The 54741-nt window shown below is 40.9% G+C and overlaps 2 protein-coding genes and 1 long non-coding RNA gene across 3 annotated transcripts; 1 reads left to right on the top strand and 2 right to left on the bottom strand.

Annotated features, from left to right (window-relative positions):
* The first annotated feature begins 9488 nt into the window (after nucleotides 1–9488).
* LOC121539948 (regulator of G-protein signaling 21-like) lies at nucleotides 9489–11523 on the top strand. Its single transcript, XM_041848599.1, has 5 exons — nucleotides 9489–9572; nucleotides 9683–9766; nucleotides 9987–10048; nucleotides 10292–10458; nucleotides 10659–11523. Exons 1-5 carry the CDS (start codon nucleotides 9493–9495, stop codon nucleotides 10914–10916), a joined length of 651 nt encoding a protein of 216 aa, XP_041704533.1. The 5' UTR covers nucleotides 9489–9492; the 3' UTR covers nucleotides 10917–11523.
* Nucleotides 11524–29194: 17671 nt separating this feature from the next.
* Nucleotides 29195–42448, bottom strand: LOC121540525 (ubiquitin carboxyl-terminal hydrolase isozyme L5). The gene is made up of 11 exons (XM_041849460.1): nucleotides 42158–42448; nucleotides 41044–41107; nucleotides 40839–40944; nucleotides 40098–40223; nucleotides 39543–39604; nucleotides 39172–39302; nucleotides 38389–38452; nucleotides 38099–38201; nucleotides 35383–35496; nucleotides 35148–35246; nucleotides 29195–29440 (listed from the first exon to the last, which is right to left on the bottom strand). The coding sequence occupies exons 1-11, from the start codon at nucleotides 42231–42233 to the stop codon at nucleotides 29396–29398; spliced, it is 990 nt and encodes a 329-aa protein (XP_041705394.1). The 5' UTR covers nucleotides 42234–42448; the 3' UTR covers nucleotides 29195–29395.
* A 4351-nt stretch (nucleotides 42449–46799) lies between these two features.
* Nucleotides 46800–48510, bottom strand: LOC121539947. Its single transcript, XR_005995430.1, has 3 exons — nucleotides 48470–48510; nucleotides 47509–47613; nucleotides 46800–46837 (listed from the first exon to the last, which is right to left on the bottom strand). It is a non-coding gene; the product is annotated as an uncharacterized LOC121539947 (long non-coding RNA).
* Nucleotides 48511–54741: the final 6231 nt, after the last annotated feature.

Raw genomic sequence — 54741 nt, 5'->3', positions numbered from 1 at the left:
TGGATAAAAGCGTCTGCTAAATGGCATATTATATTATTATTATTATAAGGAAAACAGACCCCTCGCCAATATCAACATGGTAGTCAAGCAAATCAACAGGGATGTAGTTTCTTAATATGGCTAATGTCTTAATCTGAACAATTTAGTACATTATGCCTGGGCAGGATTACAGTGGGGAGAACAAGTATTTGATACACTGCCGATATTGCAGGTTTTCCTACATACAAAGCATGTAGAGGTCTGTACACTTCAACTGTGAGAGACGGAATCTAAAACAAAAATCCAGAAAATCACATTGTATGATTTTTAAGTAATTAATTTGCATTTTATTGCATGACATAAGTATTTGATCACCTACCAACCAGTAAGAATTCCGGCTCTCACAGACCTGTTAGTTTTTCTTTAAGAAGCCCTCCTGTTCTCCACTCATTACCCGTATTAACTGCACATGTTTGAACTCGTTACCTGTATAAAAGACACCTGTCACACACTCAATCAAACAGACTCCAAACTCTCCACAATGGCTTAGACCAGAGAGCTGTGTAAGGACATCAGGGATACAATTGTAGACCTGCACAAGGCTGGGATGGGCTACAGGACAATAGGCAAGCAGCTTGGTGAGAAGGCAGCAACTGTTGGCGCAATTGTTAGAAAATGGAAGAAGTTCAAGATGACGGTCAATCACCCTCGGTCTGGGGCTCCATGCAACATCTCACCTTGTGGGGCATCAATGATCATGAGGAAGGTGAGGGATCAGCCCAGAACTACACGGCAGGACCTGGTCAATGACCTGAAGAGAGCTGGGACCACAGTCTCAAAGAAAACCATTAGTAACACACTACGCCGTCATGGATTAAAATCCTGCAGCGCACGCAAGGTCCCCCTGCTCAAGCCAGCGCATGTCCAGGCCCGTCTGAAGTTTGCCAATGACCATCTGGATGATCCAGAGGAGGAATGGGAGAAGGTCATGTGGTCTGATGAGACAAAAATAGAGCTTTATGGTCTAAACTACACTCGCTGTGTTTGGAGGAGGAAGAAGGATGAGTACAACCCCAAGAACACCATCCCAACCGTGAAGCATGGAGGTGGAAACATCATTCTTTGGGGATGATTTTCTGCAAAGGGGACAGGACGACTGCACCGTATTGAAGGGAGGATGGATGGGGCCATGTATCACGAGATCTTGGCCAACAACCTCCTTCCCTCAGTAAGAGCATTGAAGATGGGTCGTGGCTGGGTCTTCCAGCATGACAATGACCCGAAACACACAGCCAGGGCAACTAAGGAGTGGCTCCGTAAGAAGCATCTCAAGGTCCTGGAGTGGCTTAGCCAGTCTCCAGACCTGAACCCAATAGAAAATCTTTGGAGGGAGCTGAAAGTCTGTATTGCCCAGCGACAGCCCCGAAACCTGAAGGATATGGAGAAGGTCTGTATGGAGGAGTGGGCCAAAATCCCTGCTACAGTGTGTGCAAACCTGGTCAAGACTTACAGGAAACGTATGATCTCTGTAATTGCAAACAAAGGTTTCTGTACCAAATATTAAGTTCTGCTTTTCTGATGTATCAAATACTTATGTCATGCAATAAAATGCAAATTAATTACTTAAAAATCATACAATGTGATTTTCTGGATATTTGTTTTAGATTCCGTCTCTCACAGTTGAAGTGTACCTATGATAAAAATTACAGACCTCTACATGATTTGTAAGTAGGAAAACCTGCAAAATCGGCAGTGTATCAAATACTTGTTCTCCCCACTGTATATGTGCCTTCAGAACGTGTTCACACACCTTTACTTTTTCCACATTTTGTTGTGTTACAAAGTGGGATTAAAATTGATTTAATTGTCATTTTTTGTCAACAATCTACACAAAATATTATTGGAAAATAAAGCACTAATATATTTTGATTAGAGAAGTATCAACCCCCTGAGTGAAAACGTGTTATTATCACCTTTGGCAGTGATTACAGCTGTGAGTCTTTCTGGGTAAGTCTCTAAGAGCTTTGCAAACCTTGATTGTACAATATTTGCCCATTATTCTTTTAAAAAATCTTCAAGCTCTGTCAAGTTGGTTGTTGTTCATTGCTAGACAGCCATTTTCAAGTTTTGCCATAGATTTTCAAGCCGATTTTAAGTCAAAACTGTAAATAGGCCACTCAGAAACATTCAATGTCGTCATGGTAAGTAACTCCAGTGTATATTTGGCCTTGCGTTTTAGGTTATTTTCTTGCTGAAAGGTGGATCTGTCTCCCAGTGTCTGTTGGAAAGCATACTGAACCAGGTTTTCCTCAAGGACTTTGCCTGTACTTAGCTCTATTCCTTTTCTTTTTATCCTAAAAAAATCCCTTAACATGATGCAGCCAGCACCATGCTTGAAAATATGAAGAGTGGTACTCAGTGATGTGTTGTGTTGGATTTCCCCCAACATAATGCTTTGTATTCAGGACCAAAAGTTAATTTCTTTGCCACATTTTTTACAGTATTACTTTAGTGCCTTATTGCAAAAAAATATGCATGTTTTGGAATATTTGTATTCTGTACATGCTTCCTTCTTTTCACTCTGTCATTTAGGTTAGTATTGTGGAGTAACTACAATGTTGTTGAGCCATCCTCAGTTTTCTCCTATCACAACCAGTTAACTCTGTAGCTGGTTTAAAATCACCATTGGCCTCATGGTGAAATCCCTGAGCGGTTTCCTTCCTCTCCGTTAACTGAGTAAGGAAGGACACCTGCATCTTTGTAGTGACTGGGTGTAGTGATACATCATCCAAATTGCAATTAATAACTTCACCATGCTCAAAGGGATATCAATTGTCTGTAAGGGACCTTACAGATCATTTTATAAGTGGGGTACAGAGATGGGGTAGTCATTCAAAAATCATGTTAAACACCATTATTGCACACAGAGTTAGTCCATGCCACTTATTATCTGACTTGTTAAGGACATTTTCACTCTGGAAGTTATTTAGGCTTGCCATAACAAACGGAGTTGAATACTTATTGACGCAAGACATTTCAGCTTTTCATTTTTTATTAATTTGTAATACATTCTAAAAACATTATGGGGTATTGTGTGTAGATCAGTGAAAATCTAAATTGTATACATTTGAAATTTAGGCTGCGCTATATAAATATTGTACAATCCAGGTTTGCAAAGCTCTTACAGACATACCCACAAAGTCTCACAGCTGTAATCGCTGCCAAATATGATTATTTTCTTATTTTGTCCTTACAGTGTGATTGCTTGCATGTGTGGCTGTCATCAATGACCACTCGCAAGCTGCAGCTCAACCGTAACAAGCCTTAAAAAGGCCTTAAGAGTAGTTCCCTTTCCTTCCCACTTCAAAGCCCTCAACACCTCCACAGTTCCTTCACAGGGTCTCCGACCAGACAAAATCCTAGAGAACCGTATGGCCAATCTCAATTCAACCACTATCCCTCTGATATTGCTCATACTACTCATCCAATCTTTTCAGATCTATGAGAGGTCAAAGGGTAGTGGCTCGGGGTTGAGGTTGAGGTTGGACTGGGCCTGTGTGACCTTGGACAACCAATCAGAGTGGACATTAGAAGACCACTCATCCAATGGGAAGATCCAAACACTTGTACTACCATATGGAGAATTCTGCCTACATGTAATACCAGTGACTGCCTATGATTTTGAGCAGTAATTCAAAGACACTGATATAAACAATACCACTTTGTATTTACGGAACATTTAAAACATTGTTCCTGTACATGCAAATTCACAGATTTCCCATTACCTCTTTGGTCATCCCACACTGGCATACTGTACCTACAGTAAGCTGTAATTTCTGGGTAAGGACAAACATTAACATCATCCACCATGCATTTGCATGAAGTCAATGGGTGAATGGAAAGATGCAGCGATACTGCCAAGTCAGGTGATTTGTGTGCTATTATATTATCATGCTGGTGGGGCAAGAACCAGTCATTCAGGTTGGAGCGCTGCGCTGAAAACTCACATTGTCACTCTGGGTCAGTTGGACAAATACACAACTGTATTTTCTTTCATATGAAGACAGGAGATAATATTTGTTGAGTCTAGATCAAGGGTCCCGAACATGTCGATCATGAGCTACCAGTAGCTTGCAGCCCACCAACGAGTAGCTTTACAAACAATTTTGAAAGTATATGCAACTTTTAATGTGTTCCATCACAAACAAATCTCACATGTATCAGACACTGCAAGCTTCCAGCTACTATCTAATCAATGCAACTTTGACATTATCCCACCCCTGGTTAGTAACTATTTGCTTAAGAAGACAAACCTAAGACAATATCTGCCAATGATTTTCCAGCAATATTGCCCTTATCTGTCTGTGTGGTGTGCCCATTTGTCGATCACTCTGTGTGTAGCCAGTTGATGAGATAACCGTCTTGTGGATTGACAGAAATAATTTCCCCAAAACTTTCTCAATTAAATGTTAACTGCAAAGTAGGCTTACCTCACAGAAGTATATCATGAGTAAGTACAGTTGAAGTCGGAAGTTTACATACACCTTAGCCAAATACATTTAAACTCAGTTTTTTACAATTCCTGACATTTAATCCTAGTAAAAATTCCCTGTCTTAGGTCAGCTTGGATCACCACTTTATTTTAAGAATGTGAAATGTCAGAATAATAGTAGAGAGAAGGATTTATTTCAGCTTTTATTTCTTTCATCACATTCCCAGTGGGTCAGAAGTTTACATACACTCAATTAGTATTTGGTAGCATTGCCTTTAAATTGTTTAACTTGGGTCAAACATTTCAGGTAGCCTTCCACAAGCTTCCCACTATAAGTTGGGTGAATTTTGGCCCATTCCTCCTGACCGAGCTGGTGTAACTGGCCCTCTTGCTCGCACACGCTTTTTCAGTTCTGCCCACAAATGTTCTATAGGAGTGAGGTCAGGGCTTTGTGATGGCCACTCCAATACCTTGACTTTGTTGTCCTTAAGCCATTTTGCCACACATTTGGAAGTATGCTTGGGGTCATTGTCCATTTGGAAGACCCATTTGCGACCAAGCTTTAACTTCCTGACTCATGTCTTGAGATGTTGCTTCAATATATCCACATAATTTTCCTTCCTCATGATGCCATCTATTCTGCAGCAAAGCACCCCCACAGCATGATGCTGCCACCCACGTGCTTCACGGTTGGGATGGTGTTCTTCGGCTTGCAAGCTCCCCCTTTTTCCTCCAAACATAACGATGGTCATTATGGCCAAACAGTTCTATTTTTGGTTCATCAGACCAGAGGACATTTCTCCAAAAAATACGATCTTTGTCCCCATGTGCAGTTGCAAACCGTAGTCTGGCTTTTTGATGGCAGTTTTGGAGCAGTAGCTTCTTCCTTGCTGAGCGGCCTTTCAGGTTATGTTGATATAGGACTCGTTTTACTGTGGATATAGAAATGTTTGTACCTGTTTCCTCCAGCATCTTCACAAGGTCCTTTGCTGTTGTTCTGGGATTGATTTGCACTTTTCGCACCAAAGTACGTTCATTTCTAGGAGACAGAACGCGTCTCCTTCCTGAGTGGTATGACGGCTGCATGGTCCCATGGTGTTTATACTTGCATACTATTGTTTGTACAGATGAACGTGGTACTTTCAGGCATTTGGAAATTGTTCCCAAGGATGAACCAGACTTGTGGAGGTCTACCATTTTTTTCTGAGGTCTTGGCTGATTTCTTTTGATTTTCCCATGATGTCAAGCAAAGAGGCACTGAGTTTGAAGGTAAGCCTTGAAATACATCCACAGGTACACCTCCAATTGACTCAAATGATGTAAAGCAGAAGCTTCTAAAGCCATGACATCATTTTCTGGAATTTTCCAAGCTGTTTAAAGGCACAGTCAACTTAGTGTATGTAAACTTCTGACCCACTGGAATTATGATACAGTGAAGTATAAGTGGAATAATCTGTCTGTAAACAATTGTTGGAAAAATGACTTGTGTCATGGACAAAGTAGATGTCCTAACTGACTTGCCAAAACTACAGTTTGTTAACTAGAAATTTGTGGAGTGGTTGAAAAACGAGTTTTAATGACTCCAACCTAAGTATATGTAAACTTCCGACTTCAACTGTATATAATTTATATATATTATTTGCTATTTGCAAACTTTGCCATGAAAAGAACAGCAGCACTACAGAACCATCACTAGACCTGCATATAGATTGCACATTCCTCACTCGCTAGATGCATAATTAAAGGGCCAGATGTGCAATTAAAGGGGAATTACACTCAAAAATAAATGTGTTCATATTTTTCCAGACCTAAAAAAAATGTCTTCTGATTCGATTTAACCATCCTACTAAGCTATATGGAATTGTTTTAAGAAGGTCATACAAAGGATAATTTTGACATTTCATTTGGAATTTTAAGAACACTTGAATATTAGTATTTTTATTTTTTATGAATTGATAAAACAATTATTTTGGCCTTACTACTATTAATCCATTCATGTTACAGGAGGGGGTCGCAGTTCCGGAGTGACCCACTAGGTGTCCTCCTCCAACAACCTTAGGCAACTCCTCACTCACAGTCGGGACTAATCATCCTATAGGTGTCACCTGTGTCTATCGATTCACCTGTGTATTTGTGCCCTCACTTCCATGTGTTCCCTTGCTCAGTTTTCTCTGCTAGTTTCTCTACGTCCAGCAGTACTACTCAGTGTCTGATCAGAGATCTATGTACAGGTACTTGAGAAGTGTTCTCCCTGTTTCATTATTTGTTTCAGTCTTAGGTAGTATTTCATATTTTGGCTGTCAGACGGTTTTTGGAGACTTATTTGCTCTGCCTTCCTTTTATCGTGATAAGTCCGTTATTTTTGTATTTTGGCTTCGGGACAACCAGTAAAGATCCTTGTTTCACCATTTCTGCCTACTGTCTACTATATATCCTGCACCGCACCTGGGTCACACCTCACCCCAACCCTTACACATTCAAATGCATTGGATGACAGATTAACTACACGGAACAACAGATTCTAAAGGAAGTGTGTTCTGAAGTGTCTGTCCTATGTCTGAGAGATATAAGAAAGATCAGGAAACATTATTATTATAATTTTTTTTACATGTATTACATGTATTTAACACTTATACAGTGCATTTGGAAAATATTCAGACACCTTGACGTTTTCCACATGTTGTTACGTTACAGCCTTGTTCTAAAATTGATTAAAACATTTTTTTTAAATCTACACACAATACTCCATAATGACAAAGCGAAAACAGGTTTTTAGATTTTTTTGCTAATTTATTACAAATAAAAACAGAAATACCTTAGTATTGAGACCCTTTGCCATGAGAATCGAAATTGAGCTCAGGTGCATCCTGTTTCCATTGATCATCCTTGAGATGTTTCTACAACTTGATTGGAGTCCACCTGTGGTAAATTCAATTGATTGGACATAATTTGAAAAGGCACACACCTGTCTATATAAGGTCCCACAGTTAACAGTGCATGTCAGAGCAAAAACCAAGCCATGAGGTCAAAGGAATTGTCCAAAGAGTGCTGAAACAGGATTGTGTCGAGGCACAGTTCTGGGGAAGGGTACCAAAAAGCTTCTGCAGCATTGAAGGTCGCGAAGGACACAGTGGCCTCCATCATTCTTAAGTGGAAGAAGTTTGGAAGCACCAAGACTCTTCCTAGAGCTGGCTACCCGGCCAAACTGCAAACTGAGCAATCGGGGGAGAAGGGCCTTGGTCAGGGAGGTGACCAAGAACCCGATTGTCACTCTGTCCTTCCAGAAGGACAACCATCTCTGCAGCACTCCACCAATCAGGCCTATATGCTAAAGTCGCCAGACTGAAGCCACTCCTCAGTAAAAGGCACATGACAGCCCGCTTGGAGTTTGCCAAAAGGCACCTAAAGGACACAGACCATGAGAAACAAGATTATCTGGTCTGATGAGAGCCTGAATGTCAAGAGTCACATCAACCTGGCACCATCCCTACGGTGAAGCATGGTGGTGGCAGCATCATGCTGTGGGGATGTTTTTCAGCAGCAGGGACTGGGAGACTAGTCAGGATCGAGGGAAAGATGAACGGAGCAAAGTACAGAGAGAGCACTCAGGACCTCAGACTGGGGTGAAGGTTCAACCTGTAACAGGACAATGACCCTAAGCACACAGCCAAGACAACGCAGGAGTGGCTTCGGGACAAGTCTCTGAATGTCCTTGAGTGGCCCAGCCAGATTCCGGACTTGAACCCAATCTAACATCTCTGGAGAGACCTGAAAATAGCTGTGCAGCGACGCTCCCCATCCCACCTGACAGAGCTTGAGAGGTTCTGCAGAAGAGAATGGGAGCAACTCCCCAAATACAGGTGTGCCAACCTTGTAGCGTCATACCCAAGAAGAATCGAGGCTGTAATTGCTGCCAAAGGCGCTTCAACAAAGTACTGTGTAAAGGGTCTGAATATTTATGTAAATAAGGTATTTCTGTTTTTTATTTGTAATACATTTGCAAACATTTCTAAAAACCTGTTTTTGCTTTGTCATTATGGGGTATTGTGTGTAGATTGATGAGGAAAAAAAATCAATTTTAGAATAAGGCTGTAACGTAACATAATGTGGAAAAAGTGAAGGGGTCTGAATTCTTTCCGAATGCAATGTATATAAACAGTCTCCATATATACTTACATTCATTTTTTCAACTGGTACCGGGGGACCTTCAGACAAGTCTTGGTGTGTAGCCCAAACTGTTCGGACGCTAAAGACAGAGGTTGGCAGATCGGCTGTACCAACTTCAGACGAGTCCCAAGACGCTTGTGAGGGTTGTAAAACAAAATAGAGAACACCATTTTGTTTGCGAGAGTCTCATCTTTCCATAGAGGGGTCATAATAGTTTGTACCGTTCGGACGCTACAGAAAATGTTGTGAGAAGACCGATTTTGGGGATGTCTCATGGTCTGACAAACACTGCTCTAGCTCTTTCACTGCAGATGCGGAAGTGCGACATAGGCGGATGCGTTTGATTGAGACGCAGCCTATGCAAAAAAACATATCTCTAGCTTAAACTAACAGATTTTTATGGAGATTATTTTTGTTATGCTAATTAGATGTTCTGCGTGGTGCGAACATCGACCTTAGTTTTTTTTTAAAGAGATTAGAGGTGAAAGGGTTTGTGTCATCTTTACAGAACTATATTTTAGTTTTGGGGGGACTTGGTGTGCCTCTATGTCATTGGCCTACCCGGAGTTAAATATGGAAGCACAAGCACTCTCAGTAGTGTAAACGTTTACACTAAACAGCCAATCACATTCCTTAGCGCTGCCTTTACTGCCACAGGCTCTCACCGTCAGCGGATGGGCTAGTCAACTGTTCACAGAGTGGGCCAATCAGGTTACAGATCTGTTACTCTAGGCTGGCCTTTCTAGCATGACGATATCAGAAGGAAACTATAAAGTGCTCTGACTGCTCTAGAGGGAGGTAGATTAATTTGACTGCTATAGTCAGTGCTATGTTCAGTGTTTCACCACAGAATCATGAGTGTGTTGTATCAGAAAGAGGCGTGTACAGGCTGTATGAAGGCATCAGATTTCTCTATTGATAAAAAAGGAATCAAGTGAGTTATTTAATTCACGTTCGTGTTATTACAGCTGATTATTCTGACCTTGTTAAGCAATGGTAGCGGTCACATGGAATTATCCTAACAGAAAAATATTTTTTTTTCAGGAAGAGAAACTGGAGGACAAGGATACGCTATCTCTTGAAGTTCACCTCTTCTTCAAAATCCATGGCAAGAAGAAGATCTTACAGGTGAGGCTCAGGGGTCTGAATCATGTACTATTATGGAAGTAAAATAGGGAGTACCATAAGGCTCTATATCCTAATAATGATCAACCTTAATATATATCACTATAAGCAGTAGTTACTACTACTTGTATACAAATAGTATATACAAGTAGTCACTACTACTACTACTACTACTACTAGTACTACTACATGCCTCTAATGTGACTGTTCTCTCCTTCCTCAGGCCAACAGTGGATGAAGTCAACCAATGGGCACAGTCACTTGACGAACTCCTGAGTCACAAATGTAAGTGCCACACCCTGACTTTTATAGCTCATACGATAGCAGCAATGACTGTATGAAATGGGCACAAAGGTTATAGAGTGAAAATGTATATGAATGAAGTGAGTCAACTTGAAGTACAGTTGGATCTAAACTGCACCTCTGATTGGTTGATATTTGACCATTCTCAATTCAGCTCGAATAGTTTTTCTACTGCTTGAGAGCTGCTTTGACATTCTCTCTCCTTCCCTCCCTCTTCTCCTGCAGATGGAAAGGCAGCATTTAGGATCTTCCTGAAGTCAGAGTTCTGTGAGGAGAATATAGAGTTTTGGACAGCCTGTGAGGAGTTCAGGACCATCTTATCTCAAGGGAAACTGTCGTCGAGGGCCAGAAGCATCTATGAAGAGTTCATCCAGTGTGATGCTCCTAAAGAGGTGAGTTTTCCTTTCACTACGGTCAGGCCTCATTTTCTTAAAGTGCTGATATTGAGCAACAATCTTATAATAAAGATATGGTAATGCTAAAGTGATAGTTATGTTTCTTTATTCCAAATAACTTCTATCTAATGCCAATGTGTGATCACTCTGATTGTGCAAAGACTTATTGGGATTCTTGTCTCTATATTTGGTTGTAGATCAACCTGGACTACCAAACGAAAGATGCTATCGTCCAGAGCCTGCGTCTGCCTAGCCTGACATGTTTCCTGTCGGCCCAGAAGAAGATATTCAGCCTGATGGAGAACAACTCGTACCCTCGCTTCATCCACTCGGAGCTCTACAAGGAACTTTGTGCCATCGCCAGGGGAGGGGGAAATATCTCAAGTATTATGATTAACCACTCTGAAAAATTGTCTATGAAGTCACGCATTACATGTTGCACTGACACCATGTAGTAACATGGAATGTAAAACCATTTCACATTTGAGCCATGCGGTCAATGGCAATGCTGTAGCACACTATTTATAAACGGTACTTTAGTGTAGGAAGTACAGTGAATAACTGTAAATAGCTTTTCATTTACATTTGAAAAATTTAAATTCAACTTTGTACATCCTGCTTTTGCAGATTGAGACAAAATAATGCAGATCAGATGTAAAGTCATTTTAATATCCGCTTAAAATGGAACTGCTTATCCTGTTGTGTTTGAATATGCAGTTGAGTTAGTTTCAATTGATAACTGTTTTGCTGGAGAGTTGAATGGAGGTGAATGTTTTGCCCACATCGGGATTTCGAAATTCAACGGAGGGCCGCACAGATACATTTTATTACAGAAAAAGGGCAGTTATTTGAAAATATATAGGTCCATTATAATTTCGACATACTTTCTATGTAGTTTTAGATGTTCAAGAATGGCCTGGAGTGTTTTTCTAACCCTCCTAAACCCCCACCCCAGTTCATTGTGGGTGAACTTACTGTAAATAAAACAATAGACGTAGAGGCAAACGTACGGTGGCAGCTGGACTGCAACACTGTTGTTCTTTTTTTGTTTTGTTAAATACATACATGTCAAGTCTAATAAAATCATATTGAATTCAGAAACAATGTATTTTCCAGTTTTTGGGCCCTGAAGGTTTTAACACTGTGTTTTTAATTACAAAAATACACTACAGATCACAAAATAAATAAAAAAAATAAAAAGATCCAATTAAAATTGAACTCCATGTCATAACAAACCACCATTTCAATGAAAGTTCATGACAGGATCAACTACAGTGGGGAAAAAATGTATTTAGTCAGCCACAAATTGTGCAAGTTCTCCCACTTAAAAAGGTGAGAGAGGCCTGTAATTTTCATCATATGTACACGTCAACTATGACAGACAAAATGAGAAAAGAAAATCCAGAAAATCACTGTAGGATTTTTAATGAATTTATTTGCAAATTATGGTGGAGAATAGGTATTTGGTCAATAACAAAAGTTTCTCAATACTTTGTTATATACCCTTTGTTGGCAATGACACAGGTCAAACGTTTTCTGTAAGTCTTCACAAGGTTTTCACACACTGTTGCTGGTATTTTGGCCCATTCCTCCATGCAGATCTCCTCTAGAGCAGTGATGTTTTGGGGCTGTCGCTGGGCAACACGGACTTTCAACTCCCTCCAAAGATTTTCTATGGGGTTGAGATCTGGAGACTGGCTAGGCCACTCCAGGACCTTGAAATGCTTCTTACGAAGCCACTCCTTCGTTGCCCGGGCGGTGTGTTTGGGATCATTGTCATGCTGAAAGACCCAGCCACGTTTCATCTTCAATGCCCTTGCTGATGGAAGGAGGTTTTCACTCAAAATCTCACGATACATGGCCCCATTCATTCTTTCCTTTACACGGATCAGTCGTCCTGGTCCCTTTGCAGAAAAACAGCCCCAAAGCATGATGTTTCCAGCCCCATGCTTCACAGTAGGTATGGTGTTCTTTGGATGCAACTCAGCATTCTTTGTACTCCAAACACAACGAGTTGAGTTTTTACCAAAAAGTTATATTTTGGTTTCATCTGACCATATGACATTCTCCCAATCCTCTTCTGGATCATCCAAATGCATTCTAGCAAACTTCAGACGGGCCAGGACATGTACTGGCTTAAGCAGGGGGACACGTCTGGCACTGCAGGATTTGAGTCCCTGGCGGCGTAGTGTGTTACTGATGGTAGGCTTTGTTACTTTGGTCCCAGCTCTCTGCAGGTCATTCACTAGGTCCCCCCGTGTGGTTCTGGGATTTTTGTTCACCGTTCTTGTGATCATTTTGACCCCACGGGGTGAGATCTTGCGTGGAGCCCCAGATCGAGGGAGATTATCAGTGGTCTTCGATGTCTTCCATTTCCTAATAATTGCTCCCACAGTTGATTTCTTCAAACCAAGCTGCTTACCTATTGCAGATTCAGTCTTCCCAGCCTGGTGCAGGTCTACAATTTTGTTTCTGGTGTCCTTTGACAGCTCTTTGGTCTTGGCCATAGTGGAGTTTGGAGTTTGACTGTTTGAGGTTGTGGACAGGTGTCTTTTATACTGATAACAAGTTCAAACAGGGGCCATTAATACAGGTAACGAGTGGAGGACAGAGGAGCCTCTTAAAGAAGTTACAGGTCTGTAAGAGCCAGAAATCTTGCTTGTTTGTAGGTGACCAAATACTTATTTTCCACCATAATTTGCAAATAAATTCATTAAAAATCCTACAATGTGATTTTCTGGAAATCTTTTTCTCAATTTGTCTGTCATAGTTGACGTGTACCTATGATGAAAATTACAGGCCTCTCTCATCTTTTTAAGTGGGAGAACTTGCACAATTGGTGGCTGACTAAATACTTTTTTCCCCCCACTGTATACAGTACGTTATACCTTGCAACTTCACAGTAGTACCTTGAGGCAGCTGAGGAAGGGAATGTTTTCGTGTAAAGAGATTACATATATGAGGCCTCCACAGTCTGCTCCCTTCCAGACCAAATATTTACTCAACAAACACAAATGTCAAAGATATAAATACCTGCATCAGATCAATTCCCTTTCCTCACAACTCCTGGATGAAATCCATCTACTGTACTCTATCAGAAAAACAATGTCTGCACAACATCATCTGCACAACACATTATTTGGCTTCCAGTGGAACAGTGTTCACACAGTGGAATGGGGTCATATGAATAAGAGGTTCCAGTAAAAATGGTTCTGTGTTCCGACTGCAAAAAAGAACATCATGACTGATGTAATGTACTGTATCTCTGTGCCTCTGACTATGGGGATGTGCAGACTTTGTGTCAATCCCCAGAAATTACAAAGTGTTGTTGGTACGGACGAGCATGAACTCATAATAAAAGCTGACACTGAGAAGACAGCCAGACACCTCTCCTCTCTGACAGCTGACCGGTAGTACTAGGACCCATGGCCTGTGTTATGATATTTGAAAGGCCTAATATAGGACCATCTCTCACCTTACACTCTCAATCTAAACAGACCCAAAATAACTCCATACACTCCTAACATGCAGGCGTAATAAGACATCCATCTAACACATTATCCCAAATAGACCAAATATAGCTCAATATGTATCTTAGCAGCAGTATAATAGTTTTGCAAAGGGGCAAGATTTTTCCAACTAAACTTCCAGTCAAAACTGTGCAAGAACTATCGTGGTTGGTTTTGGTCGTTTAAGTTGAGACAAAGTTTTTCCATCCTGAAAATTACCACTTAGACTGCCCACCTAAGAATTTTCTACACAGAAAAAAAACTGTAATATATACTGTATATATACACTACCGGTCAAAATTTTTAGGACACCTACACATTCAAGGTTTTTTTATATATTTTTTACTATTTTCTACATTGTAGAATAATAGTGAAGATATCAAAACTATGAAATAACACATATAGAATCATGTAGTAACCAAAAAAGTGTTAAACATATCAAATATATTTTTATATTTGAGATTCTTCAAAGTAGCCACCCTTTGCCTTGATGACAGCTCTACAATATAGAAAATAGTAAAAATAAAGAAAAACCCTTGAAGGAGTTCTAAGACTTTTGACCGGTAGTGTATATAGTGGGGGAAAAAAGTATTTAGTCAGCTACCAATTGTGCAAGTTCTCCCACCTAAAAAGATGAGAGAGGCCTGTAATTTTCATCATAGGTACACGTCAACTATGACAGACAAATTGAGGGAAAAAAATCCAGAAAATCACATTGTAGGATTTTTTATGAATTTATTTCAAATTATGGTGGAAAATAAGTATTTGGTCACCTACAAACAAGCAAGATTTCTGGCTCTCACAGACCTGTAACTTTTTCTTTAAGAGGCTCCTCTGTCCTCCACTCGTTACCTGTATTAATGGCACCTGTTTGAACTTGTTATCAGTATAAAAGACACCTGTCCACAACCTCAAACAGTCACACTCCAAACTCCACTATGGCCAAGACCAAAGAGCTGTCAAAGGACACCAGAAACAAAATTGTAGACCTGCACCAGGCTGGGAAGACTGAATCTGCAGCTTGGTTTGAAGAAATCAACTGTGGGAGCAATTATTAGGAAATGGAAGACATACAACACTGATAATCTCCCTCGATCTGGGGCTCCACGCAAGATCTCGCCCCGTGGGGTCAAAATGATCACAAGAACGGTGAGCAAAAATCCCAGAACCACACGAGGGGACCTAGTGAATGACCTGCAGAGAGCTGGGACCAAAGTAACAAAGCCTACCATCAGTAACACACTACGCCGCCAGGGACTCAAATCCTGCAGTGCCAGATGTGTCCCCCTGCTTAAGCCAGTACATGTCCAGGCCCGTCTGAAGTTTGCTAGAGTGCATTTGGATGATCCAGAAGAGGATTGGGAGAATGTCATATGGTCAGATGAAACCAAAATAGAAGTTTTTGGTAAAAACTCAAAGAATGCTGAGTTGCATCCAAAGAACACCATACCTACTGTGAAGCATGGGGGTGGAAACATCATGCTTTGGGGCTGTTTTTCTGCAAAGGGACCAGGACGACTGATCCGTGTAAAGGAAAGAATGAATGGGGCCATGTGTTAAGTTGCGTCAATTCAAATCTGGTATTAGGAACAAAAGAGGTCAATACACGTCTTCTAAAATAGACTAGTATTTTAATTAATGCAAAACCTTCAATGGTAAATATGATGTTCGTATATACGGGTCCACTGAAATACCGCGCAGGGCACTCAGAGAACTGATCCATTGTTCTAAGTTCTTCTTCAAATACTCTGACAGAGATAGTTCCCGCTCCCTGCTGGCCAATCAGGGTAGAGACTGAGCGTGGTTTAGACTTACTCAGCCAATCGTTGGCGCACAGGCTGGTCCCAGCCCCTTGGCACTTTACCGTTGCACACTGTTGCCAGGCATAAGTTGTTATCATCACACCCTGTCTCGAGTCAGCACCCATAGACACCGTTCCCCTGTACTCTTTGTACCTACGTCCTTGGACGGTTCACAGATCACAAAGAGGCAGTGTTCGTGTATGTGAGACACAAGTTCTTATCTCCCCCTACTCCCTAAAACAGCTCCTCACATTAATCACAGCTTGTTAGGTTAAACAATTTATATCAGTACAGTACAAACCTTTTATGTTTAATCATTAATGCATTCTTTCTAAGCTAGGCATCACATCCAGTTACAAGAAAATAGATCCCCACAATCCCCCCTTTCACACCCACTGGGTGTGAACCCAAAATAAGAAAACCCAAAATAACAAATTTCAGGGAGATTTAGGATTCCCCCTATTGACACCCTCTAGGGTGTCACTCATTAAAATACAATACAAACAAAAATAATCACACTTTTATTAATAGGCAATAATGATAATAAAAAGGCCTTCAGTCCTTCCATCTACACCCAACTTGTACCAGGTTAGCAACCAGCCACCCAGGAACTTCAAACCTTCACATAAGGAAAGACAAACATTCACAATGGTTAACTTGATTAATAAAGCATAAAACACAGGATTAATAACACAAAACACATTATTAAAACATAAAACACATACAGGGAAGTACATTTTGGCCCCCTTTAGACACCCTCTAGGGTGTCACTCCACCAAGCCTGGTAGGTCATATCCGTCATTCCTTAGGTCGGAGTCCGGGATTGGGCCGTATCTCACCATCTGTTGGGAAACCGCCTTCTCCATCGCCTTTCTCACCAACCCTCGGACACAGGGAATAAGACAACATCCACAAAGAACAAGTATACCCATAGAAGCTATAACTTCACCCAGAATAGTTACAACAATAGTTTTCCATTTACCAAATATGTTATCAAACCAACCGTTTAGGGAGCTATCAATACCAGAGTTCTCAGCCAGTTCGTTCGCCGGCGTGGTGAGTCCCTGAAGCGCTTTGGTCACGGACCCGTCCGGTGCTGTATTGTTGGGGATGAAAGTATAGCACATAGATCCAAACAGAAAACAAACTCCGCCCCCCTCAGCCAAAAGGATATCTAAAGCTATTCTATTCGGCCATGCCATTAAGCTAGTTGCCGCTGTCTGCTCAGCCAATCCCTTTATTGCATCACGAGTGTGGTTTATAAATCTTTGCTGGTTATAGTAAATATAATTTATCCAATCTACGTTTTTATTAATTGTTGACCACCAGAAAATACTTGATTCAAACCCAGCTGCGATCTGATTCCTAGCTTTGAATTCTTCTGGAACCCCTCGAGGTACTCCTATCCCATCAATATATATCCTTTCATCAAAGGATCCCGGGAGGAGGTCCCACTTTCTACGTGACAACTCACCAGTCTCTGACATGTTTGATTGTTTGCGTATGTAGGTGAGTTCACAATCTGTTATCACCACACAACCATCAGATGTAAGCACGGGCCTGGTTTTGGTTCCTAAAATCCTCTGGCTGCAACAAAGAGGAGAGATTAGTCATGGTCTATTTAGTTGTGACATTCTCTGTGTGGGAGCAGGAGTTAAGATGCCCTAACCTGTATCCTATCTTATTAGTCCTAGAAAAACAATAATAAGAATCCCCTGAGACTTCAAACGGAGGCAACCTAGGTCGGGGTGACTTTGTTATCGGGGGATACAGATAGTGCAAGTTACTACAAGACTCCTTCACCACATTCCCAGGTGGCTTGAACAATTTAATCATGGAGGATAAACCTGACAGAGAGTTAAAGCCTGTCAAGGGGAACGGAATAGTTGTTAACCTTGGTTTGGCTGTCCCACAGGAATAACAGTCCTCTTTACACATAGTTCTTGCCATATACTGAATCCATTCCAACAACAGGTTAGGATCTCTATACCCCGTCTCCACCTGTACTAATTCCTTCAGGTCTATAGTTTGCACTATCTTCACCACAGCCCTGGTCTCACTACCTCCCTCAGAGAGGTTTACTCTATAGCAGGGTTCTTCAATTCCGGTCCTGGAGGGCCGAAACACCTCTGTTTTTCATCATCTCCTTCTAATCAGGGGCTAATTCAGACCTGGGACACCAGGTGAGTGCAATTAACTACCAGGTAGAAATAAAAATCAGAAGTGTTTCGGCCCTCCAGGACCGGAATTGAAGAACCCTGCTCTATAGGGTGCACCAGTTGAAGATGATATCTCACTTGTCAGGTCTGTAACCTGTTTTAGCGTAATTCTGACTTTCAGACAGTACCTACCCTGATATGGATCGCACTGCCATTTCTGGTAATTCCCTACTTTCACAATACTACACCTGTCCTTAAACTGTGTATGGAGATTGACATATCCCCCCCCCTGGTATGAGCAACTACATAGTCCCAGGATGTACATGGTGACATACATATATATCTCCCATCCTTTACGATACTACCAGCCAGTAGTCCCCAACTCCCCAACTGGTCCGCAAAGACATCAAAAGGTGATGTCCTTCCCTACAGTCCCTAGTACTTCCCCTTTCCCTACGTCTAGCTGTCTCCTATGCCTTCGTAGACTGTGCTCAGGTATTATTTTATCAACTTGTGTTAGGTTAACTACTACTTCTGGCGGATCAGGAGGGTTTGAGTGTGTTAGGAATATGGCCCCCACAATCAGACAGCTACCTACCGTCAGGAGACCTGTGAATCCCCACCCTCGCCCTGAGAACATGTCAGACGCCGGAGGCCAACCCATTGCTTTACCTTCTATCGAACTCACACAGGGATGATCAGACAGGGTAAGGGAATCTTCGTTAAGGAGCCAACCCCCGAGCCCTAGTGGTGATTGGTTCTTTCTCCTAACTCTGTCTTTGTTCGTCAGGTGTAGCTGGGTTTACCTTTTTGCAGTGTGTGACATGCACCCAGGTGGATCTCTCAGCTATTCCAATGGCAAAGGCATTGACCAATATAACTTGATAGGGCCCTTCCCAACAGGCCTGCTTCCAGTTTTTCTTCTTTAGGGACTGGATGCTCACCAGTCACCTGGTTAGATAGAGTGGGTCACCTTCTCCTTTAGTTCACCTGTGGGGCACAAAACCTCTGACATACAGGTGTGGTTAATAAATTATCTTCACACATACATGTTCAGCTCTCAATTTCTATTCTTGTTTTTTTTTTTTTTTTAAGTATTTTGTCCTCTCCTTCGTATATATTTAGTATTTAATCCTACCATCCCCCTTTTGACACATGTTCTGCTCATGTGTCAATATTACCACCTACCTAAACAATCACTTAGGTAATATTGGTAATTCATTATCCAATTGCCATCCCTTATTTTGATTTTTTTAGACTGTCCCTTGCTTCTTTATTGCTCCTCCCTTCCTGATCTCATTACTAAATAAATGATCTAGGTTATAGCTGTTTCGCATTAGATTGTGCCTTCCTCTGATTACTGCAGCTCATTGCATTACAATTTAGTTTCAAATACCAACTTGTTGTTTATTAAAGCATACTAATAATGAAATTTATATGACAACATTTGATAATACCTCAATTTACTTCTATCCCATAAAAGTAATCCAAGATTAGTACAATTGACTAGCAACAGGTATCCCTCATTCAGGGAAAGCTCTCTCTCTTCTGTTATTTTATGGTTCAAATCATATATATTATTACTAAATTATAATCTTCTTCACACTTTTCACAGTATTATAAATTACCCTCAACTTAGTAAAATAAACTATCTTAAAGTCCTCCTCTCATGCCTTTAGAATTTACTAGTGTGGATGATTAATTAACACCAGAAGGTTAAAACAGAGTTCAGAGGCAATTGAAATTATTCAACGAACTGTTCCATCCCATAGTATACCAAACATTACCATTATTCTAAATATTTCATAAATGTTACTTATCCCAAGTGTTCATTAAGTCCTCATGACATTCATTCTCATAAGAAATCATATATACCCCAAACTCAGCCAAAACCGAAAAACTCCATAAAATTCACTGTGCGTGCTCCTCTAAGACCTATCACCCTTGACCTGCTGAAAACCCCCCAAAATTGAAAGGCTTTATAAACATCATACTAGGTGTGTTGTTTTTTGTTTGAAAAACCCAATTTGAAAAACAACAACCACAAATAGCCAGGCCTCACTTAATTTGGTATTTCACTTTTATGACCTAAATACTGCCTAACTTCACTACTGCTCCCCCTAGCCCTGGGCAACATTCCAATGAGATAAGCTAATTCTCTTTCTCCTGGTTATAATTTTTGTTAACCTTCAATTACCATCAGTAATCTAAAGATGGTAGTACACACAAAACATGATACAGATATCCCCAGTCCTAACCCATCAATAATTGTTTGTATCAATCTAATTCCTCATAACTAATCCATAAAACCACTCAAAATTCCCAGAGTATACAATGATTATTTAATTGATTACCCTAACTCTGCTACATGTGATCTCATCTCAAATGATCCATTATCAATTATTTGATCAACCCCCTAGGAAAATCTGTCTCCCCTTCTATTGTTCCTGTCCCCCCTGTAAATGTAATTTCATTTTTTTAGCCAATACAATCACGGTTACATCAAATGTTCCCTCCTTTGTTACAGTTACTAACTTTCTGGTCCTTTTTCTCATTTGTTAGAGATATTACCAATATCTTCACTATTTTCTGGGAACCTTCTCTTCATGATTGCTACTGGTGATCCTGCCATCTCTACTTCTGGTGTGGTCTAATGTCTATATTAGGGTGTAAGGTAAATTATTCCTCTTGTGTTTTTCAGCTAAACATTTTATATCCCTCAGTTAATGGTATTTTCTCCCTAATATATCTTCATACTCTTCTTCTTTCCCTAAATGAGATTTAATCCCTTGCCTTTCCTCTACTATCCTTCTATCATTACTGGATCAATGATAATAACTGTAATAACTATTATTAATAATTGTAATAACTATTTCACATCAAATTGTGCCTTTTTGTGATAATGTTATAATTGTAGCCTATTGCATTACTATAGTTTAAAATATAAGTTTGTTTATTTAACAAATCCAGAACCCACCACAGGCTGGCGCTATTCCCCCAGCACAACAGCCAAAGCCACTTGCATCCCCTGGTCCCCGTAATGAAAATAAATTATCGTTCTACAATTTACCAACTTATTTGTATACACCACTGGTGTTAAGCAACCTATCGAATAAAGTAATAACAATTAGAATTTATCAAAGCACTGCCTTCCAGTCCAGCATTCAGACCTCCACTTGAAATCCCATAGCTCAACCCAACTCGCTTGACTGTCTCTATTATATATTTTTTCCCGCTAACCAGAACCATAAATTACTCTCCTTTGTCCTCATCTCAAGTTTCACAGCTCTATCGCCATTTCAGTTCGCTATTCAATTTCTTTAACTGTTCTCTCTGGTTAGGCCCTAATTAATAAAACAAATACTTGCTATAATTTACCAGCACACATTTAATTCATATCCCTATCATGTTTTAACTACGGGGAAGGCGCGGGGACCTTGTAACATATTTTCATAGACCTTTCTAGAATACTTCTACTTAAGCTATCTAATTCAACCTTTCACATTTCTCAATCCACATAGTAATCTAGGTCTATAGCCCCAATGCGAAAGCTTTACCCACTGTCCCTACCTGTGTTCGAACCAGGGACCCTCTCCATACATTGCCAGTCACCCCACACATTCCGCGATGCTTTCAAAGTACGCCAAACAACCACTTCCATGTCGCACAACCAGCCACGTCATCACTCCCGACTAGCCAGCCCTTTCATCTCAAACACCCTAGTAGCAAAAATAAAACACACTCTAACAGCATTCTGCATTTACCTCTATCATCGGGTTTAAAAACTAACGTAACAACATTAACCATCCTCTATTGCTGTAGTAACGTCTTGTTTAGTTCAGTTTATTTATTACGGAGTGTCCATAATACTATAATAATACATAATCAAATTCCCCTCATACATACAGATTTCACCTTATGCCATTGAAATGCCAAATAAACCATAATAGTTCAATGGAGCCCCCTATTGGCTCTCCACTATTTATACATTACCCATTAAACCTTATCACATGATCAAACAACGGCACAACCTTAAACTCATATGGGGCGGCAGGCAGCTTAGTGACCAATAGCGCCGCGCCAACAACCGAGAGGTCGCCGGTTCCAATCCCCGAGCCGACCAGGCGAAAAATCTGCCGATGTGCCCCTGAGCAAGGCACCCAATCCCAATTGCTCCTGCAAGTCGTTCTGGACAAGAGCGTCTGCTAAATGACCAAAAATGCAAATGTAAATATTCTCTACTTTCTCACCCATGATGTACGTCTACGTTCGGGTGAGCAAGTTCATACGTATATATCGTTAGAAATTTATAGGTACCTCTCTAACAATCGCTTCGTGGTGTTTTTAGCCAATTCTCAATCGACACAAATCACCCCCCTGTCTCTCCTGACTCTCCAAATCCACACTCGCTGTCTCCAGACCCTCCCCTCCTGTGTCCAGTCGGAACAGGCTTTGTCTGCTTTTCGTTTTAGCGTTTCCAATATTCTGCCATTATTTAAAGTACGTCAGTCTATTTATTTAAATCAAATTATTCCCACCTAATTAGTTAAAGTCGGTGCATATTTATATTTCAACGATAAAACAAATTATTTCAGTCTAATTATTTAACCAATATTTTGCAGGGTCAAACATCAAACGTTAAATCAAATAATAAACCAAATTGCCTCAACATAATTATTTAAAACCAGTATTATGCTATGTTAAACATCAAACGTTAAATCAAATACTAAACCAAATTGCTTCAACATAATTATTTAAAACCAGTATTATGCTATGTCAAACATCAAACGTTACAGTTCAGTTATATCAGTTCAAACGTTTCAGTTTAGTCATACTAGTTATTCATTATTTTACCTTTATGTTCCCAATTGTTATTAACGGGTTATACGGTTTAAGCAACCACAAACCCAACAGTTATTCACAAATTATACAGTTTGGACAGCCATGGACGTCTTTAATTCCTAATTAGTTTTCTATCAAGGTATACAGGTTTATTAATTTTAATAACCCGCATTCCCTCTTTTATTTCGTCTGCAAACACTCTATTACACTGGGATCATTCACACGCTCATGCATACGACACCCTATACTTTAAAGTGCTCCTCCGATCTGGGCGGTACCCCCAAGTACAGCTCCCTGCCGAAGCGCAACACTATAGTGTACTTTAAAGTGCTCCTACGATCATAGCCGTACTAGTTACGGACCTTGCCATAGCGCAACACTATCTAAAATTTCCCGAACCTAGCCGTACCCTCGAAGTTACGGACCTTGCCGGTGTAATTCTTCGAACCTAGCCACACCCATGTAGATACGAACCTTGCCGATAGCAATTACTTAAGTCAATTATTCCCTGTATCTTCGAACCTAGCCGTACCCTCGCAGTTACGGACCTTGCCGATAGATGTCAGTATTTTCTCCGAACCTAGCCGTACCCTCGTAGTTACGGACCTTGCCGGTAGAACAATACTCTATGGTACCATGGTTTAACATCACATTCACCAAAAGTTTGCATGTCACAATATGGTGCTTATCTACTCATAATAATTCCATAATTTAGTTACATCAAACAGGTGTTTCACAAAATTAATTTGGATAAAGCCAATGTGCAGAACTTTAGTTATATAACAATAGGTGTCTGCTTACCTGTTTTTAGTAGTCCGGACTCTTTGTGAAACACACCGTTCAATGACAGAGATGTCCAATGGGCCGGACAATACCCAGCGAAGTCCCTTCTACCAGATCACAGTCGGTGGTCACCAATTGTTAAGTTGCGTCAATTCAAATCTGGTATTAGGAACAAAAGAGGTCAATACACGTCTTCTAAAATAGACTAGTATTTTAATTAATGCAAAACCTTCAATGGTAAATATGATGTTCGTATATACGGGTCCACTGAAATACCGCGCAGGGCACTCAGAGAACTGATCCATTATTCTAAATTCTTCTTCAAATACTCTGACAGAGATAGTTCTCGCTCCCTGCTGGCCAATCAGAGTAGAGACTGAGCGGGGTTTAGACTTACTCAGCCAATCGTTGGCGCACAGGCTGGTCCCAGCCCCTTGGCGCTTCACTGTTGCACACTGTTGCCAGGCATAAGTTGTTATCATCACAACCTGTAGAGTCAGCACCCATAGACACTGTTCCCCTGTACTCTTTGTACCTACGTCCTTGGACGGTTCACAGATCACAAAGAGGCAGTGTTCGTGTATGTGAGACACAAGTTCTTATCTCCCCCTACTCCCTAAAACAGCTCCTCACATTAATCACAGCTTGTTATGTGAAACAATTTATATCAGTACAGTACAAACCTATTATATTTAATCATTAATGCATTCTTTCTAAGCTAGGCATCACATCTAGATCCCCACAATGGACATCATGAAAATGATCGGAGGAAGTTCAGGAGTAAAAACAAACAAAATATAATTACTGACTGTGTCCATAAAATGTATATAGTATGTATAAGCATGAAGTAGAGGCCTAAGCATTGTTGCTCACTAGTGGTGGGGTTGAAAAGTAATAAAGGGAAATATATATATTTTTAAAGGATATGTATGTATGTATATATGTATGTATGTGTATATATTTATGTGTATGTGTATATGTATATATGCAAGAAAAGAAAAAAATTACATTGATGGAAGTTACAATCTATCTGCAATATTTAAGCTGATCTACCCCCTAAAAATAAAATAAATAAAAAAACATTACTCGCCATTTATTTACGGAGAGCAATTTCCGTTTTATAAAAGGTAGTGTCTATTTATTTAATTATTGCTTTCTTCAGTGGAAATACAGAATATGGATAAAAACGCCAAATATACCAAAATCTAAATCAAGCAGTGATTTACGACTATTTAACCATGGTAATTATTACTGAAACATGAAAACATTTAACCAGTTAAAGATAATGAATACATGACAACTAGATTCACATATTTTAGAAAAAATAATTCATACAAAAGTCAAGAGTTGGTTATAACATGAGTACAAACAAAGTGAGTGTGTGTATATGTGTGTAAGTGTGCGTGTGTGTATTTCCCATCATATAAATGTATCCCCATTCCCCAATCAAATACCTTCATCAATACCAACAACAACAACAGAAAATCTATATTGTTTTCTCCAATCTGGCAACCCTCATAAATTCGACATAGCCTTGTAAAAAATGCATTATGAAAGAAATGGTGTAATGTACATGAAAAAGTGGAGCCTTGTATTAAATGCATTATTTAGAAAATTGTGTAATGTATGCTCCACGAAATATGAAATGCGTCATGAAGTAAATTGTGTAGGCCTACTGTAACCTACACGAAAAAAGGGCCTTTCTGACTACAAGTGCACCAGTATCCCAAAGTATTAAGCGAAAACAAGCATAGAAAACAATATTGGCATTATTCTTTTTTTAAACAACATAAGGCTACTATTGTATTATAATTATTTAGGTGACAACCTGGTTGATTAACAATATTGGGTTGTTAAGATGTTTGTTTTTTTTATAAATAAATGTGGCACACAAAACAAAAGGCAGTGTATAACGCCATTGCCCATCATGCATTGCTCTAATAACTTTCAAAATATTGTTCAGAAGTTTGCCCCAAAAAACTTTTAGAACTAGAAAAATTGCTATGAATGAAGTCACACAAATATTAGTGTATTTTCACACTAATTAAGCCACACAAAAATGCACGAAATCTGCTGAAATAATTTTGGACATATTTGCACGAATTGAGTGTGAGATTGTGTCGTTGAATTCAACAATGTTTTGCATTTACTTTTCCCATGACCTAATATGCTGGACTGCCCACGAAATCTGAAATTGTAGAAGCTACTCAAAACAAATGTAAATTACAGTAGGCTACATACAGTAGTGTCCTAGCATACATACGTCAAAGTAAAAGATAAACTGAATTGATGTTCACCAGTTTAATTCGTCTGTAGGCTATAAACCATGCTGCTTATGGGATCACACACAGCAAAACTTGAAATACATAGCCCATTTGTATTTACATAGCCCCAATTAAATGAGAGATGCGCATGGTTGTTTTCTGGCTGGCTACTTCAGGAATATGAACCCATCAAGGCCAGAAAAGTTGATGAATGTAGTATTCTGCAATGGTTATGAAAATAAAATAGGAAATATATTCCTGTCTAATTATTTTTGATTCCAAAATTAAAACAAACTCGATTTTCACTCATCTCAATAATGGCAAATGGCTGCACCTTATTTTGATTTTATGAATAAGCGTGTCGTCATATCTTCCATTTGCACAAAATACTTAGGCCTACTTGCAATACTTCAACCAATAGAAGATGTGGGTAAACATGGTCTAAATCAGTGGTCACCAACATTATATGAGTCAAGATAACTCATGCACAAATTCATGTTTTTCCTATGACCAGAGAAAGTGAAATATTTCTCGATATTAAAATAGACACGATGAGCTGCTAATAATAAAAACACAGGGCTATCAATATACTTGGCTACTCATTCATTGCAGCGCGAGCGGAAGTACAGAGAAGCACGTTTTGTGTTGAGAAAAAACTGTGTTGACAGAGCTGAATAAAAACTGAAACTCCACTCATAAAAACAGCAGCTCTGCTGTATTCTATGACAGTCTCTCTGTGGTCATGGTTTTAAAAGTGATTAAATCTTACGTAGAATAGTAGCCTATCAAACATTGCTGTGGCCAGGTTCGTGGAAGCTCTGGAGGCAGTCCAGTGTTGCCAACTCTTCAGTAAGGAAAGTAGCTATTGGCTGTCCTAAAAGTCGCTAGATGTCGCTAAATGATGTCATCACCTAATTTGCATAATTGGCCATGTGCATGTAATTGTGATGGACATTGTAGGAGAGGAATAACGTTGTGGGAGAGACAAAAAGTTAGTAAAAAAACACCCTACATTTACATGCCGCCCTGAATGTAAGCCAGGGCGGGATCAGCCAGCGGCGGCTTCCCGCATGCGCGATTGATTTGCAGTCTGGACGCGGAGGGGTGAACATCTCCTGCTCTGACTGCTGCGCGAGGACTGGGCCGCCTGTGAGTGCTTTGGGATGGGGTGGGTCCCACGGCAGCACCCGCTGCTCATTGAGAAGAGTAAAAACGATACGTGCTTTCACGTCAGAGTCACCAAAAGTCTCCAATAACACCAGAAAAAGTCGCTAGATTTGTTGCTAGTCGCTTTTTTGAAAATGTGTCGCTAGAGGGGTCTGAAAACTCGCTAAATATAGCGACAAAGTCACTAAGTTGGCAACACTGGGAGGCACTGTGATTTGAGCTATGCGATTGGCCAGCGCCGTAGGCGCACTAGATTTAAATTTTTTACATTTTAGTAACTTAGCGGACGCTCTTATGCAGAGCGACTTACAGTAGTAAATTCAAACATTTTCTCGTACTGGTCCCCCTTGGGAATCGAACCCACAGCCCTGGCATTACAAGCACCATGCTCTACCAACTAAGCCACACGGGAAATCGATTTAGCCACAGATCTCCCAGTCGGGTAGGCGGCTTTTGTCTATTCAGACAAATAAAATAGTTTAAAATAGGCGCACTTCTCTTCCCCGGTGTGCAGGGCTTCTGAATCAAGTACACCTACAGCAGAGGGCAAAAAATTATAAAAAGAGCGGAACAGTGTTGCCAACTTACCGAGTTTTCAGACCCCTCAAGCTACACATTTAGCAACAAATCTTTCTGGTGTTATTGGAGACTGACGTGAAAGCACGTATCGTTCTTACTCTTCTCAATGAGCAGCGAGTGCTGCCGTGGGCCCCACCCCGACCCAAAGCACTCACAGGCGGCCCAGTCCTCGCGCTGCAGTCAGAGCAGGAGATGTTCACCCCTCCTCGTCCAGACTGCAAATGAATCGCGCATGCGGGAATCCACCGCTGGCTGATCCCGCCCTGGCTTACATTCAGGGCAGGACGTATATGTAGGGTGTTTTTTTACTCACTTTTTGTCTCTCCACCGACGTTATTCCCCTCTCCTATAATCACAATTACATGCACATGGCCAATTATGCAAATTAGGTGATGTCGTCATTTAGCGACTTCTAGCGACTTTTAGGACAGCCAATAGCTACTTTCTTACTGAGGAGTTGGCAACACTGGAGCGGAAGTCTTTGTCGTTGGCTTTTCTACAAAAATGTTTGGTGACCGACTAAGAATGCCTTGAGGATCGACCGGTTGGCGACCCCTGATCTAAAGCATTTTAACTTGGTGTGGCGGTATGCTTACTTAAGACCAGTTGTTGGAAAAAGTACCCAATTGTCATACTTGAGTAAAAGTAAAGATACCTTAATAGGAAATGACTCAAGTAAAAGTCCTCCAGTAAAATTCTACTTGAGGAAAAGTCCAAAAGTATTTGGTTTTAAATATACTTAAGTATCTAAAGTAAAAGTATTAATAATTTAACATTTCTTATATTAAGCAAACCAGACGGCACAATTTTCTTGTTTTTTTAATTTACGGAAAGCCAAGGTCACACTCCAACAATTTACAAACAAAGCATGTGTTTAGTGAATCTGCCAGGTCAGAGGCAGTAGGGATGACCATGGATGTTCTCTTGATAAGTGTGAGAATTTGACAATTTTCTGTCCTGCTAAGCATTCAAAATGTAACGGGTACTTTTGGGTGTCAGGGAAAATGTATGGAGTAAAAAAGTACATTATTTTCTTTAGGATTGTAGTGAAGTAAAAGTAGTCAAAAATAAAAATAGTAAAGTACAGATACCCAATAAAACTACTTTAGTACTTTACACCACTGTTTAAGACAGTGGCACTTTTTTTTTATCTAAAGATAGTTGGATGTGACACAGTTGCTGGTGTACAGTCACCTCTTAATAATATGTGCAATAGAGTTCCGTGTATATTTGTGACATCGTAGGCAGCTCTCAATGATTAGGTCAAATAGGGAGAGCTTATATTTGTCCTGTTTCACACATGTACAAGTATGGTGTGAAATGGAAAAGTGTTTTTTGCATATCCCACTACCCCTGAGATACCCTTGGAGAGTTAGGTCATAGCCAGGGATCAGCCATTATTGACGGCTACCCTGGAACAATTAGGGTTAAGTGCCTTGCTCAAGGGCAGATCGACAGACTTACATGGTCAGTTCGGGGATTAGAACTAGCAACCTTTCGGTTAGTGGCCCAACAGTCTAACCGCTAGGCTACCTGCTGCCTTTTTCCCAGCAACTATTAAAAACTACACACACTTGACCATGTAGGCAACTATGATGGAATGCAATCAACAATAATTCTACAGCACGTTCGAACATCTAAACATTTTATTATGAAAATAAGACAGGTCCATTTAAACATATCTTTCCAGGCATGCGTTACAGCGGAGGGGTAGACCTGGGTGGGACAGTCAACACAGTTATTTTCTGTCCCACCGCCTCTGCTCGTGTCTGGGGGGGTCCATGGCCCTTCACATGAATAATACGACTGACGAGTGCGTGTGTTTGTGCTCACTTTGCTTCCTGGACTTTTTTGGCACTCTGCTTCTCCTTTGCCTGGGGAGAACACACAAATACATGAATTAGTTTAGTGCCAGTGAGCAGGTGTCTATGATAGGTTAATACTACCCTCTAGTGGACATCAGTTGAATATCAAACACTACACTCAAATTAGTTCAGAACAGGGGTTGGAACCGTAATTATTTACCATTAAGGGGGTGTTCTGACATGGCAGAAAAAAACATTCTGAACCGGTTCGAACCACAAAAATGTTAAGGTTAATATATTTCCTTTTCGTTCATTTTTATTTACCTGTGAAAACATCGTTTTTACATTTTGCTCATTAATTTACTCCACCAATTAGCACAGATAGAGAAGCTTGCTGTCAAACAGGTAAGATAGCTTACATGTTTGATTGTTCAGAAAAGTACAGGCGCAAGATGCGACTGAAATTTCATGGGTGGGGAGAAAGCGAGAGAGAGGGGGTGGACATGGAGGGGGCTTGGCTTGAAGCGCTGAACATCATGGCGTGAATTGGAAAGTGTTTAGACTACTCCTAGCATTATAACTTCACCGAATTACATACTAGACATTAGGAATATTTTTGGAACTAAAAATAACATTATTAACCGGTTCTCAAGACTGGAGTGGTGCCATGAAAATAGCCTCTCCCTCAATGTCAACAAAACAAAGGAGCCGATTGTGGACTAAAGGATACATAGGGAGCACACCCCCCACCCACAGACAGGGCCATGGTGGAGAGGGTCAAATGCTTCAAGTTCCTTAGCTTGCACATCACTGAGGACCTGAATGGTCTCACCACACTGACACTGTGGTGAAGGTGCAACAGTGCCTCTTCAACCTCAGGCAGCTGAAGAAATTCGCCATGGTCCCTAATACCCAGTGTTAAAGGAAGCCCAAGAAGATCATTAAGGACTTTGGCCACCCGAGTCACGGTCTGTTCACTCTGTCTGCTAGATGGTAGCGGAGAAGGTACAGGCGCATCAGACTGTTGAATAGCCATCACTAACCGGCTACCTGCCCAGGACTCTGCCCTATACCTTTTGTATTTATTAGGGATCCCCATTAGCTGCAGCAGCTACTCTTCCTGGGGTCCAAACACATTAAGGCACTTACATTACACACAAAAAAGATTAAACAGTACATCATATAAACATTACACCACTACATATCTACAATACAAAATGTAAAAAACCACCATACAACAATATTACAATGCATGTGTGTGTAGAGTGCATATCTCCTCACAGTCCCCGTTGTTCCATGAGGTGTATATTTATCTGTTTTTTAAATCTGATTGTACTACTTGCATCAGTTACATGATGTGGAAGAGAGTTCCATGTAGTCATAGTCTGTTCTTGCCTTGGGGATTGTGAAGAAACCTCTGGTGGCATGTCTTTTGGGGTATGCATGGGTGTCCGAGCTATGTGCTAGTAGTTTAAAAAACAGACACTTTAGTGCATTCAGCATGTCAACACTTCTTACAAAAACAAGTAGTGATGAAGTATCTCTTCCACTTTGAGCCATGAGAGATTTACATGCATATTATGAATGTTAGCTCTCAGTGTACATTTAAAGGCCAGCCGTGCTGCCCTGTTCTGAGCCAATTTTCAGAGGTCCCTCTTTGTTGCACCTGACAACACGATTGAACAGTAGTCCAGGTGCAACAAAACTAGGGCCTGTTAAGGCAGGGCAGCGCTTTATTATAGACAGACTTCTCGCCATCTTAGCTACTGTTGTATCAACATGTTTTGACCATGACAGTTTACAATCCAGGGTTACTCCAAGCAGTTTAGTCACCTCAACTTGCTCAATTTCCACATTATTCATTACAATATTTAGTTGAGGTTTAGGGTTTAGTAAATGATTTGTCCCAAATACAATGATCTTAGTTTTAAATATTTATGACTAACATTCCTTGCCACCCATTCTGAAACTAACTGCAGCTCTATGTTAAGTGTTGCAGTCATTTCAGTCGCTGACGTGTATGGTGTTGAGTCATCCGCATACATAGACATACTGGCTTTACTCATGTCATTAGTCAATTTTGAAAAAGGTAAGGGGCCTAGACAGCTGCTATGGGTAATTCCTGATACTACCTGGATTATGTTGGAGAGGCTTCCATTAAAGAACACCCTCTGTGTTCTGTTAGAAATGTAACTCTTTATCCACAATATAGCAAGGAGTGTAAAGCCATAACACATACGTTTTTCCAGCAGCAGACTGATCGATAATGTCAAAAGACGCACTAACAGCTCCCACAATATTTTTATCATCAATTTCTCTCAGCCAATCATGTAAGTGTCATGCTTGTTGAATGTCCTTCCCTATAAGCATGATGAAAGTCTGTTGTCAATTTGTTTACTGTAAAATAGCATTGTATCTGGTCAAACCATTTTTTCCAAAAGTTTACTAAGGGTTGGTAACAGGCTGATTGGTAAGCTATTTGAGCCAGTAAAGGAGACTTTACTATTCTTGGGTAGCAGAATGACTTTTGCTTTGGTCCAGGCCTGAGGGCACACACTTTCTAGTAGGCTTAGATTGAAGATATGTGGCAATATCACCCCAGTGGCTTGTCATTGTTGGTAGACAATAATACATTCTCTTTCACCTCTTCCACAATCACTTTACAGAATTTAAAATTACAATGCTTGTCTTTCATTATTTGATCAGTTATACTTTGATGTGTAGTGTCAGAATCTGTTGCTGGCATGTCATGCTTACGTTTGAGACTAATGCCCCATGTACACTACCGGTCAAAAGTTTTAGAACACCTACTCATTCAAGGGTTTTTCTTTATTTTTTACATTGTAGAATAATAGTCAAGACATCAACTATGAAATAACACATATGGAATCATGTAGTAACCAAAAAAGTGTTAAACATATAAAAATATATTTTATATTTGAGATTCTTCAAATAGCCACCCTTTGCCTTGATGACAGCTTTGCACACTCTTGGCATTCTCTCAACCAGCTTAATGAGGTAGTCACCTGGAATGCATTTCAATTAACAGGTGTGCCTTCTTAAAAGTTAATTTGTGGAATGTATTTTCTTCTAAATGCATTTGAGACAATCAGATGTAAGGTGACAAGGTAGGGGGGTATACAGAAGATAGCCCTACTTGGTAAAAGACCAAGTCCATATTACGGCAAGAACAGCTCAAATAAGCAAAGAGAAACGACAGTCCATCATTATTTTAAGACATGAAAGTTCATTAGAGTTACCAGCCTCAGAAATTGCAGCCCAAATAAATGCTTCAGAGTTCAAGTAACAGACACATCAACATCAACTGTTCAGAGGTGACTGTGTGAATCAGGCCCTCATAGTTGAATTGCTGCAAAGAAACCACTACTAAAGGACACCAATAAGAAGAAGAGACTTGCTTGGGCCAAGAAACACGAGCAAAGGAAATTAGACCAGTGGAAATGTGTCCTTTGGTCTGGAGTCCAAATTTGAGATTTTTGGTTCCAACCGCTGTGTCTTTGTGAGACGCGGTGTGGGTGAATGGATGATCTCTGCATGTGTATTTCCCACCGTAAAGCATGGAGGTGGTGGTGTTATGGTGTGGGGGTGCTTTGCTGGTGACACTGTCAGTGATTTATTTAGAATTCAAGGCACACTTAACCAGCATGGCTACCACAGCATTCTGCAGCGATACGCCATCCCATCTGGTTTGGGCTTAGTGGGACAATCATTTGTTTTTCAACAGGACAATGACCCAACACACCTCCAGGCTGTGTAAGAGCTATTTTACCAAGAAGGAGAGTGATGGAGTGCTGCATTAAATGACCTGGCCTCCACAATCCCCCGACCTCAACCAAATTGAGATGGTTTGGGATGAGTCTGACCGCAGAGTGAAGGAAAAGCAGCCAACAAGGGCTCAGCATATGTGGGAACTCCTTCAAGACTGTTGGTAAAGCATTCCATGTGAAGCTGGTTGAGAGAATGCCAAGAGTGTGCAAAGCGGTCATCAAGGCAAAGGGTGGCTATTTGAAGACTCTCAAATAAAACATATATTTTGATTAGTTTAACCCTTTTCTGGTTACTACATGATTCCATATATGTTATTTCATAGTTTTGATGTCTTCACTATTATTCTACAATGTAGAAAATAGTAAATCTAAAGATTGACCCTTGAATGAGTAGGTGTTCTAAAACTTTTGACCGGTAGTGTATATAGAGACATTGAACACTGGTCACTTCATATACTGTTTATATACTGACTGTATGCATGTACAGTGCATTGGGAAACTATTTAGACCCCTTGACTTTGTTACGTTACAGCCTTATTCTAAAATTGATTAAAATGTTGTTTTCTAATCAATCTACACACAATACCCCATAATCACAAAGTAAAAACTGCTTTAGATATTTTTGCAAATGTATAAAAAAAGAAAACAGAAATACCTTATTTACATAAGTATTCAGCAAAGGGTCTATGAGACTTGAAATTGAGCTCAGGTGCATCCTGTTTCCATTGATCATCCTTGAGATGTTTCTCCAACTTGATTGGAGTCCACCTGTGGTAAATTCAATTGATTGGACATGATTTGGAAAGGCACACACCGGTCTATATAAGGTCCCACAGTTGACAGTGCATGTCAGAGCAAAAACCAAGCCATGAGGTTGAAGGAATTGTCCATAGAATTCAGAGACAGGATTGTGTCGAGGCACAGATCTGGGGAAGGGTACCAACACATTTCTGCAGCATTGAAGGTCCCCAAGAACAAAGTGGCCTCCATCATTCTTAAATGGAAGAAGTTTGGAAGCACCAAGACTTCCTAGAGCTGGCCGCCCGGCCAAACTGAGCAATCGGGGAAGAAGGGCCTTGGTCAGGGAGGTGACCAAGATCCCAATGGTCACTCTGACAGAGCTCCAGAGTTCCTCTGTGGAGATGGGAGAACCTTCCAGACGGAAGCCACTCCTCAGTAAAAGGCACATAACAGCCCGCTTGGAGTTTGCCAAAAGGCACCTAAAGGACTCTCAGACCATGAGAAACAAGATTCTCTGGTCTGATGAAACCAAGATTGAACTCTTTGGCCTGAAATGCCAAGCGTCACGTCTGGAGGAAACTGGCACCATCCCTACGGTGAAGCATGGTGGTGGCAGCATCATCATGCTGTGGGGATGTTTTTCAGCGGCAGGGACTGGGAGACTAGTCAGGATCGAGGGAAAGATGAACGGAGCAAAGTACAGAGAGATCCTTAATGAAAACCCACTCCAGAACACTCAGGACCTCAGACTGGGGCAAAGGTTCACCTTCCAATAGGACAATGACCCTGAGCACACACCCAAGACAAACAAAGAGTGGCTTCAGGACAAGTCTCTGAATGTCCTTGAGTAGCCCAGCCAGAGCACGGACTTGAACATCTCTGTAGAGACCTGAAAATAGCTGTGCAGCGACACTCCCCATCCCACCTGATAGAGCTTGAGAGGATCTGCAAAGAAGAATGGGAACAACTCTCCAAATACAGGTGTACCAAGCTTGTAGCGTCATACCCAAGAAGAATCGAGGCTGTATTCGCTGACAAAGGTGCATCTACAAAGTACTGAGTATAAGGTCTGAATACTTATGTAAATGTGATATTTCAGTTTATTAAATTTGCAAAAAATTCTAGAAACCTGTTTTTGCTTTGTCATTATGGGGTATTGTGTGTAGATTGATGAGGGAAAGAAACTATTTAATCAATTTTAGAATAAGGCTGTAACGTAACAAAATGTGGCCTTAGCAGTTCCTCACCTTTTCCACCAACGGTATCAACTGCTGGTATTCTGCCAGTGTCTTCAGTAGTTCCATGATGAAGGGTAGGTAGTTATGCTTTCGTCTGATGTTTTCGATCTACAAAAAAAATTAAGGATACAATGTTCAAGAAAACCATCAAGCGTTATAATATGGTATTGAAATAACTACACATCTTCTAAAATGCCCATATTATATTATCTGACGGCTAGAGACCCACGGTCAGCGAGCACACCTTGTATCGTCTGAGTTTCTGATTCTCCTCATCGATCAGCAACTGATACTTGGCGATTTCTGATTGGATGGAGCTGAGGAGGGTGCTGCTCTGGTCTGTGTCCATTGGCTCTTCCTGGAGAAAGGGTGAGTCAGAGTTTCCGGTCGGTCAATTGTCCAACCAGAGTTTAGTTTGCCGGACAAATGCGAGATTTACCAGCCATATCAAATAGAAATCCATTTGAATCCCACCACGTGTAGGGAAATGTATATTAAATATATATACAGTGGGGGAAAAAAAGTATTTAGTCAGCCACCAATTGTGCAAGTTCTCCCACTTAAAAAGATGAGAGGCCTGTAATTCTCATCATAGGTACACGTCAACTATGACAGACAAAATGAGAAAAAGAAATCCAGAAAATCACATTGTAGGATTTTTTATGAATTTATTTGCAAATTATGGTGGAAAATAAGTATTTGGTCAATAACAAAAAAGTTTCTCAATACTTTGTTATATACCCTTTGTTGGCAATGACACAGGTCAAACGTTTTCTGTAAGTCTTCACAAGGTTTTCACACACTGTTGCTGGTATTTTGGCCCATTCCTCCATGCAGATCTCCTCTAGAGCAGTGATGTTTTGGGGCTGTCGCTGGGCAACACGGACTTTCAACTCCCTCCAAAGATTTTCTATGGGGTTGAGATCTGGAGACTGGCTAGGCCACTCCAGGACCTTGAAATGCTTCTTACGAAGCCACTCCTTCGTTGCCCGGGCGGTGTGTTTGGGATCATTGTCATGCTGAAAGACCCAGCCACGTTTCATCTTCAATGCCCTTGCTGATGGAAGGAGGTTTTCACTCAAAATCTCACGATACATGGCCCCATTCATTCTTTCCTTTACACGGATCAGTCATCCTGGTCCCTTTGCAGAAAAACAGCCCCAAAGCATGATGTTTCCACCCCCATGCTTCACAGTAGGTATGGTGTTTGGATGCAACTCAGCATTCTTTGTCCTCCAAACACGACGAGTTGAGTTTTTACCAAATAGTTATATTTTGGTTTCATCTGACCATATGACATTCTCCCAATCCTCTTCTGGATCATCCAAATGCACTCTAGCAAACTTCAGACGGGCCTGGACATGTACTGGCTTAAGCAGGGGAACACGTCTGGCACTGCAGGATTTGAGTCCCTGATGGCGTAGTGTGTTACTGATGGTAGGCTTTGTTACTTTGGTCCCAGCTCTCTGCAGGTCATTCACTAGGTCCCCCCGTGTGGTTCTGGGATTTTTGCTCACCGTTCTTGTGATCATTTTGACCCCACGGGGTGAGATCTTGCGTGGAGCCCCAGATCGAGGGAGATTATCAGTGGTCTTGTATGTCTTCCATTTCCTAATAATTGCTCCCACAGTTGATTTCTTCAAACCAAGCTGCTTACCTATTGCAAATTCAGTCTTCCCAGCCTGGTGCAGGTCTACAGTTTTGTTTCTGGTGTCCTTTGACAGCTCTTTGGTCTTGGCCATAGTGGAGTTTGGAGTGTGACTGTTTGAGGTTGTGGACAGGTGTCTTTTATACTGATAACATGTTCAAACAGGTGCCATTAATACAGGTAACGAGTGGAGGACAGAGGAGCCTCTTAAAGAAAAAGTTACAGGTCTGTGAGAGCCAGAAATCTTGCTTGTTTGTAGGTGACCAAATACTTACTTTCCACCATAATTTGCAAATAAATTCATTAAAAATCCTACAATGTGATTTTCTGGATTTTTTTTTTCTCAATTTGTCTGTCATAGTTGACGTGTACCTATGATGAAAATTACAGGCCTCTCATCTTTTTAAGTGGGAGAACTTGCACAATTGGTGGCTGACTAAATACTTTTTTTCCCCCACAATATATATATATATATATATATATATATATATATATATATATATATATACACACTTTTTTTAAGAGTGTCCACTGCCGACTGTCACCACATGGAAGTGACTGCAATAATTAGGTAAGGAAGAATGTTAGCCAACGAAGTAAATGGTGGCTCCTTGAACAATGCACGTCTCCCTCTGTCCATCTGGCTTGTAAAAACCCTCAGTTTCAGTGTCAATTTATCTTTCCACTTGTATGTGCCTTCATCCTTGGTACAGTTGCTAGTTAACTAGATAACTTGAGTTGTACTGTTTTTGGCATTTTTAAGATAGCTGCTCAACCAGATTTTAGATTAGAGGAAGAGAAGGAAGCAATATCACTCCATCTAAATACTCCTCGGTGGATATTTCTGTAAATTGTCTTTTAGGGAGATTAATCTAGCAAAATGTCACAGAATACCCGAAAATGTGTCCCCTGCCTGCATACAGCCATGTCTGTCACAGACTCACTGGTGCCGGGAAACTTTGCGGGCCGGCAGGCATAGTAGAGAGACGATGCGATTGAAATACAACCTGACCCAACACCCATGTATAGCCAATTAGATTTATAGAGGATATTTATTCATCCTAATTATTATTTGTCGGTTTTTATGTATTTATATCAGCCAAAAGCATAAATAACTGGCTAACGGAAATTCTGGGATGACAGTAACGTTACTTACCGCAGGTTGGATAGATGTTTCATCATAAGCAGACATTTTAAAGGACTTGATCAATGGCAGTGACATGGGTGGAAGTCTATCCATGGCCTTGGAGGGCAGGTAATTGTATAGTCCTGGCCTGAAGGCTGCCCCATGGATAACTGCGACACCACTTACCTCTGCTAGCTGGATCTGTAGCTCAGCTATCTTCCTCTCGTAAATCATCTTCCTGTCTGATACGATGGCCATCAGGTTGAAGCGGATCTCTCCCTCACTGTACCTGATAACAGGGACAGAAGACGCATTTTTTCTTCTTGTACCTGATAACAGGGACAGAAGACGCATTTTTTCTTCTTCTTGTAATCGATTCAGGTAGAAGTTGCGTAGCACAACGAGCAAGCATAAACACAAACTATATGGCACACTTATTTACCGTGGGAAAAATGTTATGGAAACAAAATATTTACTTTTGTATTCTTTTCTCAATCACTGGCCGAACTGCGTTGATCCAATCGTCCTGGTTGCATACACCTGAAACACAAAACAAGAGGGGAAGAAACAGTAAATAACGTTATCAAATAAATGTATATTTCATGCTAGAGGCGTGACTAGTCATACAACCAAAGACAAAATGTATAGATCAATAGCCAACAAGCATATAGTGTAAATCAGGGATCATCAACTAGATTCAGCCACGGGCCGATTTTTCTTGAGCGGATGGTCAGGGGGCCGGAACATAATGACAAATAATTTGTAGACTGCAAATTGACCGCAAGAAGCCCAAACAGATATCATATTTGGCTAAAACATCATTTCAAACCTTGCATTCATTTGTATATGATCATGTCTCATGTGTGGGAAAACTTTGCAACAGATTCCAAAATTAAAATCACTTGGAGCTGATTTGCTTGTGTTTTTATAGTATTTTATGTCCAACAATAAAATCCACCAGGTGGGGAACCCTAGTGTAGATAATCATCAAGGGTGTTTATGAAGGATGTGTCAGGTTCAACATGTGATTGACTGCACTACTGGCCACACACTCAATTTACTAGAAATAAAAAATGCTTAATCATACAACTATATAAAAACTAAAATAATCTGAAACAGCTTATTTCGAATTCACAAGGCTAACTAAAACTGCTACAGTGAAACACTACAAACATTTAAACTGTGGTAAAATTATATGTAGGACAAAATAGCAACTTTACATCTCTATAAAGCTAAATATCTGAACGGTGTGTGCGTACCGAGGTCGATGGGTCCTTCACGTAGTCCGTCCAGCTCATAGAGCCTGCCGTTGACAGGGACGTAGCTCACAAAGTGGAACGCTTCCTCATCCTTCGCTGAAGACTTGGCGTCAAACTCAAACATCTGCTGTCTGAAAACAAACACAATAAAAATATGACAAATGACAGTTTTAGCTTTCATTAGCAGAGCAACTAACATGGTATTAAACCCAAAGCCTTTTTTCTCTTCATTTTGAGCTCTGTGGGTAATGTCTTATGAAAAACCACATTCAATCAAATGTGGCAGTTTGTCTGTTTAGAGCCAAGCCTTCGATTCATCTAGTGATGTTAGCGGTGATAAACTATCCCTCTGAAATGAAAAGTCAACTCACCTGGCAAAGCTGTTGTGAACTTGTCGAATAACTTCAGAGTTGCTGAGAGCCAGACCTTTCATCTTTATAGAAGAGAAGAAAGAATATCATCAATGTGTGAGTTTTATGTACTCTCCTGACTTTAAAGTCTGGAGAGGCTGTTTGATGTCTGCACGATGTGTCAATAATGAAGGGGGCTGTGATATTACTGTGGATGGTTCTCCTCTCTGTTTCTCTCACTCAAACACCTACATATACAGCCACACATCTCCCGAGGGTCACCCCTTCTAATACAACTGTTGCATTTTCAAATCCAAACAACTCGAGTTCTCAGACCCCAGGGGGGGGGGAAAAAAACTTTTGAGAGAACCAATCAATAGTCTCTCAATGTCTGGGCGAATATTACACCAACAAATGCCTCCTGTCCAGACCAGTAGGTCACAGCTCTTCTTCGCTGTATATCACGTGGGTCACGTCAACCAGGCTAGGTGTTATGCACATCCCAAGGACAAAATCTATAATTTTTTAAAAGCCTGCAAAAACTAAATGCTGCCAAAATAACCAGAATCAACTTACAGCTGCATCGAAGCTGAGTGAAAACTCTCTGAACTCTGTGAGTGTCTCTCCCAGTAGCATGTCAGAGTGGGTACAGTTCAGCAGCACACTCACAATGGCCTGGGTAGCACATGCATTGTTTATCACCTGAAACAGCACACACAGCAGGTTGACATTTATTTACGTTTATTGTCATGAGTCTTTCCCTAGAGGCAGAACTGAGCAGTTTCCACTAGATGGGCCAGCTGCAAAGTCAATATTGGCTATATCGTAAAAAATCATGAAAATACAAATTTGCTTTTTGGTCTTAATTTAAGGTTAGGGTTTGGCATTCGAGTTAGCAGTGTTGTTAAGGTTAGGTTTAAAATCTGTTCTTTATGACTTTGTGGCTGTGCCAGCTAGTGACCACTCTCCACAGCAGCCTCCAGTACATGAGTAATCTCAATAAATACCAACCTGCACACACATAAACAGGAGAGACATTAGACATCAAATGAGATCCTGTAATTTTACATTTTAGTCATTTAGCAGAAGCTCTTATCCAGAGCAGACAGAGTCAATGCATTGAACTTGAAGTTTTAAAAAACAACCACATCACAATAATAATGCACAAGTAGACTCTTCGAAATAGCCGCTATCAGCAGAATCTGTGCCAGGACGAAAAACAAGTGACTTCTGAGAATACTTCAGAGAGCAATTTGGATATGTGCTAGCTATCTGCAATACATACAATGAATAGAGATGTCAAACCAAACCATGTACCTGCTTGGCAAAGAAGATGTTGTCAAGCCTTGAATCCTGAACGATAGATCCTCCTGGCTCCTCACCTGGTTGCCACTTGAACAGGAAGATCAACCCATGAACTGGTCTTGAAGGAAGAAAGAGAAACCTAGTACCACTGCAATACTATGTACTTAAAAGTAAAGTGTTTAGAAGTAAAGAGATTAGGGCATGGGCCATGGCTTACTTCAGGTTTTCAAAGTTCTCTGGTTCCATACTCCATATTTCTTCCACCTGAGCTCCTTTACAACCTGGGTTAGTAGAAAGGAGAAAGCTGGGTTAACTACAACATAATTACATAAACCAGGGATGGGAAAACTGGCGGCACGCGGGCGCATGGCCCCCCTTTTGTAGGCCCACTAACCCCCAAAAAAATAATCAGTCATGGTCTCAAATTACTGTTGAGGGTTATATAACAGAATACACAAGGTGCAATTTCGAAATTTGGTTGTGCATCAGCAGTCACTAAAGTCAGCAAATGTTTTTTAGATTGTCTAGTTGCCAGCAAATGTACCAATCTAAACTTATAGTAAGCAAGGTTGAATGAATTACCGACCGGGGTGTGGCCCATTGATCATCAGTTGTCATTAAAAACTGCAAACATTTGCCTCCACCCTATGGCAAAATGTGAAGAATTGCAGGAAATTAGCTGTAAAACTGCAAATGTTTCTTAGCTGTCACGGGGGTATCTGGCTGTGGGTATGCAGACCCACGAGCCACTGCGGCCTCACATGATGAGGTCCGTTTTTGTTGTGGCCCCCACCTCCATCAAAGTTGCCCATCTATTACGTAAACCATTAGTTAGTGGACAGGATTATCCGTCTACTAACGTTTGTTAGCTAGACTAAATTTTCCATTTCAATTGGCAGAGGATTGCACAAACAAGCTATGTTTATCCATCTAGCTTATCATATTGCGTACAATATTCAATAGAAAGGCATGCAGTAAAATGTATTTCAGTTTCTAAAGGAATTTCATTAGTGTCAGCTAGCTAAACTAGTAACCCCCGATACCTACACACCTAGTGAGTGTCGTGGTAGCATGCTAATTCTATCTCATCATTATCGCGCAATGGAATCAACGACGCCACCTGGCTAGCATGTTCGCTGCTGTAGCAGATAACTAGCGTGTGTTGAATCTGGTTCGCAAATAGAATCATGAAATTTGCTAGACTGCAAACTAGCACTAACAAAATGATATGCATAGCCAAGGCTGCACAGACTTGGCAAGAGCTTGTTGTTGGCAATCGAGCTAGCGACCACTAGTAGACTAGCTAACTAGTTAGCATAGAACACACTCACCAAAACCTTTGATCAATTCTGTAAAAACACCAGGATCACTTTCCATAAGACACCATTCTCCTGCGCTTCCAGACATTTCTATGTTATGATTTTAAAAGAGACTGTAGGGCATGTGATTTTACTGCAGCCTTTTTATAGTAGTCTATCTAATATTCGTAGTGGTTAGTTAGCTTAGCTACCTATCTAACAAAATGAATCAATATGTGGTGTAAATTGAGGTATAATAAGAACTGGAGACTGCGTCCAAGATGTCCGCCCCTTGTTTGAAAGGTAATCTATTCACGTGCGCAGACGCCTATATCCGGGTTGCATCCGGTTATATGTACCAACAGCACATGCGCACTAGCACTCAGAGCGCAAAGGGAGCAGGACGACGTCATCACGTCATCCAGAAACAAGGCAGACATTGGTTGAATATAAAATGTTAATATCTTTGAATGTGAGCGATGAAAAAAAGAATTGGACTCAGCAACAATTATTTGAATAATTCAATTGATGTTTTGCAAGGGTGTGCCTAGTAGTTGGACAAAACATGAATCGTAACGGAAATGGGCAATTTTCTAGATATAATTATGATCTGAATATTTTTGTAATTATCCATGATCGGAAAAAATATATATTTTCAGGTGCCAGCAAGCATCTTTCTCATGTCAGTCAGTCACAGAGCTTCTAAACCATACTGTACTGTCTTTTAGTCAGTCATGTGCATGGTCTAAAAGAGTGTTTCCCAACCGGGGGTACCCCAGGGGATAGGTGGGAAGATTTTAAAAAATGTATTGAAGAAAAATATTGGGGAAAAATATTACCAAAAAAGTTGTTCCAATCTTAATATGCAAGAAAATATTTACTGAAGCCACTGGTGTGAAATCTCTAGTTATTTTATATTTATAGGCTTACTTTTTTCTTTAGTTTCGGTGTGTGCGCATTGCTCTGTCTACCTGGCCTCTGCCCACCTGCCCGTTGGCGCAATGATTGATCCTCTGCTTGCGCCAAGTGCACGTGATCATTTGCTCCGCACGCTAGAGTGCCTGCTGCTGTTATACTCTCAGAAACTATGATTGTTAAGACAGCAGCTGATGCACAGAAGACTGTACTATTGTCAAATAACACGGTGTGCCGTAGGATCGACGATTATACTGATGTCAGTGGGGAAGCCCAGTTGATTGCGTTTGTGTGATAGAGAGACATTTCGGAAATTAATTAGCACATTCTGTTCTGCAAGAAGCTAACGGGGAGGATGTGTTTCACATTATTGACAGCATTTTCTCAGAGCACAATCTGGATTGGAAATCATGTGTTCATGTGCGCATGGATCGTGCTGCATCAATGCCTGGGAGAGTGAAAGGATTAATTGCCCACATAAAGAAGGTAAATCCCACTGTATCATTCACAGAGAGGCATTGGCCAGCAAGACAATGAGTCCTGAGTTACATTATGTTTTGAATGACGCAGTGAAAGTGATTCACTTATCCATCCAGTCAAGGCCTCTGAATCATCGACTGTTTGAAAGGCTCTGTGATGACAGTGGGACTGAGCACCAGCAGCTACCGCTTAACACTGATGTCCGTTGGGTATCTAGAGGGAAAACGCTACAGAGGCTTTTTGAGCTGCGAATTGAAGTAATGATTTTCTGTCTGAGCACTCACACCCCCTTGTGGCTGTGTTCGAGGACACAGACTGGGGAGCCCGCCTTGCCTATCTTGCTGATGTGTTCATCAAACTGAACAACCTGAATCTAACTCTGCAAGTTAAAGACAAACACATTCTAAACGTATGACAAAGTGTGTGGATTCATGAAGATCGAACTCTGGGAGAGGAAATGTGAAGGTGGGGATATACTGTAAGTTGTTTCCAGCAGCTTGACACCTACAGTACCTTTCTACAGGTGATGTTGATAGAGCTCCTATGGTCCAAATAGTAAGCTCACATTTATCCAAACTCAACAGTTGAGTTCAACTCCTACTTCCCTGACATTGAAAACAAGTCTGCCAAACTTGACTGGGTGCATAAAAAACAAACAATTTATAGCTCATTTAGGAATCATGCCTGTCGCACGTGCATGAGGGGGTACTTCAGGCAGGTCAAAGTGTTTTAGGGGTACAGTACCCAAAAAAGGTTGGGAACCACTGGTCTAAATAGCTCAACTGGCTAGTTTGCCTGTCTGTAAAGGTACGTTGATCCTGCTGCATTGAAACTGTATTTCTCCATCCACTCGCTTCATAATTTCAGCCGATCGCTTTTCCTCGCATGTTTTCATTCTAATCATTTAGATGTATTCTGCCTGCTACTATGATCAATCACATAGAGAGGAACTTTGCTATCAAGCTATCAATGTGCATAATATCTAACAAGTGGGGCAAGGGTAGGTTGTTCCCACAAATTATGTTTAAAAAAAAAATGTACCTACACACTGAAGGCTGCAAAGCCAAAACGTATGTGTACACTATCCCTGATGCAGTGAAAATAATAAAAGAATGAAGTAAGCTTTATGCAACATATTTTTATCGCTTCATTTCAGTCATATTTCTCACACCAGACAGTCAGTTGACCCATCATACCTTTTTTTTAGGGAAAAAAGATGAAACGCTAATGCACATTCTGACTGAGTGACAGCAAACTTGGCTGCCTGCTGCAAGTTGAGGACACACAGACACACACACAGACACCCACCCCTCCGCAAGCTGCTCCTAATCTGCAGCTTTTTTGTAGTGAGAACGTGCATAGAGGTATTTTGCCAACACCTATTTAGGCATATTAAAACACTTCAGTTTTTCCGATCACGAGTATCATCCGATCTGACTATCAACTGTCAATTTACGGATACGATTACGAGTATGGCCATGTCGGCACACCCTTAATGATTTGTGCACACAGGTGATGACTAAAGTGTCTTATTAGGAATTTTCTAACCTGACTTCTCTATGTGGCCATGTATAGAAATTGTCTTTCTGTGCCGGGCGTCAGTTAAACTGCAGTACCGAAGCAAAACTGTAGGAGCAGTCAAAACCATGCTTCAAGACCGAAACCCTGGCCCCTTGAGGTTGTGTATGGGTTGGTACTAGTTACCACAGCCACAAAGTCATAAGGCCTGCCTACTTGACCAATCAGATGTGGGAGTGTGATGACACGTATGCTGGTTTACGGTTCTCGGGCAACGACCAATCAGACTAGGGGGTGTGATGACGCGTATGCCGGCTTGCGGTTTGTGGGAAATGACCAATCAGATGAGGGAGTGTGATGACGTGTATGCCGACCGGCTTACAGGGGCATACAAGAGATGCATTTCTTTCAAGACAACTGTGAACTCGAAAAAAAACTAGGTCAAATCACGACGTCAGTGATCTTCAGGTCGGAAAGTCGGAGCTCTAGAAAATTGCCAGAGTTTCCCACTTGGAATTCCGAGTGGATGACCTTTCAAAACAATTTTTCCCAGCAGGAGCTAGTTTTTTTTCTGAGTTCCCAGTTGTCTTGAATGCACTGAAGTCAGAGATTTCTGAGTTCCCAGTTGTTTTGAATGCAGCATTATTAGCTATAATAAAACCAAACAATCTAAATGCGAAGTGATAATCGGATGTCTTATTCAAACTCAGCTTGCAACCTTATCATGATGTTTGCCCTTCTTGTCAAAATAGGTTTACTCCAATAGCTGCATTGTTTTTAAAATGGCATGTAGACAAACACATTGACACACAAAATCCACAAGTAAAATGTACACAGCTTCACAGAAATGTAAAGTTCGGAAATTGGCTGATTTCCGGCTGATTTTAGATGAAAACTACAACCCTGTTACTTTATTTGGCACTTACTATAGTAATTTATTTAACATATTGAATTGAGAAAACATGTTTTTATTAAGTTGAACAGAATGTTAAAATTAGGCCTTTAGTGGACCAAGTAGCCCAGCTTGGAAGACCATTTATCAACCAGGGCCAGTGGAAGAGGTAAGGACTCGTTACATAGACATACACAACAATAAGACTATTCTTTCTGAATTATTAACGGAACTGACTAACTGTTCTGTCACTTAAATTTAGATTGACCAGGAAAATTTGAAGGAGCAGCAATGTTGGAGTCTCTTGTGCCCTCCTTGATCTTAAACATGACATTTCTTATGTCACTGTCAGTCGGGTAATACCGCCTGTGAGTAGGTGACTGCTCTCTATGGAAAAGCTACAACTACAAAGGTGTTTAGATGACGCTTCATTTCAGTCATCTTTCTCACACCAGACAGTCAGCGGCTGTATCTTCTCTCAGCCTTGCTTCTACAGCTTCCCTAACATCAGCTGCCTATTGGATGTATACTGAACAAAAATATAAACGCAACATGCAACAATTTCAACGATTTTACTGAGTTACAGTTCATAAGGAAATCAGTCAATTGAAATAAATTCATTAGGCCCTAATCTATGGACTTCACATGACTGGGCAGGGGCGCAGCCATAGGCCCACCCACTTGGGAGCCAGGCCCACCCACTGGGCAGCCAGGCCCAGCCAATCAGAATTAGTTTTTCCCCACAAAGGGCTTTATTACAGACAGAAATACTCCTCAGTTTCATCAGCTGTCCGGGTGGCTGGTCTCAGACGATTCCGCAGGTGAAGAGCTGGATGTGGAGGTCCTGGGCTGGCGTGGTTACACGTGGTCTGTGGTTGTGAGGCCGGTTGGACGTACTGCCAAATTCTCTAAAACGACATTGGAGGCGGCTTATGGTAGAGAAATGAACATTACATTCTCTGGCAACAGCTCTGGCGGACATTCCTCCAGTCATCATGCCAATTGCACGCTTCCTCAAAACTTGAGACATCTGTGGCATTTGACAAAACTGCACATTTTAGAGTGGCCTTTTATTGTCCCCAGCACAAGGTCCCATAAGTGGGTAACCTACTCAGCATTCATATATATATATATATATACATACACACACACACACACACACATACTCTCATCTTATATATATATATATATTTCTTTATTTACCAGGCCAGCAACTGCATGTGCGCTACAATCAGAGAGAGAGGGGAACCTGACGCAGTAGACAACCTCTGCCTTCACTAAGCAGGGTTTTTCACTTAGTGCTGACATCAGAGCTTGGGAGGTCTCCTTTTTAGAGCGAACTGTACTTTCCTCAATCTAGACATCAAATAATGTAGTATTTGTTACATGTGTACTGTTATTATGTACAGCGTTAGGCTGTGTTTACACAGACAGACCAATTCTGATATTTTTTTCACTAATTTATCTTTTGACCAATCAGCTCTTTTGCCCATAATTGAAATTGGGCTGCCTGTGTAAACAGAGCCTTAGACTTTGGCCAACATTAGGCCTAGACCTTTATATACTTTTTCATATTTACCTTAAAACCAGAATAACGTGGGAGATGTCTATTATAGCCTTGCAGTCCATCTTTTGTGGTATTTTGTACCAGTTTCCGTCTCTGTACAAAGGCATGATCTTCAAGCTAGGGAAGATAGCAAAACATTTAATAATAATAATAATAACAACAACTGATTGGACTTACATGGCACTTTTCTAGGCATCCAAAGCTCTTTACAGTGTAGGGGAACCCGACCCCCTCTTGCAATAAGTGCCATGGGATCTTTAGTGACCACATAGTTTGAACACCCATTTAAAGTCCCATCTTAAATTTTTATGAGGAACGTTCCATTGTTAGTTAGTAATTCAACGTTATTAAAATCAAATTAATGTCGTAAAAGTGTATGGTATAAATTACCAGTAGTGGTGCGTGGGTAAAAGCACTGGGTAAGCCAATCCAGAAAAAAAGCCATATTACAACCTGTGTTGTGATAATGGCATTATTTGCTCTATAATTAGTTAATATGCCTTGCACTTGATGTCGTTATATATAGGCCTATGGCTGAGACAATAAGAAGACACAGTGGCAGAATAAATTCAACCACACATTTGTTTCATTACAAAAACCGGAGAGCAACATCTGTCCGGTGAAGTCCACAAAACATATTGCATGTAACAAACTGTTACGTGACCTACAGCATGGTCAAGCAAGGTAATGTTTCCGACATTTTCGGACTACTAAACAACTATTGATTTAGAACCACTGAGAGTTACCAAGTCGCAAAGAAAACAGGAGCTGCCTCCATTATTCCAGCACCATTATACGTCATCTAATCACCTATGCTTAGTCTAATACACTGACAACTAAAAAATACAAAAAACTATATAGTCCAATCAAAGTAAGCTAAAAATGATGTGGCTGTCCATGGTACTGATTTCAGTCTGTCTGTGTGTGTGTGTGTGCATGCATGCGTGCAAGTAGAAAAAACATGTTGACTCACCCTACTTGTAGAGAAATGCCAATGCCATTCTCCTCTTTCATGTTGCTTAAATGGTCTATGACTCTGTCATACAGTACACACTTTTATTTTTTGTTGTCCTAGGCTACCTGGCTAAAATGCTTGCTCGCTAGCCTAACTTCTATTCATGCGCAACGTTAGCTAATTAACATTAGCCTTCTACAGCTAGCTACATATTGAACTTCCATCCTCTCAGGCCAGGGGCACAACAATGTATGAATTAATGGTTGGATCAGAATCGCCTTCATAATCATTGGCAGTACGGAGAATTAAGTAAAACCACAAGTCCAAATCCCTATCTCCACCCATAGCTAATTTAAGAAAGGGACAATTTTAGCTAGGAGGACCACAAAACAACAAGATGCAACAATACACGCTTTTCTGTCAATGACGTATGCTCTCAATGGGATTTCATAGGAGTGACACCAAATCCAAGATGGCTTCCCTTTACACTTTCTTTTGGTGCGCCAGGACCATTCACAGTTGAGCTCGCTCAGTTTAGCTCAATGCTGATTGGCTAATTTGTTATACTTTTTTTTGTCAAGGGAGGCCTACACATAAAGAGACAGAGGGGCGCTGTTTTACATGCTCGGATGCTTTCTCCTGTGAGATACATTCAGCCTCTTGCGAATTGAAGGAACTTTTTGAAACAGAGAGACAAAATATCAATTATTTTATGTTTTAAATATTTTTATTGGTAAATTCTTGGGGGAAACCCTGCTTCTCTTGGCATCCATTAATAAATGCCACCTAGTAGGCCTATGCTTTTTGCCATTTTCTTTAATAAAAGTTAGGCTTATGGCATACCCTCTCATTCCCCCTCAATTCAAGTCCTGGGTTTACCTTAACAGCCCTTCACTGACACGGAGATAGGCTTTTTAAAGAGTGCATGGCGTTTGGAGGAATTGTCCAAAAGATTTATGGATAGCAGCCTATAGCCTAATTTTGTCTGTCAAACAGGTAGGCACAGGGGTGCAACTTGGTTTTAGAAGTGTGAGGGACATCATTTTTTTTGTTAGTTTTTTTATCCAGTCCGATAAACAATACAACTGGTCCTAAAGCACACCGTTGCCGCGTTTTGTATCACATTCCAATGATAAAACTGGGGGGTACAAAAATGCTGTTTCAGAATGTGGGGAGGACATGTCCCCCCATCCCTAGTGAAAGTTGCACCCCTGGGTAGGCATACCTCTTATTTCTAAAATAGGAAGAAATATGCTCATAAAGCCCGCTTGTTGTTAGTAAAGTCAAATTAAAATGAAGACATTTTAAATGAATTATGCCTACTCGAATGTTCCTCCTTTCAGCACCATGATTGTTTCGATTGTGGCACAGCTTCCGCTTCAAATTTCAGCACCAAGTTACTTGAATCTGGCTTATTGTGAGGTCAATAACTCTGATAAATACATAATGGACAAGAAACATATTGTTTTTATTAAAATCAATGATGATGGTAGCAACCTATCAATGTTGACCTCCGGTCCTCCTGCTCATATTCATGCTCTCCTTCTCAAACTGAACAGAACGTATATAGGCTTGTCTGCGAGCACGATATTGCATTTTTTTTGGACAAGGCTTAATTAAAAATGATTTATTTACAGCATCCGAGCAGCGCAAAAGACTCAGGAAGGAAGTACATTTTCTTAGAAATATAACGTTGCTCTGTGCTTCTCCGAGCATGCTCTTCGTATAGCCTATAGGCTATGGATAATTGGATTGAGACTACACTAAATAGCCTATAGCGCACTTGATATTGCGCGCCCAGCAGAGAATGAGATGAGGGACGGCATCTGGAACACATCGATATATATAGCCTAATAAGCAACTAATTATAAAACACTGAGAAATATTGAAATGTAATCAATTACAAATTATTTGGCCCTCCCCTGGACTAGATTTAAAAAAAATCTGAACCCTTCCCCTGACTGAAATTTAAACAAGCATGACCCTCCCCCATTTTTCTTCAGGTAACCATTATGTAAATGTAAGGGCATAAAAACTACAATCTGTCTCCTGAATTAGCCTAGTGTGCATATGCGCTCAGCTGTCTAGCTGAACTATGCTAGTTTTCGTCCTCATTGCCAAACTTCATAAATACTGCAACCTCAACTTCAAAACTAAGAAATTAGCTGGAAAGAAACTTAAATTATGTATTGTTTTATTAAATAGTCATGACTGGGTCGAGATACACTACATTACCAAAAGTATGTGGACACCTGCTCGTCGAACATCTCCTTCCAAAATCATGGCCATTAATATGGAGTTGGTCCCCCCTTTGCTGGTATAACAGCCCCCACTCTTCTGGGAAGGCTTTCCACTAGATGGTGGAACATTGCTGCGGAGACTTGCTTCCATTCAGCCACAAGAGCATTAGTGAGGTCGGGCACTGATGTTGGGTGATTAGGCCTGGCTTGCAGTCTGCGTTCCAATTCATCCCGAAGGTGTTCGATGGGGTTGAGGTCAGAGCTCTGTTCAAGCCAGTCAAGTTCTTCCACACCGATCTCGACAAACCATTTCTGTATGGACTTTGCTTTGTGCACAGGGGCATTGTTATGCTGAAACAGGAAAGGGCCTTTTCCAAACTGTTGCCACAAAGTTGGAAGCACAGAATCATCTAGAATGTCATTGTATGCTGTAGCGTTAAGATTTCCTGTCACTGGAACTAAGGGGCCTAGCCCAAACCATGAAGAACAGCCCCAGACCATTATTCCTCATCTACCAAACTTGACAGTTGGCACTATGCATTCTCCTGGCATCTGCCAAACCCTGATTCGTCCGTAAGACTGTCAGATGGTGAAGCGTGATTCATCACTCCAGAAAACGTGTTTCCACTGCTTGAGTCCAATGGCGGAGAGCTATACCGAGGACAGACAATTTTTACACGCTATGCTCTTCAGCACTCGGTGGTCCCATTATGTGAGCTTGTGTGGTCTACCACTTCGCGGCTGAGCCGTTGTTGGTCCTAGACATTTCCACTTCACAATAACAGCACTTACAGTTGATCGGGGCAGCTCTAGCGGGGCAGAAATTTGACAAACTTACTTGTTGGAAAGGTGGCATCCTATGACAGTGCCACGTTGAAAGTCACTGAGCTCTTCAGTAAGGCCATTCTACCTCCAATGTGGAAATTGCATTGCTGTGTGCTCGATTCTATACACCTGTCAGCAACGGGTGTGGCTGAATCCACTAATTTGAAGTGGTGTCCACATACTTTTGTATAAAGAGTCTATCTGAAGTTCTATGTTTGGTACATTTACTCATTCATGCCACTTATTTATCAGGTAAAGGAATTCCAAATATTCTGGCCCAAGGGTGCAAGAACAGAATATCTGACTACCGGAGATGTAGCTTCATCCAACTCACTGTACTTCTCCACAACCCTGATCTGTACTTCTCCACAACTTTGTCCCTGACCTGTTTAGAGAGCTCCTTGGTCTTCATGGTGCCGCTTGCTTGGTGGTGCCCCTTGCTTAGTGGTGTTGCAGACTCTGGGGCCTTTCAGAACAGGTGTATATATACTGAGATCATGTGACAGATCATGTGACACTTAGCTTGCACACAGGTGGACTTTATTTAACTAATTCTGTGACTTCTGAAGGTAATTGGTTGCACCAGATCTTATTTAGGGGCTTCATAGCAAAGTGGGTGAATACATATGCACGCACCACTTTTCCGTTATTAATTTTTTAGAATTTTTTAAAACAAGTTATTTTTTTCATTTCACTTCACCAATTTGGACAATTTTATGTATGTCCATTACATGAAATCCAAATAAAAATCAATTTAAATTACAGGTTGTAATGCAACAAAATAGGAAAAACGCCAAGGGGGATGAATACTTTTGCAAGGCACTGTAGCTCTAGAAAGAGGTCCGAGTTCCGGATTTACAATTCCGAGTTGGATGAACGTTCAAAATGTATTTTCCCAGTCAGAGCTTGTTTTTTCCAGACTTCCCAGTTGTCTTGAACTCACTGAAGTCAAGTTTTCATAGTTCCGAGTTAACAGTTGTTTTTAGCATGGCACAAATCATGCTTCATTGACAGCATAGCCAATTTTGAATGTTTATCATTTTAAACTTGGAAAAGAGAGCCCAGATTTGGGACCACACAGCAACTCCACTGAATATCAGGCTAGTGATTGCTTTGCAATGCTTGCAGTTAGCCACTGTCACTGATTCCTTCCAAACCACTCATTGTTGAATTTGCGATTTCCAACTTGTTGTGTAATGTTTATGTCCAATGGCCGATGAGCACCGATACATTTAGTCTATAATTTCTCTTCATTATTTCTCTTCATATGACACGGATTAAAAAGGATTTGCTAGTAGATTGTCGACTTGTAGTCCCGTGTAGCTCAGTGTAGTCCCGTGTAGCTCAGTTGGTAGAGCATCGCACTTGCAACGCCAGAGTTGTGGGTTCGATTCCCACGGGGGGCCAGTATGAAAGAAAAATGAAAAAAAGTATGCACTCACTAACTGTAAGTCGCTCTGGATGAGAGAGTCTGCTAAATGACTCAAATGTAATTCATGATGACTACAAGCTAAGATTTTGAAAGTATGATGTTGACATGATCAGTCCAATCAAAGCTACTGTATATAAATAATGTGATTTGATGTCATTTTATCTGTTGCCAATGACCTTGAGCCTTCTTGGATGGGCACTTCTAATGTAACTATGCAAGCACCCAAGGGGCTTGAATTTTCGAGCTCTACCCTGACGAACTGTCCCCACGAGTGACAGAACACTGAGTTAATCATGGCGCAACTGAAGAACATTACCAACACCTACGCTACGCATTTTCCGCTGGCTGCCCCCCCACCACAGAAATCACTGAGCTAGGCTGAAACAGCTGCATTTTGGAGCTGCCTTACTCAAGAAAGCAAAAAAGAGACCATGTTTGTGGTTTTATTAACTCAATGATATACTCTTTTTTTTTTTTTACATTGTTTGCAAACTGATATGTGACATGTATTAATGCCAAAATAACATGCAAAACAGGCAAGCCCAGAAATGTGGGGCTCAAAACAGGTGGGGCCCATAGGTGATTCATTGAGAGCCCCATTATTGCAATAATTAATCAACATCAAATAAAGATTAATTGTTTGAAGAAATCACAGTCTCTCTCACTTGATTAGAATTTCCACAACGAGGATGGGATATTTTTATTAACAGAACAGACCTGTATTGTCTCCCCTCATCTTTGCTTCTGTTCAACTTGGTCACACAGTCAAGAGAAAGAGCATCTGAGAGTGACCACAGTTTTTCAGTTCATCCTGTCTTTTACTATCTTCCAAGGGCACAGATGTGTGGAGATATGAGGTGAAACGGAACTAACGTTATCACTTGTTTGTGTACTATGACCCGATACACAGTCACATGAAGAAAACAAGGTAGCTCCCGGCCTGCCTATTGGTCTGCCTAAAGTCTTTCTTTTGCTCCCACTCTCTTCTTCCCATGGGTTGAAGTTGGAGTCACTGTTGATCCAGGCAAGGTGTCTAATGTTGACCCATAGCATCCTGTCCCCCTCTCTTGTACTTGTCCTGCCTGTGACTGAGCCCCACACAGGCAAGGTGTCTAATGTTGACCCGTAGAATCCTGTCGACCTTCCCTCTCCAACGTCCACGATGACAGAGGAAGATGTGGGTTGTATAACGCAACATTCTGGCTTCCCCACAGTCAGCCTGGATGTCAATGTGCTGTGCTATGTGACAACATGAGTAACATCATCATTTCCATTTCTGTCTTTCTCCCTCTCTCTTCTTCTAGGAACCTGAATACCACCTCAGTTCAACATCAGCCTTCTAATGTCACGCTGCCATCAACACACCTGTATCCACACCAGTCTTCCATGCAGTAAGTATTGTTGTTATCATATTGGTAATATGTGGTGTCATAATATGATTCAAAGCCTATGTTTTAAATTATGTGAGAACTTGAGTAACATCCTACTTTCTTTTTCTTTCTTTCTCCCTACCTCTTCCTCTAGGAACCTGAATACCACCTCAGTCCAACATCAGCCTTCTAATGTCATGCTGTCATCAACACCTGCATCCAGCCCTAAGCGGATTCCTGTCTGTCTGCTAGAGTAGATCTGTATCTGTCATTAGTTTTTTTTTTTTTACACAGAGTTGTTCCTCCTCTGCCCATGTTTACTTCCCATTACTGAGCTGAGATAATTTGATAAGAGTAAGCAGCACTTTGGGCCTGTAACAAGACGTTGGGCTCCTTGAGCCTCCAAAATACCAAGCACTGCAC

This window comes from Coregonus clupeaformis, chromosome 26 (assembly GCF_020615455.1).
Source record: "Coregonus clupeaformis isolate EN_2021a chromosome 26, ASM2061545v1, whole genome shotgun sequence".
NCBI lineage: Eukaryota > Metazoa > Chordata > Actinopteri > Salmoniformes > Salmonidae > Coregonus > Coregonus clupeaformis.
Note: the sequence above shows the minus strand (reverse complement) of the source record. Positions and strands in the feature narration are given on the sequence as shown.

Coding starts and splice junctions, on each gene's coding strand:
- LOC121539948 (XM_041848599.1), top strand. CDS start 9,493: ATGAGTGTGTTGTATCAGAAAGAGGCGTGTACAGGCTGTATGAAGGCA. Junction 9,767..9,986: donor GCAAGAAGAAGATCTTACAG/GTGAGGCTCAGG, acceptor CTCCTTCCTCAG/GCCAACAGTGGATGAAGTCA. Junction 10,459..10,658: donor AGTGTGATGCTCCTAAAGAG/GTGAGTTTTCCT, acceptor ATTTGGTTGTAG/ATCAACCTGGACTACCAAAC.
- LOC121540525 (XM_041849460.1), bottom strand. CDS start 42,233: ATGTCTGGAAGCGCAGGAGAATGGTGTCTTATGGAAAGTGATCCTGGT. Junction 40,224..40,838: donor ACATCTTCTTTGCCAAGCAG/GTACATGGTTTG, acceptor GTGCTGTTTCAG/GTGATAAACAATGCATGTGC. Junction 35,497..38,098: donor TACAGATCCAGCTAGCAGAG/GTAAGTGGTGTC, acceptor CCCTTTCTCCAG/GAAGAGCCAATGGACACAGA.